At 30.8% G+C, this 71,716-nt stretch overlaps 9 protein-coding genes and 2 non-coding genes across 12 annotated transcripts; 6 read left to right on the top strand and 5 right to left on the bottom strand.

The window, feature by feature from the left end:
- The first annotated feature begins 603 nt into the window (after nt 1-603).
- On the top strand, nt 604-676 carry TRNAF-GAA. Its single transcript has one exon. It is a non-coding gene; the product is annotated as a tRNA-Phe (tRNA).
- Nucleotides 677-11,869: 11,193 nt separating this feature from the next.
- Nucleotides 11,870-15,878, top strand: LOC110614256. The gene is made up of 12 exons (XM_021755742.2): nt 11,870-12,186; nt 12,332-12,420; nt 12,881-12,988; nt 13,090-13,206; nt 13,502-13,757; nt 13,838-13,995; nt 14,073-14,410; nt 14,495-14,594; nt 14,671-14,730; nt 14,818-14,901; nt 14,984-15,100; nt 15,192-15,878. The coding sequence occupies exons 2-12, from the start codon at nt 12,358-12,360 to the stop codon at nt 15,489-15,491; spliced, it is 1,701 nt and encodes a 566-aa protein (XP_021611434.1). The 5' UTR covers nt 11,870-12,186; nt 12,332-12,357; the 3' UTR covers nt 15,492-15,878.
- A 5,244-nt stretch (nt 15,879-21,122) lies between these two features.
- On the top strand, nt 21,123-22,507 carry LOC110616231. The gene has a single exon (XM_021758585.2). The coding sequence runs from the start codon at nt 21,331-21,333 to the stop codon at nt 22,360-22,362; it is 1,032 nt and encodes a 343-aa protein (XP_021614277.1). The 5' UTR covers nt 21,123-21,330; the 3' UTR covers nt 22,363-22,507.
- A 7,042-nt stretch (nt 22,508-29,549) lies between these two features.
- Nucleotides 29,550-30,660, top strand: LOC110614810 (protein MIZU-KUSSEI 1). Its single transcript, XM_021756474.2, has one exon. It carries the CDS (start codon nt 29,823-29,825, stop codon nt 30,513-30,515), a length of 693 nt encoding a protein of 230 aa, XP_021612166.1. The 5' UTR covers nt 29,550-29,822; the 3' UTR covers nt 30,516-30,660.
- A 4,356-nt stretch (nt 30,661-35,016) lies between these two features.
- On the bottom strand, nt 35,017-35,778 carry LOC122723712. The gene has a single exon (XM_043956818.1). It carries the CDS (start codon nt 35,776-35,778, stop codon nt 35,017-35,019), a length of 762 nt encoding a protein of 253 aa, XP_043812753.1.
- LOC110615425 lies at nt 35,775-36,860 on the bottom strand. Its single transcript, XM_021757264.1, has one exon. It carries the CDS (start codon nt 36,858-36,860, stop codon nt 35,775-35,777), a length of 1,086 nt encoding a protein of 361 aa, XP_021612956.1.
- Nucleotides 36,861-38,544: 1,684 nt separating this feature from the next.
- Nucleotides 38,545-39,610, top strand: LOC110616331 (transcription factor MYB44). Its single transcript, XM_021758727.2, has one exon. It carries the CDS (start codon nt 38,716-38,718, stop codon nt 39,427-39,429), a length of 714 nt encoding a protein of 237 aa, XP_021614419.1. The 5' UTR covers nt 38,545-38,715; the 3' UTR covers nt 39,430-39,610.
- Nucleotides 39,611-43,230: 3,620 nt separating this feature from the next.
- TRNAT-AGU lies at nt 43,231-43,304 on the top strand. Its single transcript has one exon. It is a non-coding gene; the product is annotated as a tRNA-Thr (tRNA).
- A 1,030-nt stretch (nt 43,305-44,334) lies between these two features.
- Nucleotides 44,335-45,134, bottom strand: LOC110615424. The gene has a single exon (XM_021757263.2). It carries the CDS (start codon nt 44,888-44,890, stop codon nt 44,561-44,563), a length of 330 nt encoding a protein of 109 aa, XP_021612955.1. The 5' UTR covers nt 44,891-45,134; the 3' UTR covers nt 44,335-44,560.
- A 2,688-nt stretch (nt 45,135-47,822) lies between these two features.
- LOC110615811 (CST complex subunit CTC1) lies at nt 47,823-59,098 on the bottom strand. Of its 2 annotated transcripts, XM_043956753.1 has the most exons (17): nt 57,858-59,098; nt 57,587-57,705; nt 57,242-57,316; nt 57,072-57,150; nt 56,873-56,935; nt 56,705-56,782; nt 56,339-56,539; nt 55,509-55,613; nt 55,323-55,408; nt 55,130-55,208; nt 54,514-54,942; nt 53,718-54,356; nt 53,533-53,624; nt 52,017-52,224; nt 51,741-51,855; nt 48,663-48,997; nt 47,823-48,382 (listed from the first exon to the last, which is right to left on the bottom strand). In XM_043956753.1, exons 1-17 carry the CDS (start codon nt 58,962-58,964, stop codon nt 48,209-48,211), a joined length of 3,984 nt encoding a protein of 1,327 aa, XP_043812688.1. In that variant the 5' UTR covers nt 58,965-59,098; the 3' UTR covers nt 47,823-48,208. The 2 variants fall into 2 exon arrangements, with proteins under 2 accessions (XP_043812688.1, XP_021613630.1); XM_021757938.2 differs by having other exon boundaries at nt 55,130-55,408; nt 57,858-59,097.
- A 1,799-nt stretch (nt 59,099-60,897) lies between these two features.
- LOC110615723 (mitogen-activated protein kinase kinase kinase 5) lies at nt 60,898-66,676 on the bottom strand. Its single transcript, XM_021757770.2, has 11 exons — nt 65,823-66,676; nt 64,595-65,404; nt 64,419-64,506; nt 64,081-64,143; nt 63,822-63,985; nt 63,466-63,541; nt 63,292-63,351; nt 63,086-63,211; nt 61,984-62,193; nt 61,740-61,840; nt 60,898-61,633 (listed from the first exon to the last, which is right to left on the bottom strand). Exons 1-11 carry the CDS (start codon nt 66,221-66,223, stop codon nt 61,414-61,416), a joined length of 2,319 nt encoding a protein of 772 aa, XP_021613462.1. The 5' UTR covers nt 66,224-66,676; the 3' UTR covers nt 60,898-61,413.
- Between the last annotated feature and the right edge of the window lie 5,040 nt (nt 66,677-71,716).

Genomic DNA, 71,716 nt, shown 5'->3' with positions numbered 1-71,716 from the left:
GACATATGGGCCATATGGCCCCACAAGGAAAAAAAAAGTTTGCATATGAAAAAAAAAACAGAAGATAAAAATAGAGAATTATTCTCCATAATTCTTAATCTTTATTCTCTTTTTCTTTAATTTTTATCATTCTCATTTTAATTTTCGTTCTATTTACGACACAATATCAACTCAAGTTAGAACAAAATCATCATTCCCTTGTTGCAAAGGTGAATTTCTAAAGTTCTAACTCAGCTCTTATACATATATTTTATAAAATTTATATGTGATTATTAATGGTATAACTATTTTTATTCTCTTGCTCTATAATATTTACTTTAATCCTTTGTTTTAAAATATTTTTGTTTTGATCAATTCACCCTACAAATGTTTTAATCAAGATCTGCTGCAGCCTCAACAATTCTTCCATAAAGTGGACGGAAATCTTTCCTCATTAGCAGTGACACTAGAGAGAGAGGATGCCAACCTTCAAAAGTGAAATCAAAATTTCAAAACAGTATCTGTAGCTGCACCCCTGGCACTTAGGCTGCATGATTTTCATATAAATCCTAGCCTTTTCCATGCTATTCGAATTTTGTAGATATTGGCAAGAATAGCCATTCAGCGGGGATAGCTCAGTTGGGAGAGCGTCAGACTGAAGATCTGAAGGTCGCGTGTTCGATCCACGCTCACCGCAAATTTTTTTTTTTTGCTTTTTTTTTTTTAAATTTTAATTTTTGGGATAGGGTTGGATGATCGGGCCTTGTTTGGATATGATATACTAGAAGTTATAGATTTAGGCCCAAGTAAGCAACCTGTCAGTTTTTCTCAATTTAACTTTCCATCTTGTACTTTCTTCCCAAATTGAAGCTATATTTGGATTTATTAACAAAGAAAAGCTTGTACTCTTTAATGCAGAATGGATAATTTCAATCTCGAATTTTCCTTCTAAAGAAACATGAAAACTAATATGTTATTTTTTCAGCTTTGATACCAATAAGATTTTTCAAGTTTATTACGTAAAAATAATGATGAGTATGAATTTGCAAAAATCATCCTATTTAAATCGGATCTATTTAATGTATTTAATGGTAAATTTATTTTACAATTCAATTAAAGTTTAAGTTAAAAATTATTTAAAATCGTAAATGCATCATATTTAATATGAATGCTATTATCAAGACTAATAGCTTAAAGATTTTGCATGATGAGGTTAAAGTGAAAAAAAAAAAAAAAAAGAAAAGGAAAAAAGATGAGATTCCTTTACTTAGAGTGGGCCAAAAGAGCAACTTCTGCAGTACAAATTCACAGTTAAATTTGGTACTGGGGAGAGGCAGCCGCGGGATGGGACTATGCATGGTCGCGCTGGGCCTCCCATCCCACGCTCTCAAGTCTCTGTCGTCCTCCTCAAAATTTTAACGGTAATTTACATTATTAATCCCTCACATTTATTAAAATTTACAATTTTGTCTCTACTTGTTTTATTGTAAATAATTTAATATCTGAATTTTTATTTTATTAACAAAGTAATCATTTTGTTAAATTTACTATTAATCAACTATAAATTAAAAAAATTAATCTAAATTAAATGAATTTAAATCTATTTTGTTAATAAAATAAAAATTTTATAAATTAAATTATTTTTTATTAAAAAATATAGATCTAAACTAAATTATAAACTTTATCAAATTTTAGAAACTATATTATAAATTACATTTTTTTTAAATGGGAGAATTGATAAAAAAATTAATAAAATTATATTATTACAAAATGCTGGATTTCAAAGGAAGAGATAATTGAAGTTTGGCATAGAATTATAGAACAGGGATAAATGATTGGAGAAGAGTATACCTACCAAATCCTGAGGAAGTACTCCTATCCAGCTCTCGAGATTTCAATTCGATTTTGTCTGGGTTTTTGTCTCATTTTTTGTCCTCAGCCATTAATTTTCACACTCTTTCTCTATACTACACACATTTCTTGAAATTTTTGAGAAATATATATTAGTAAATGGTAGATCTATGAGAAGGATTGGTGGATCTAATATAAACACAGAGTTCATCTTTTATTTATTTATTTATTTTTTTTAGTTTGGCTTCACTTATTTCTTTGTTGGATTTTTTTCTTCATCATGAGTTATCTTTAACATTTAATTTTTATTATAAAAAAATGATAAAACTTATCGATTAAATTATAAAAAAATATTATTTAATGATTATTTAAAATATTAATGATAAAATTATCGATTATTTATTAATAAAAATACGTAGTTATTTTTTTATTTTCTTTCAGCGGATCAAACCAATAATTCTCACTTAATTTTTTTTATATGTAACGTGACAATATATAGAAGGGAAGTTACAATCTCTTGGTTACACAATGCATATGTTTAAGGTATGTATTCTTTGCAAACCTGCTTTTGAGGTAGAACTAGATGGGTATATATCATTCAGTATCAGAGCCCTAGAGGTATGGTTTGATAGCTATATATGAACTTTCTCTTGATGAAAACGTATAATTACGGCTATATTTTAGGGTTTATACAATAATATTACTATTAATAGTTATAAAATTATTGCAATAATATTGCTAAGGCGAAAATTTGACTGAAAAAAAATTTTAATTTTCATTATATATAATACTATATTTAAATAAATAATTTATTTTATATTTAATAAAATTATAATTATAATTTATTTTTTATTCATTATGAAAATGTAAGTAAAACACTATTTTATGCTATAATAATATAATATGATCTTGGTGTTATGTAAATAGATTTGCCAACCTCTTACTGCGAGCTAGCTTTTAATATAGATTTTGTGGTTTATATCATTTATATCCGAGCTGGCAATTGAGAGCTGAAATTGGTCTTAGGGGACAATAATACAAATTCATGGGTTGCTCCATTTTGATTGCAGCATCACCATGAATTATACTCACATTAGAATATAATGATTAAGCTTTATTCTTCAATAAAGGAGATTTGTGGGTGTCTCATAATCTCTCCAAATCATCTTAAATCGAGGGGCCAAAGAAAAATAAAGCAAAAACAGTAACTAATCCATTCAAGCATCAAATCTCCAGGCCCCCCCCAAATGCCCAATTAAAAGCAGCCCTTTAATCTTTAATCTTTAATCTTTAATCCTCACCACTGGTATGTGAAGATGAAAAGGGGGACTTTTTGCATGTAGCTACTTTTCTTTTTTCTTTTTACCTTTTATCAGATTGCACCACCAAGCACCAATGCCAATTTTTCCATGTTCTCTTTTGGCCTCTTGCCCCATGTAAAGCTTAGACACCAGAAACCCATGCATAAAGCCAACAGCCACCAGCTTCCAAACACAGTAGGGCCTCTCCAAAGCCAATGCCCTTTGACTTTGATGGCTTCAACACAGTCAACTACAGAGTCATAATTAATCATCATTCCCCATTTTCTAATACAATTATATGGGTTAATCTGATCAATGATAATGCCCTGTTTGGAATTCTTGCAAGTTTCTGGTTCCTTCTTTTAACCTGACTGAATTCTAATTATTCCATTTGATGCATTCATCTGCGAAGGACACCTGAGAATTGAGATGAAAGAAATGGACCAACTAAGACAGAAACTTGTATGCCTTAAGTAAACAGGTGTTCCAATAGCAAGATCAGAGAATTTTGTGCTGTGATAATTTATAAAAATGAAGAATAAATATCTGTTATATATTAATAGAAAGAGTAAAAAAGGAGAGGTCAGGAAAGTGAAAAAAGAAAAAAAGAAAGAAAGAAAGAAAATGTGAGAGCAAAAGATAAGCTTTAGGTAAAGGAGTACAATGATTTTGGTGGGATGACCATCAAACTCCAACTCAACAGCCAAGTCCCCACAATGAAAAGCTTTTAAAAGCCAAGCCACAAATACATATACCATGCACTTTTATTTTTATTTTTATTTTATTTATAGAAAGATATATATGTGTGGGTGTGTGGACTTGTCCCGCCTCAAAAGTTTACTAAAATTTAAAATCCTAATTATCTAAAATTTAAAATCCAATATAATTAGGGTTATTCGTTACTGCTTAGATATTTCACTTCATAAAAACTAAATGGAATTCAACTTAATTTTTAAATAAGTTAAGTTGAAGTTTAATTTTTAAACTGATTTAATAAATGAATTAAATTTGAACTCTATAGCTTCATTAAGTTTCGTAAACTTATTCATTTTAGAGTTATGAGCAGATTCGCGAATAAATTTATGAACAGTCTTTTTAAGCCGACTGGTATTAATATCGTAAAAAAAATAAACTCAAACTCTATATATACTTTCATAAATTAAATGTAAATTTTCTAAAATTCACTATTATATAATTTAATTACACTCTTAAAATTTGTAAATAATCATATTGTTAAGATTTAAAAGCTAATTCTTTATAAGTTTGCAAGTTAATTTGTATAATATTTATTTAATTAAAATTATTTAGTTTTAAATTTATTAATTTCAAAATAAAATTAATTATTTACTACATAAATTAAACTGTTTGTAAATTATTCGAGATTAAATTCGATAAAAATTTGATTCGTTTAAACTCTATAAAAATTCAATTTGTCTAAACTCATTTGTTAAATAAGTCAAATTTAAATTTATTAATATTCGACTTGAGTTCGAAATGAGTAAAATTCGAATTCAACTCGAATTAGAAAAAAATTTTAATAAATTAAATTTAAAATTTTTAAAATTGGACTTGACTCTATTTATTTACACTTCTACATTTTTATATACAATTATAAATAAAAAATTATTAAATAACTTAAATTAATTATTTTAAATTATACAAATCAATTTAAACTACACAGTTATAATGAGCGTGTTAGAGTGGGTGTCTTTCTGCAAAGAGACGAGGAGATGAATTGTGGGGTATAGACCTTAAGGAATCCGGAGCACAATCATCATCAGCTGCTATGGGCGAGTGCAGAATTATATGTACAGTATATCCATTCATTTTTACCTTTTCACAATAATTAAAAATATAATTAAGTTAGTTATAGAAGTAAAATAATTCTTAATAGCTAAATAATTAAGAGAGATAAATAAATTATAAGAAAGGTTTTAAAAATCGTAAAAGTAATTATTGCACTACTAATAAAATTTTAAAACAAAATTAATATTCTTTAAGAGTGAATTATAATCAACACAGATGGTAGTGTACGTCAAAATTCAGGAGCTGCAACTTATGCGGTTTCTTTTCGAGACAGTTATGGTAAATGGCTATTTGGTTTTCATTGTGTGTTGAGAGTTTGTGGTGTGGTTGAGGCAGAATTATGGGCCACATATCATGCTTTGAATGTGGCTTGGAGTAGGGGATGGCAGAAAATTGTTATCTAAACTGATTATCAAGTTGCTGTTCAGCTTCTTTAAGATCAAGGCAGTGGTGTTTATAGACTGCAGTTTTTAGTTATTAATTGCAGAACTCTTATCCGACGGGAATGGGAGGTTAAGGTCGTGAAAATATATAGAGAAGTTAATATGATAGCGGATTATCTTGCGAATAGTGCGCATGGTGGAGTTTTTGGTATGAGTCTTATTGATTTGCCTTCATTTAGTATTAAGCTCCTATTGGATGCTGACTGTATGAATATTTTTCATGATCGTATAAAATTAAAGGGTTTTATCCCTCCTTTAAAAAAAAAGTAGTAGATAATTTTAGATAAATTATTTTTTAAATATGACAAAAAAAATTAAACGGAGGAAATAATTGTTGTAATTACAAGTGTGAATAATTAATACAAGTTTATAAAATTGTGTTTTTATTAAATAATATTTAATTTCAAATGTAAAATCTAGGAATTAAAAAAGCAAATTTCTCTAATTATTATGCAAGAGGCTCAAAGATTCCAGTAAATAAGACAAAGTCCACTTGCTATACTTCAATTTTTTGCTTCACTAACTTAATCTTTTGGTATTTAATTAAATATTAACATGGTTAATATTATTTATTGGAGATTCTTATAGGGAAATCAACACAATTAGATGACAAAAAAAATTATAAATTAATGGTAAATTCAAGAAAATTGTGATTCTGATTCCATTAGTGAACAAATTAGAAAAACAGACATTTCACCTGCCTGGACGTGAACAACTAGCTTGCAAGAAACATCTGTCTCTACATCTTTGACACCTCCAACAATTAATTTCTTTTTTTTTTATAAAAAAAATCCCTAAATTTTGGGTCAAACATGAATTCAATAATGGGATAAGAAGAGAATCTGATACAGATTATGCAAAACCCAAATAGAAAAGATTATCTAAGAAAAAAAAATTAGCTCGTTAATTAAATAAAATAAATAATTCAATATTATTTTGACTTAGTGAAGTCGAGAGTTGAACCGTAATTCATTAAAAAAGTGTTGTAAGATGTAGATCAATATCCTCAAAGTTTATTTCATTTGCTTTTCAGAAAACAAAGACTTGTCCTATTAGCTTTGTGTTTGGATCCAGCTTGCAAATTAATTTATTGTATGGACCAGTGTTCCAAATTTTTTCCCCATTGACAATGATGATAGAGAATTTTTTTTCCCATGAAAATTAAGAGGGAAGGAAAAAAAAAAACTAAAAGAAAAAAGAAAATCTTACTCAATGATAATTTTTTCAAGAATTGCCTTTGAAATGAATGGAACTTCAGGTTCTGATTTCGAATTTTAATTTCAAATCTTCGGTTGAGATTAGATTTTTAAAAGATTATTGTAAGCGTGCATTTGATAGAATTAATTTTTTATATTTTTTTATAAGATCAAATAAGCTCGATTTAAATTGTTTCGTCAATTAAATTCTTATATTTCTACTAAGGCCAAATAAATTTTGATATAATATAATAGTATTTTCTAATAATAAAATGTTACTTTTTTTAATTTAAAATATAAAAATTAATATTTTATTAATATAAAAATTAAAAATACATAAAAATAGTAAATAATTTTTAAAATACAATCATTTAGTCCTTTTGTTAATAATTATTAATAGATTCTGTTAATTTTAAATAAAAATTTTAATTTGAAAAATTTAATTAAAATTGAGCAACTTTCATATTAAATTAAAAATCGAACCCATCGAATCAAATGAAGTCTAATCAATTCGGCACTGTATATATAATCTTAAATAGCCCTATCTCTAAGTTGCCGCGTGGTATTCTTTCCTTTTCCACCTTCCATTTTTCTAATCCCATTTTTTCTCTCAATCTTCATCATTAATCGTCTTCTATGTTTTCTTTGTCTTCCTTTTCTATTGTCCACAATCTTCATCTACTAATCATATTTAATCTGACTCTAACCCAACGCCGTTATTCTTTTCCTCACTTTTTTATTTCTCCTTCTAATTTCCTACCCTCATTCTACTCTTTTTAATTTCTTCGTATTCATCGTCATCTACATCTCTAAACGAGAGAAATAAAGTTGAAGAGTAAAGAAAATTTCTAATCGAAAAAAAAAAATGCGAGATCATTGCAATGAAGGTGATACCCACATGCATGAGGCAAGGGTAGGAAAAGAGAATAGTCATTGGGATACAAAGTAAATAATTTTTTAGTTTGATTATCTTATGTATAATGGGTTTATGGGTATTTTATTTGTGTTGATGAATTCTTATTTTAATGAGATCTGATTATAAATTGTTTATGCATTTGATGTTTATAAAAGGTTTTGAATTGAATTTTTTTTTTAGATTATTATTTATATTTATATTTAATATTTAATTTATAAATTTAACACATATTTGTGAGTTTTTATTGTTATGAGATTTATCTTCTCACATGAAATCAAGTAAAATTAAACCGAATGAAGAATAGAACTCTCATGAGAGTTAATTTTGAGATTTATAATTACTCTTTCTCCTTACCAATAAAATTTTTGCTATCAGAATTTTGAATAAAAAAACTAAATAGTTATTTAAAATTGTATAGGGTATTTTAATTGACCATAAATATTACAAGACTAACTAATTAATTTTATTAAAATTCGAAGACTCCATAATAAATTTCTCATTATCTTTGAGTAAAAGTATAAATATTTAATTGGATAAAAGAAATAAGTTAATAACTAAAAAAATTTCTTATTTTTAATTTTGTTATAATTATAGTCTATATGTTTTTTGTCAATTAAAATATAATTTTTTAAAATTGCTCTAATTATATCCTACCATCACTTATCTCGTTAAAAACGAATAAAATTATCATGTCACTCGCCATATCAATATATCATGTCACTTGCTATGTTAAGGTAAAATTAATAACAATTTAAAAATTTAGAATAAAATTACAACAAAATTAAAAGTATATGATTTTTTTTATAATTATTTATTTTATTAATTTTTTTAAATTTATTTTATATATTAGTATAATTAAAAAAATGTGTTGAATTAATATTATATTTAAGAATTAAAAAAATAATTTAAAAAATTTTAAAAAATTATTTTTAAATTAAATTATATTAAATATTATTTTAAATTATTTTTTAATACTTCATAACTAATATTTTTAATAAGATTTTTTAATGATAATTTTAAAAGTAATGTTAAACGGTAAACAGACAGATTTAAGAAAAATGATAATAATTTTATTTAAAATAAAATTAAGATAAATTATTATTATTATAAAATTATTGATAAAAATTAAAAAAATTAAATAATAATAATAATAAATTTTAAATATATTTAATAATAAAAAAATAACTTAATAATTTTATAAGTTTTCAGTTATATAATTAATGGTAAACTGCATTTGCTATATATTAAAATATTAAAATTTAATTAATAAAATATTAAAATATTAAAATTTAATTAATAAAATATTAAAATATAAAGTGAAATTATAATAAAAATAAAATATATAATTTTTTTATTATTAATTTTAAATTTTACTATGTGACACGATTCGATAATGTAGCGTTGATATAACAAGTGAAATGATAATCCTATAAATTTTTAATGGTAAAAATAATAATAGATTATAATTGGAGTAATTTTTAAAAATTAGATTTTAATTAAAAAAAATATAAAATATAATTATAATAAAATTAAAAGTCTCTTTTACTATTAACTCTAAAAAAATTAAATTGAATTTATTTTTAAATAATAATATAAAAATTTAATTAAATTCATATTCAATATTATTTTTAAATTATAAAATTCTAAAGTAAATCAGAAAAATCGATAAAATTATAATATTTTTCCCTCTGTGCCGACAAGCCTTAATGATAAGGGAGAAGGAAAACGTAACGGCAGCATAATGGCTTTATAAAAATGTCATAGTTCATAATATTATAAAATAATAAAATGAGGAGAAAGAAAATTACTCTTAACCTAAATGATTAAAGTAAAGATTATTAGTAGTACTCATAATTTCATCTTTAAAATCTTTCCGTGCACGAATACCATACAATACCTTCACTAATTAAATTTTCTTAAACTAATGAAGCTATTAGTCACCATCACACAGATCTGTTGGCATAATCTACCCATAATAAATTAATAATTAAATCGATTAGTCGAGCTATATTTAATTTAAATTTAAAAAATTATTTAAATTAAATTAATTTAAAATTTTATTTTTTATATTTTATTATTCAATTTAATTTTTATTTTTAAAAATTTTAATTATTTCGATTGAATTTTAATAAAAAAACTGAATTGCACTAATTAATAATAATAATAATAATAATAATATATTATTAATTTTGATAATATAGAAATTAAATATAATTGAAGTTAAAATATTTTAATATATTTTAATTAAATTTTAAAATATTAAAAATATAAAATAAAAAAATAAAAACTAATCAAATTAAATAAAATCAAATGTTTAATTATACTGATTAATAATAATAATAATAATAATAATATATTATTAATTTTGATAATATAGAAATTAAACATAATTAATTTTAAAAAATTTTAATTAAATTTTAAAATATTAAAAATATAAAATAAAAAATGAAACGTAAGTTAAAAAGTCTAATTAATCAAATTAAATCGAATCAAATTGAATCATTTCAATTCGATTCAAATCGATTTAATTCAATTTTCATAAATATCAAAATTTTAATTTTTAATTAATTTAATTTAATTTAATTTTAAATCGAATATATCAATTTAATAGGTTATTTAAAAATAAATTTAATAATCATTAAATTAAATATTATCATTTAAATTTATATTATATATTTTACATAAAGAAAATTATTTTTACATCTCTACTAAAATATGTTTTTTTTTAAAAAAAACTCAATAATTTAATTTTTGGATTTTCAACTTGTCAAATTCAAAATAACTCTATTAAAATAATTTTTTTTAGTTTGATAAAAGTTAAAATACATGCAATAACCTACTTATTCTTTAGAATCTAGGAATATATTAATTTTAATAGAATTAAATAATTAAATAAGACTATATATACAAAAGTATTTTAATAATTTCATAAATAATTAATATAAATTTTGACATAATAAACTTTAATTTGACAGAATTAAAATACTACCATTAAACTATTAGATTTTAAAAATAAAAAGTATATATATTAATTAATAAAAATATTAATTTAGATAAAAGTAATTTTGATTTATAAATTTTAATATTATCATAATTGTCCAAATCTAGGTGATTTGGGTTGTCTCTCCTATAAAAAAAAAAAGTATTAAAAAGGTTAATAGACAAATCAAATCATTAACAGCTAACAAAAAAGGTATTGTTTAAAATACATTGCATGTTGTACTTAAAAGTGGCCACTCACTTGTCACGTGGTTACTCCATTTATTTCATTTCTATTTGCAACTTGAAAGCCTATCTGATCTCCCACCATCATCACTCTCTCTCCGCCACCCGTAAAACACCCATTTGCCGATCTTCAGCTTATAGTTTACACCTGGCCGCGGCTATTTCAAATCAAAATCAAATTAGTTTAAGCATTCATTTATTACATGGAAAATGATTTTTTTTAATATTTAAAGCATTTAAAATAGTTTATAAAATAAAAAACATTTTATTATTGAAAGAAAAAATTAAATTATTTTTTAAAATAATTTCTTTTTTTTAAGTTGTTTTTTTCGATTTTGAAAATTTATTAATATTATTTATTTTTTAATTATAATTAATAATAAGAATATTAAAAAGACGAAAAATTGCAGTTTTTGCCTTGTCGCATATCTTACCTTTAAAACCTATGGGTTCACAGCCAAGAGACAACCTATTCGAAACGTGGCCAATCCAATTCTGGTCCCAATTGATGCCACTCTTTCACTTCCAGAGTCAAACCCTGTTTAACTTTATTCACAAGCATGGACATTTTTCTTTCTGTACCAGAGAATGAATATGGACATTATTGTCTTTTTAGGTAATCATCCAGGGGCATTTCTGGAATGCTGTAAACAACCCAATCAATATATGTTCAAGGAGAAGCCTCCAAGTTATTTCATAATAATGACGTTGAGAGAGAGAGACCAGGAACGTAGCGCTTCTGGTCGTTTTAAACAGAAAAATAATTCTTTAAATATATTAATTAAAAATTTTAAATTTTGGATAATCTTTTATTTTATTCTAATAATTTTAAAATATATTTTTGAGGAAAAATAATTTTAAAAAATTTATTATTGAATATTTATATTAAAAAAAATTATTCGATTAATCTTTTAATTTTAAAAAATATATTAAAAACGTTTAAATATTTTAATTTTTTAATTAATTTTAATATTAAAAATTCTATTAGAGAGAAGATTTTTAAAATATCAAAAATGATTTATTATAGTTTTCAAGATCAAGGGCCAATCAATGTGTTTAACATAATAAAGGAATTTTTTCACATAACTTTTTAACCTCCGGAATCATCCCAGTTGCGCATTTTGCTTTTTGTCTGGTAGAGCCAACCTGCAACCGCCCATTTCTGATTGCAACGTTCACCCATACTCTCTCTCTTCCCCGCCATTATATAATCTTCCAAGTATGCATAAACAATTAAGATACAGCAATTCTTTTTCTCTCTCTCTCTCTCTCTCTCTACTTGGTTTCTGTACATATATACAAACAAACACTCTAAGCATTGAATTTCTTTGGTGTTTTAATCTGGGTGCTGTGAAATTTACTTCGTGGTGATCGAGGAATTCAGAGATTGAAGTGACCTGTGTAGTTGTACTTGATTGTTGAGCATTGAAGTTTCTTGGGTTTCTAAAGGAATGAACTTTCTGCTAAAGGTATAAATATATGAATCTGTTCCTCTGCTTCTTAAATGCTATTCAAAAATGGAGTTGTGTTCTCCAATCCTGTCTCTTCTCTCTTCAATGGTTTTGTAAACAAGTTATTATTGTATTGGGTTTTGAACTTTGATGGGACTTGCAGATTTAGAGGGCGCTGAAATATAGAAGATGATGAATACGAGAGTCGGGACGAGGCTGCAGCCCAAGAAAGTTCCAGTGAAGCCTGAAAAAGTAAGCAAGTTTATCTATCACACTAATCAATGTTTGAACAGTGTCCATTTGATCTTTTAATTATTATTCTCTTGTTTTTATTATCTGTTTTCAAAGAACGGTTTCTACTGTTCATACTTTATCCAATCCATGAAGTTTAAAGTTCACCGGAAACTGTGGCTTCAGTTTCAATGGGGAAGATTCAGAAGCTGAAAAGTGCTGGAAATCCTGATAAAGTGGCCAAATTTGAGGGAATTCAGAAATGGGTTTTGAATTATATCTGTAAAGTAGAAAAGGAAGACGTTAATTTCCCTTAATTTTTAATTTTAGATTTCTTCCGGAGATGCCGATCCCCTGTTTTCACCATATATTCTCGGCACGAATAATCTTTGTTTTGAATTCTCTTCTTTCCTTTAACCTTCGCTTTCAATCGGTATTACTAATTTTCACTTTCTAATTATCAACGTCTGTTGCCGTGAAGGGGAAGGTGGAGAAGATACAGAGGAACAAGCAGAGAGACGCCACAAGAACAGCTAGAAAAATTGGCCAAAGTTCAAGCAGAGAGAGAAAAATAGCACTGCAGCAAGATGTATGATTCATCTCTCTTTTCATTCATTTCCCAATTCGCGATTCATCAATACTCTTCTGCAGCATTTTGCCGATTAAGATTTGGAAATTGTAATTATTCAGGTTGATCAACTAAAGAAGAAGCTGAGGTATGAAGAGAATGTTCACAGAGCTTTGGAGCGAGCTTTTAACAGACCTTTGGGAGCTCTACCTCGCCTTCCTCCTTATCTGCCTGCAGCTGTAAGTGATTCATAATCCCTTTATCTCTATCTTAGATTTTGCCTTCTTGTCCTTTTCCATGAAAAGAAAGTTTTTAAGGGCAAGAACAAAATAATGGGAATTTGACAATTGGAGTTGAATAAGAATGGAAGAATCAAATGAAGAGATGTGAGCTGAGAAACAGAGCAATCCAACAGTTTCAATTGATACTTACTTTTCAACTTAAAGATTACTTTTTTTTTTTAAACTCAAGTTTCACTCAACAAATGCATATTATTCGAGGAGAAATTTTGATTCTGAATTTTAGTTCTTCTAGACGCTAGAGCTTCTGGCAGAAGTAGCAGTTTTGGAAGAGGAAGTTGTTCGGCTTGAAGAACAAGTGGTGCATTTTAGGCAGGACTTGTATCAAGAAGCTGTCTACATTTCAAGCTCTAAGAAAAATGTGGAAAGTTTTGCAGATTTATATGACTTGTCCCCAAATAAAAATCCCAAGCCAGAACATGCCAAGATAATAGCTCGAAATTTCCTGGCATCCACCATATCCACAATCAGGCATTTGCCCTCCTTTTCTGGTAAGTAACAGGCCTGAAGTACTAATATTGAAAGTGTAAAATTTACTGTTTTTTTATTCATTCATTGTTACTTTGTACAGATGATGAACCAGGGAAAGAGAATCAATTGTGCACCAATTCTATGAAGCAGAACAAGAATTCCTCAATCCATAAAGCTCAAACAAGCAGACCTCCAGAGAAAAGACCTCCCATCGACGGCAAACCGGCTGAGAAGCATTTAAATCCTCAGAAATTGCAGGTCATTGTCATTTAAAAATGTCATCAATTTGATTAAAATTATAGTGCTAAATTAACAAGACTTGTATAAATATCCAGCTTGAATGTAGAACAGCAGGCCAAGAAAATGCAGAAGCAAGAATTGGTACTGCAGACGATCCAAACAAGATTTCTGAGGACATTTTGAAATGCTTGTCAAGCATTTTCTTACGAATGAGCTCGACGAAAAGTAGGCGTACCTCTGAGAATTTACCTTTCTTATCAACATTAGTTTCTCAAGAAAATGTTGAAGAAACTGAATATCGAGATCCATATGGTATATGTTCACAATTTGGGAAGAGAGATATTGGTCCATACAAGCATTTATTTGCTATAGAAGCTGGCACAATTAATCCGAACCGAAAATCGAACTCTTTATTTCTACTTCATAGGCTAAAGTAAGTTCTCTTCTTAAAATTTTGCTGATTTCTTATGATATGCATTAATTGTATTGATGGTCATTTAATTTTCTGAATTCTCAGACTTCTACTTGGGAAACTTGCCTCTATCAACTTGCAGAAGCTCACCCATCAGGAGAAAGTTGCTTTCTGGATAAACATTTACAACTCCTGCATGATGAATGTATGTAATTGTCCTTTCTACACGTTTATCGAGTATCGACAGAAAGGATTGCTGACAATGCCATCTTGTTTTTCAGGCATTTCTAGAATATGGAATACCAGAAAATCCTGAGATGATTGTTGCACTAATGCAAAAGGTATGATTTTTTTTTTTTAATTTTTGATTTTGCATTTGCTATGACTTTGGCCTGGAATTATACCTTGTACATTTGTCGAATACTTAGGCAAAAATAAATGTTGGGGGACACTTGCTAAATGCGATAACTATCGAACATTTCATTCTCAGACTACCTTATCACTCGAAATATGTAAGTGGTGCACATTTCAACTTCTTTGCTAATTTTTTTTCCCTTCTGTAAAGCTAAACTCTTGTTCTTTATCTACTGTCAGACCTCGTCGAAATGTGCAAAAAATGATGAAATGACAGTGAGGAGCAAATTCGGGTTGGAGTTATCCGAACCATTAGTCACATTTGCACTTTCGTGCGGAAGCTGGTCCTCACCAGCTGTAAGTTTACACATTATTTCCATAGATGTGATTAGTCCTAATTTACCCCAGATCGTTCTATTACTGACTAACCTACATTGTCAAAATGAAGGTGAGAGTGTACTCCGCATCTCAAGTTGAAAATGAACTAGACGTGGCGAAAAGAGAGTATTTGCAGGCAGCAGTTGGAATTTCAAGTAGAAAGTTTGCAATCCCAAAGCTGTTGGATTGGTATTTACTTGATTTCGCGAAGGACTTGGAATCGTTGCTCGACTGGATCTGCCTTCAAATACCAAGTGAACTTGGGAAAGAAGCAATCAAGTGCCTTGAGAGAGGTAAAGTTGAGCCTGATTCTCAGTTTGTCCAAATTATGCCATATGAGTTCAGTTTTAGGTATCTTCTGTACACATAATATGATATATTTCATTGCCATTGTTTTCAAAAAAAAAAAACAAAAAATCCAAGAAATTAGTCTGGGAGAGTTGATGTCTGAATTTTGTACAAAGCTATAGGATAATATCAAAGCTAAATATGTATAATTTGATATTGTTGTAATTATTTGTAATAAAAAGAACAGCAGCAGCAGCAGCAGCAGAAGATACTGATGATTTTATCCCTTTTTCTAGAGAATTTTCCTCCATTTTCTCTCCATAGTCATACAAGTTGCAGGACAGTAGAATTTAAGACTACAGTACTAGAAGAAGATCTGCAAATGATCTTCACATCTCATTTGCAGTAGAAAGAGGAAACCTCTTAAATTTAAAAAAGAAAATAAAGGAAAAAAAAAACACAGACATTTGAAAAGCCAACTATAAAAATGATTAAATGTTATTGATTGGTCTTTCTCTAAACCACAGGCCATATTAGTCAGTAGTCTTCGAGCCTTCTTTCCATGTAACTTGTGCCTTTTCTTCAAATCAACTTGCATTTAGGGAAAAAAAAATTGAGGGAAGCAGCAGGGTGGTCCAAATGTTTAGTAGCTTTTTCATGGAGTATGGGGAGTCATCAGCCAGCCATGTGAAGCAAAGAACAAAGTGCCGTCCCAAAGTAAAGGGTCACAGCTCACAAGTTCCAGAAGCTTAAAGCTCTAGTCTGCTCTGGTGGTTCTCGTACTTGGTACTGTGGAATGGCATAAGCCACTCTGCAGAATGGCCACTAGATGGACCTTGGAGTTAGACCCATCGCGCATGTGAAATTTTGTTAAGTACTAATTTAGGTTGGTAGATTTCCTGTAAAAATATTTTTAATAAAAAATATTATTTTCCATTTATTTATTGTAATTTAAAAAATAAATAATATTAATAAATTTACATATAAATAGTATTAATACAATTATTAAAATCCAGAAAATTTCTTTTTTAAAAAAATGTCACTTTTTTAAAAAATAATATATTATTTTTAATTAAAAAATATTTTCTATTATTAAAAAATCTAAAAATTAAAATCTTCATTCACTGGTTCAGATGAGAAGACAAAAGGGCTGAATTTTCAATAATTAATTTATCTTTTTAATATTGAGAAATATTACTGCCAATAAGTTGATTTCATATTTTCACAAACACATTAAAATGTTCACAGTTTTGATTTCATTAGAAAATTTTTTTCTACATCCATTTAACTATTAATATTTAAATAAAATACTAAAATACCTTTCATAAAGATAAACGTTTTAATTTATATTTTAAAAAAAATATATAAAAAACTGTTTTTTTATCGATTTATCATTTTAAATTATGCGATTTAATTTGTATTAAAATAATATCTGCAGTATCGATATCACGCTATTAACAAAAAAACAACTACTTTTAAATGTGATTAAAAATATTAATATAAAAATTATATTAAAAGATATTAATTTAACATATATTAAATCATATATTTTAAAATAAAAATAAGTGAAAATAATTTTTTATATTTTTATTTTTAATTAATAATTATATTTTAATTATCATATCCGTATGTTTTTACGGTATCATAAAATTACGCTATTTGTTAGTGATATGATATTATCTGTATTATTTTTTCATAAATTAAATTATAAATACTGAAATAAAAATGAGTAAAATTATAAAATATTTTTTTATACTTTTATCTTTAAAAAATCATTATATTAAAAGTGAAAAAATAGTAAAATTACAAGTTCAAAATTCCTAGTGTTACAATAAATTAGAAAATAGATATAATAAATAAAATATCTAATAAAATTAAAATTTAAAAATATATTAATAAATTTATCAAAATATAAGAATTAATTCATTAATAACAAAAATCCTTATAAATTTTGTAAATCACTTTTTATTTTTTGGAATAATAATACAAAACACCCAAATTTTACTAGATTTAACAAATGTACTTTATTTTTTTCAATAATTATACTAAAAAATATTACTGATATCTGAGGTTCAGGAAATAGGGTTTTACAATGGTTGAGTAAGTTTAGTCCTAGAGAAGAATGCTTCTCTCCTTTTATTTTTTTCCTTTGTCTTCCAGTGACGTGTAATGGCCTCACTGTTGTTGGGCCACCTGTCTTTGCCATACGGATATAGATGTACGAGAATATCAGATCTCTGCTCCATGCGCAACAGCCATTTAATTCCCCCTTGGCACGCGCGCAGATGGACCTACTAGGTGAATGGGTTGGCTACCTTTTCTCCTTCGGACTGGGCTAGTTGGTGAGATTAGGATTGAAGTCCAGGGAAGGTATGATCTTAGGGTCGAAAGGACTGGGCCGACCCGATATAAAGGCTTTAGGGGGTCCGATCTTAAGGCCGAGCGGGTTGAACTTGGTTCATTTGGAAGGCTTAAGGGCCTTCAAGTAAAGGGTTTTGATCATGGATCAGGTTTCAAATCGGAGTGGTAAAATCCAGCGGTCATCAAGGACCATTGAATTAATTCGATGAATGTTGAAGTTAATGGCCATCCCATTAAATACAAAGTATAATTATTAAAAAATAAAATTTAAAATAGTTCATTTTCTATTTTTATGTTCTTTTCTTCCCAAGTATAAGAATATATATATATATATTCCTCTTTCTTAAGGTTATTTAAAAAAATAACATACTTTTTATTTTAATTTAAATATAAAATTTTATTTATAAAAGTAAAAAAAATTACTTAAAAAAAATAAAATTTATATTATTGACATTTTATTTTATTTAAAAATAATATGAAAATGTATGGATATTTTTCCTTTATTTTTTTACTTTTTAAAATTAAAGAAATAATAGTAATAAGTTATGTTTCTTGGGCTCAGAGATCAAATATTCAAGGAAGATCGGATGGTAACCCAATAGAATGGATTTGGGCTTTCGGAAGCCCAATAGAGGTTTCTATTTTATTCTCAGATTGGGCCAAGCTCTTCAAATTACACATTAATGGCAACTGACAACCTGCCTATCCATGCAATAGGCAATTTATAGTGAAAAATTTTGTACTGATATTAATTTTATTTAAAAAATATTATAATAATAATAAAAATTATGGATATCAATTAAAAATAATTTTTAATAATAATACTTGTCATTGTTAATTTTATTATAAAATATAAGCGAATAGTATATTAAAAAGAGAAAAAATTTTTTTATTAATATAACCATATTAATTATATATTTTTTTTTATAACAAGGAGTAACTATACGCTAAATTTAATTTTCATTGAAATGTTAATTTTTATTAGCATGAAGCAGTATGCAAATTGTCAACCCTTAACTTCTAGACGGTCTTTTCTAAATTTAATTTTCGTTTCTAAGTTGACATTATTGGTGTAACAAGAATCCAACCTACGAGTCTTTAGCCTCTTAACTGGATCGCAATCTTGTTAATGTCCATGCAAATCAGACAAGGACTTCATAATTATCCAATATATATATATATATATAATTTAACGTAATAATCACAATAAAAGAAAATTTTAAATATTTACCTTTGCTTTTGCAATAAAAACATTTTGTAAAAATTTAATTTAATGTATTTATGTTCTAACGATTTTTTTTAAATGGAAAAATTCAAATTTTTTAATTTAAAAAATTTTTATTTTAAAAAATTGGAATTATATGTTTTGAGGTTATTAAGGATAAATTTTAAATGTGATTATATATATATATATGATTTAAATGAGATTTATTAAAACAAAAAATTTTATTCCCTATTGTATTCCCTCCAAAAATTTTTATAACAATTTGATTCAATTGATTTTTTTTTTTAAATATTTTGTTTGAAATAAAAAAAATTAATTTTTTAATTTAAAAAATATTTATTATGCATAAAAAAATTTATATATGATTTATAAAAATTTATTTATTTTTTTTATAAAATTATTTATACCAAACAAAATCTTAATAATTTAACACATAAATTGAAGTGATTTTTTAATTTAAAATTATTCTACAATCTTTAATTGATATAGTGTAAAATTGAGCATCGATTGAGACCCTTCTCTTTAATTTGAACTAGAGAGAAAAACTCTTTCTGAAATTTTATTTTATTATTATTTTTTTTACGGTTTAATCTTATCCACGTTGTGTGACTGTCTCTTGCCCGGGGCAGGGGATTACCCCTATTCAGAGAATGAGTTGTTTCTAAAGAGTGGGACAGCGTGTATAAATAAACTTTCTTATTCTTTTTGGAGTGAATTTGTGGTTATGAGTGGGATTTGGTTTTCATCTATTCAGTGTGTTGCTGTGGCTTTATTTACTTTTTCGTTTGATATTTGCATGCAGGTTTGCAGCGCTACATCAACTCATCTCTGTCTCTAGTTGCTCCTGCTTGCACCCCGTTTGTTGGGTACACATTGCGTTTCTCATCTGTTGTCAAATCTCAACAATAGAGTGTAGTCTTCGATGGAGAATTCATGGAAATTAAAGGTTCTGGAAGGCTTGAGTGGATCGCCGAAGAGGATCCTCATCTCTGCCTTTGTTAATGCCTTAGATCTGCCGCCCTCTCATGGCTGGTGCTTCTCTCTGCTGTGATGAGATCTTCTTCTATCTTTTCTGCGTACAGTGGTGTCTCTCTACTTCAGATATTGGAGAGATATTTTTTTTTTTTTGCCTTTGTGTATTGGATATCGCATGTATCTCCCTACTTTCGATCCAATTAGTTTACATCTTCTAGCTGAAGCTCCCTCTTTCCATTGTCGTGCCTATCAGCCCTTCCATGCAAAGGGAATTGACAAAAATCGATATGCATCCGCAACAATAAAAAGAAAACACAAAAAATTATATAAACAACGAAATAAAAATCCCTCTAGAAGGGCAGTGCTCCACCGTTAGTTATGGCAACAACTTGCGAAGAAATTGTGACCTTGACTTGTTTCCAATTCAGTTTCCTTTCCTTGGTCCTTACCCAATCATTTGAATATCTTACTTTACGTTTGTTTATTTCTCTTTATTATAATATCACGTTTCTATAAACTAAAATTTTTGTTGCCCATTTCACAAGATCTTGCCATCTATTTGTCTATATAAACTATACCCAGTTGTCTAAATTTTACCCACTTACAAATTAAATATTTTTTTTAAAAAAAAAGGAAGACAGAACATAGATCATCTGGCTAATTACTTGTATAACAAATTTAGTGATAACACGAACAAAAAGGTTGACCACAAAATCCCAATTTAATCAAACGTGAGAAGGTCAAGAAATTATTAATTAATTAATATGTAATTAAATTTTAAATAGAAGACGTAGCTAATGACATTCATAACTCTTAAATTTTATATTTACCTAATTAGGTATGTCAGCCTCTTTCTCTTCTTCCCCTCCAAGGAAAATTCACACCTTGTGATTGGTTGGCTCATGATCACTACACTCAATAAATATTAATATCTGATTAAAGAAGTAGAAATTTAAATATGTTATTCAATATTTAACTTTTTAACTCAATTAACCTCAAAATTTTGATTTAAATTGAAATTAAAACATATTTAATAAAAAATTGAACTAATATTTAATTATTAAAATATTTTAATATTAAATTATAGTATTTAGTTAAGATACGACAACTTACCTCATTGAACTCATTTCCATATTTTAACTTTTTTTTTTTTTTATAAAATATAATGACCGGCGGGTCCTTTATCTTATATGGTCAACAAAATCATCTCCTCCCAATCTCTTTATGTTCCTTCTCTCTCGTTTCCTTCCTCTCTCTCTCTCTCTCTCTCTCTCTCCCTCCCCTATATATTTGTTTCCCTCCTTCCAAACACCAATCAATCTTCGGTATCAATCACCTGCATCTCTAGAACACGTTGAAAATGGAAGTGGCAATGCCTCCAACCGGCATGGATTTCGACTTCAACGACGCCAATCCTATGCCATTCATGAGCGCTCCTTCTACTCCTAAACGTTTTGGTGATATTACTCTCAGTGCTCCCACAAGTCCTTCACGCATCGCCGAGTTCTATAGTCGTTTTGATGACTTCGCCTGGGATGATAACGCTACACCTGCATCGCCCATGCCAGTGCCTAATCATAGTGGAGATGATTTCGCATTTGATTTCAGGTCTGAACTGGAGGAGAGTTCTCTTTCCGCCGATGAACTTTTTGATGGTGGCAAAATCCGGCCTTTGAAGCCTCCTCCTCGCTTACAGATTGAGGAGAGACGTGGGTTTTTATCGCCAAGGTCAGCCAGATCACCAATAGCTCAAGGGAAAAAGATTATACGTGAGGTTTTTTCTCCGAGGAAGAAGAAAGATTCAGACCCTTTTGCTGTTGCTGATGAAAATACTCGAAAGAGAACTGAAAATGGTAGAGGTAGAGGTAGAGAGAGACATCAAGCTTTAGCAACGAGTTCAAGCCGCCGGTCTACAAGATCGCTTTCCCCACATAGAGTTTCTGAATATCCATGGGAAGAAGAAGAGAGAAAGTTACTGGAAACAACCAAACAATCAGCAGCTCCAAATTCAAAAGCTTCAGGGCCATCCACTTCTTCTTCTTCTGCTGCTGCTGCTGCTTCAACTACAAAGAGTTCTTCAAAAAAATGGAGGTTGATGAGAGATTTCCTTCTGTTCAGAAGCGCATCTGAGGGAAGAGCAGCGGATAAAGATCCTTTGAGGACAAAGTTTCCATCTTTCTTCAGGAAACCAGAAGATGCAAAGAACACGAGCTCCCGGTCCAAAGAAAGCTCCGGTTCAGTTCCGGCGTCAAGGAGAAAAGGGCAATTGTCGGCTCACGAGTTGCATTACACGAAGAATAAAGCAGCATCCGAGGATATGAAGAAGAAAACTTTCTTGCCATACAAACAAGGCATACTGGGGAGAAAGGCCTTCAATCCCAAAGCTCGCTAACCAATCCATTACATATATATTTACAAGTTCTTTCATTGATATCCACGAAAAATATGTAAAACCATATGAATTCTTTTGTTTGATTTCGATTCCTAGAAGTTGTAAAAGGATATTAAATATAAAAATGGCCATATTTGATCAAAGCTCCCATACATGCAAATGCTATATATCAACTTTGTGGACATTATTATTATTATCATTTCGGGAAAATTAAGAAAATATTAAAGCATATATAATTAAGTTCTGCATGAACCTCACCAATTCTTGTTTTCTTCCAGTTATTCTTGGATGAACAAAAAAGTCTAACTAGAGGGTGATAAATAAAATTAAAAAGAAATAAAAAATGGCAACTGAGTCAAGAGCTCGTGCAAGTTGAACAAGAGAAAAGTCAAAGTTACTGGGCAAGGCAACAGGACAGGACATCGATCTGTTAAGTCTATATAGAATTGTTGACCATTTGTCATGGACACTGTCTCTGTGGAGATGAGCTGTTTAGACAGAAGCAATTTAAATTATTACAAATATTTAATTCATTATATGGATCTCAAGGTGTGAAAATACAAATGATCAGTCTGAAAATGCACCAGGAAAACAAGTAGTCAATTTCTGGAAGAGTCTCAGACACAAAAAAAGAAAAAAGAGGAAAAATCTGGAAGATGGGGAAGGAGACGTCAGATCTGATAATGCAACGTTAACTATTTTCCTGTATCGGATACATATCGGATACGCCATGCAACCGAAACATTAATACTGGGGCACCTGGCAGAACGACTTCGTAAACTCGGCATCCGTCTACACATGGCTGGTCCGAATTTGGACGAAATCAAATCAAAATCAGCGTAATTCAAATCAAATTGAAATTGAAATCAAACCTAAATTTCTATTATAAAAAGCAAATCTATTCAACAAAAATTAAAGGATAAATTACTGCTCTTTTATTTATATTAAAATTGATATATATATCCCTCCACTTTCAAAATTCAACGGCTTAATTTCTATATCTTAACTTAATAAAATTAGAAGATTTCCATCTAATTTTCCGCTAATTACTTTTGAAATAATCGAACTCTTAAATATTTATTATTTTCTAATACTTGGTTTATATTAAAATTATTATTTATATCACTCAACTTTTTTAAAAAATAAATAGTTTAATCATATATCTTAAATTTATCAAACTTAAAAAAAATATTTTGATAGAGAAAATAAAGAAATTAAATATTGAGTTTAAAAATGAAAATAAGTTTAATTAAGTCGATATATTTTTGGTTTAGAGTTAAATAAGTCGAATCAATTTTTTAACTAAATAAATCCTTAAATTTTAATTTTAAAGTTAAATAAGTCATGATAATAAAATATTATTTTTTTAATAATAAAATATTATTTTGGAGCTTCATCCTTTCGGTTCTCCTCTCATTGAGAGTAAACGTGTAGTGTTTATTTTTTGTGGCTTTTCTTTTCTTTTTTTTTTATTGTGTTTTTTTTTAAGTTTATAGTGCTTATAGGAGAGAGTTCTTTGATGGTCTGATTTTGAGAATGTTCAACTTTAGCTTTTGGCTTTTGAGGAGAAAATCTGCTTCGGTGCTTGATTTTGAGGAAGTGATCTACAAAATAGAGAAAAAATTATAAGAAGTCTGCCGAAGATAGTAGAGACTCTCCAATATTCAAATCAAGTTTATGAACTAAAATAATCATGATAAATAGAAAATATAGAGTAATAATTGGAAAAGAGGAGGAAGAAGTTAAGAAAAATTGAGAGAGCTCCGCTAAAAGTCTGTCCATCTTAAAAGGAGGATGAAAAAATTGAGGAAAAAAAATTTTGAAAATTGAGGAGGAAGACTCTATTAAAAAATAGAGAAACTCACTTTTCAAAAGTTTATCGATCTTAAAAGGAGAAACTCTCATTTTTTAATGTTGTTTACGAAAAATTGCCATAATATTTTTTGTTATATTTAGATGTGAAACACATTATTTAAAGATAATATTATAATTATTTATATGTTATCGATTTTTATTCTGAATTAAATGATATGTATTATTATGTGTTAGGTAATTTGATTTATTCTTTAATTTAATTTTGTTTGCTTTTATTTTTATCTGAATTTACTTTTTTTAGATTGGTTTGTTGGATTGTGAGCCTTTGATTTTGTTTATAGCCCTGTATCCCTTGTATTTGAGCTATATGGAAATGCAATATTATTGCATGGTAACCAAAAAAAAAATTGAATACAAAAGTATTTTTCAAACTTGAATTTTGTATGACCCACTAATATTAGTTATCTATTTATATTTGTTTTAAGTAGAAAATTAGAGATCAAAGTTGAACACGTCATATTAGACTATCTATTTATAACTTGATTTGCCATTTCATGTATTCAAATCTACATGAAAGAGGCTGTTCATAATAAAATTTCTCCACAATGGGCCTATTCATTATACACATAGGTCCCTTGTCATTGCCCTGATTATTTGAATCAAGGAAAAGAACGGCCGAACAAATTCAACCATTTTGATGATGAAACCAGAAAATCAGGCCCAGCCAACCACGACATCATTCGACTGGATGTTATCCTAATTGATCTTTATTATCTCAAAGTATCCAACACCCAACAGGAAATTAGACCCTCATTACATTAATTACTCCCATCGATATAGACATAAGACAAAACTTTGTGATTCCTCAATTACGCACAAAAATACACCATAAAACTGCAAGAATTGGCAATGTGTTATCCCATCAAATTGAAATACAATCCACAAGTGTTAGAACGATGAAAATGTTCAATTTTTACAAGTATATGAAATCGTTTTAAATAATAAAGAGTGAGTAGAATATTATATTCACAATGTACTAAAAATTAAGTACTAAAATATTTGTAACTTTAATTATTTATGAATAGAGTAAATACTTACTAGAGCTAAAAAATAATAAAAATTAAAGTGTATTAAAAAAATTAAGAATATTTTTAATTAAATAAAAAAATCACTGGAAAGTCCCCAATTATGGGTTAACAGGGAAATCATATAATGGAGAAGATAGAACTAATGTAATGAAGATCAACCAAATGGGCATAAGCACTAGAATTTTCAAGTTGTTGGGAAGCACAATGATCAAAGTTTGAACTTTTTTAAGGCTTTTGTGAGTCCTCTTTTAATTATGATCAACTAACTCAATTTCCTTCTATATATGTTCTAAACAAATATGGACATTTACCCTTGTTAAAAGCAAAAGCTATCAATCCATTATCAAAAGTATATATTTATATATATAGAGGAGGGGAAATTCTAGAATGTTCTTTGTGTAAATTATTTTACTTATATAAAAATTATCCATTTCATTTTTTAAACTCAATATTTAATTTCTTTATATAAAATTAACTAGTTAGTGTTTATTATTTTATAAATAAAATAAAAGTTTCATGTGAGTTTGAAAACTCAACTAAAAAAATGTAGCTTCTTTCTCTGGTTGATAGAGAGAGTTTTCTATCATTGTTAAAGAGTTTTTTTTATACTCAATCCTCATCCTTTACTGGTTTTGCGCAGCTATCTCTATTCTTTTCGAGCAGAGGTGGCTCTCCCCTTCCTTGTCTAGACGTGAGTGTCCTCCCTCTCCTCTAGGTGAGTTTGTACATACCTTTATTGATTTTGTGGTTCTAGCAACCGATGCTTTTGTTGAGTGAGAGATCTTTTTGGCTTGCCATGGTTATTGATTTTTTTTTTTATTTTTTTCTACTTTATTTCTTGTAGATTGAGCTCCCATATTTGACTTCATAATGATATTTTGATGGATCGTCGACCTGGAAGAGGCTCTCGATTCTGGAGATGATGGCTTGACACGATTGAGGAAGAAAGTTTTTCCCTTCCTAAGTGTCTGACTCTTCTATCTCCTCCTAATCGAGTTGCATGTGCTTTCTCTTCTCTTCTCCATTCTCTTTGACTCTGATATTTTGGTTTGTCTTCTGTCTTGTATTTTTTCTTTGTGTATAAAGTTTTAACTTTAATGGTGAAGAAATCTCTTCTTGAGGTCGCTGGAAAAGGCCAATTTATTTTAAGAAGGCGGCGGTTTTGTTTATGTAAACTAAATTGGGGAGTTCGAGTTTTCAAATAGAGTTTAAAATTTTCTTTTAATCTTTTTTTTTTTCAAACTTTATTCCTTTAGTATTGATTTTGGACCTGTTTATGTTTGTAATCGTTGGCGTTTTATAGATTTTTTTATTACAATTCAACTATTTAATATTAATTTGCATTGCTCTTTTACCGTATATAATAACTGAAAGTACTAAAATTTAATAAGGGAAATTTTTTATTTTTTAGTCAAATTTTTAAAATTATAGAGACTATTTAATTTTTTTTCTAAAAAAATATAGATTAATAGTTAATTTTGCAATACCATAAAAAAATAAATAGTATTTTTTTATAAAAGAAAATAATTCATGAAATAATGTGGGCAGATCATGTATAATTATTATTGAAGTTACATATACTGTACTGAATTGGCTGATTATTGTCTTATAATAAATTTTAATTATCACAACAGCAGCCTAATTATTTTTAATTTCTATTTATATTCTTATTTTTTGGGGTCTAATATAAATTTTATAAATCATATATTATATTTCATAAAAGTCCTTAAAATTAATCAAGACAGACATGATTGGACAAATTAAGATTTTTTTTTTTGGAAAAGTCTACGTTGTATTTAGATTGGATCAAACAAATCGGTGTTTGCCCATCTTGTTAGTTGCAATGAGTAATGCCTTAAGAAGCCCACAACCAATAAAATGTTTAAAATATTTGTGGGTTTGTTTGATAATAATTAAATTCATAATTTTCAATTATCCTAAAAAGCTTCTGATAAACAAATCCTATCGGCAAATAGAATTTCTGGTTTTGTCATAATGGATAATCAATCATTATTTAAATATCCAACAAGATTACATAAATGCCCTCTTAAATTGAATTAAATTAAATTAAATTAAATGAATAATGGTATATTATCTGAGAATGGTTTTAAAATTTATAATGAAATGTAAGGATTGGCATATAAACCAAAAGCAGTTAAATGTCACATAGATTGAACTCAAAGATAAGAGAAATTGACAGAGGAACAATCAATTAAAGAGAAAGCAATCCCATCACAACCACAATTATTACAAGCCAAACGACAAAGCCAGCTTAGATTATGGAATCACTTTAACCTCTTCTCTTCTTATAACATGCATTTCTCTAAATAACCTTCCTTCCAACTCATTGACTCTAAACCCAACTAGAATTTTCAACTATACAATTATACGTTAATTTTTTTTTTTTAATTTTGCGATTAAAAATGAGTATGAAATACTGTAAATTCACTTTCTTGTCATGATGCAATTTCTACCTTGGAAAGAAAAAAAAAAAAAAAAGCTGCCTTGTTGGTAATGCAAGTTAGGTTTTACACGTCAAGTATGATTTGTGTAACATGGCGTTTTGTTCAATCACTGCATGTGCTTGATCATTCTCTCTGTTCACTAAAGGGGCCAATAGAATTTTGAGGCTGGTCCAAACAAATTATTTCTAGACAGTACCTTCACTTCTTTTTTTTTTCTCATTAGGTGTGGTCCAACTTGAATTTGAGGTCCAATTTCCCCTTCACCCAAAATATTCTTTAGGAAATATACTTTTAGCATTTTCTAAGGTTTTGAGTACTTAAAGAATTAATCAATAAAAAAATAAAACATTTTTAAGAAAAATAAGAGAAATTGGTTTTCTAAATTTGAAATTTTATTTTTTAATTTGTAACTGAATAATGAAAAATAAGTTATTTCTAAAAAATATTTTTAGTATTTTGTGGAAACACACTAAAGCCTAAATTAATAATTTCATTCATCTATATATTTCAAGAAATGAATCCTTATACTTGCAGGTTTCTATAAGGATATTTTTAAAATTTTTTTAAATATTAAAATGAAGTATTTAATAAAACTGAAACGTAAGAATATTTTAATAAATTTTTAAAAATGTATAATTAATTTATTAATAATAACAAAATTTATAGGGCAAAATCGTACTTATGGTGCAACATGGCCATCAATGCCGACATTGCTTCCTATTTCTATTTAGTCTGTGTCAAGCTAAGGACCCCATCTTGGACAGACTTGTGTTTTGCTTGGACATTTCTGCTAAATTACATATCTACTCAGATCACTTACATCAACATGGTGTCTCTACACAAATCAATTAATAAAGATGAGAATTCCTTAATGCTATGATTATGATTTCCCAACTATATATCCCTGCAACATAAAATTGCAAAGGAATCATTATATATATATATATATAAATTGACTCCGACCGAAAATTCAAACTCCACATCTCACGTTATAATCATTATTGATTATTAGTGTCATTCAGAGATTTTTTAACCATTTGATTAGTAAAATTATCTGCAAAATAGAAAAAAAATAAAATAATTGGTATATTATGACAACCATTTTGACGCATAATGTGATGGAATATTTTAGAGAATAATAATACGATTTGAATTTACGAAATAAAATTTTGTTATATTGATCACAAATTTATTTTATAATGTAAGAAAATAATGTTAATCTTCTATGATTCATGAAATTTGAAACTATAATTCTTTTAATTATGGAAATTTTATTAATTTTGGTTTATTATTGGTTCATTAACAAAGATTGAATAACACTTTATATTTTAGTCATCGAACGAAGATCGAGTTATTATCAAGTTATTAATAATGAATCAATGATTCTTTTCTCTAGTATCAACTATTATTGGGCTGAAATGCAAAATGAGATGAGCAATGCAGTTGAAAGAAAATCAAACTGTGATTGGCCTGACAAATATAAAGAGAGCAAACCAAAGAGAACCAGAAGGAAGAGGAAGTCATCCACAAGCAAAAGCAAAAGGAAAAAAAATTTTCCAGTGGAGAAAGAAACTGTATAGAGGGAAAGATGAGCTGCACCTCAATAATTAGTGAGAGTTTGGAAAAAAGCATAAAAGAAAGTGATGTTGATGCCTTAAGTAATGATCAGAGAGGCACATGCCCAACCCAACATTAGCAGAGTCCTTTTTCTCTCTTCCTTTTTTTTTTTTTTTAAATTTTTTTCTTTTTAAATTTTCCACATTATGTGGTCCGACCTCTCTTATCTTATCACATTCAATCCCATCTCTTTTTCCATCACTAAACTTGGTCACATCAAACTCAACCAACTTGGAGCCCTCCCCATTCCCACTTCAAATAGGTTCCCAATCTCAATCCAATTCGACTCGAAATCTCTCAGTCTTATAAACGACTCTAGTTACAACTAGCTAAAATTCGAACAGTCCAATTCCAACCACCTTGCCTAACTCCCTTATATGTATCTTATAGTTTGTCACTAGTTCAAATACACCTTCCTTTCTGGATCTTTTATTTCTTTGATCTAGTTTCACAACCCTTGTACTAGAATCCCACAATGCCACCTGTGCACTCTAGCCCTTATTTCCAAATGGATAATCCAACCATACTATCTTTGCTCCGGCAAACTACCGGCGAGAAGCGCTCTAAGTCTAGTTCCGGCGGGCTGCTTAAAATGTTCAAGCTTTTCCCCATGTTAACCTCAGGTTGCAAGATGGTTGCACTTCTGGGCCGCCCTCGAAAGCCTTTACTTAAAGACAGTGCTACTACAGGTACCCTTTTCGGCTACCGAAAAGGGAGAGTAAGTCTAGCCATTCAAGAAGATCCTCATTGCATGCCGATGTTTGTTATAGAACTACCGATCCATACAAGTACTTTTCACAAAGAAATGGCGTCAGATATCGTAAGAATCGCTCTAGAGAGCGAGACGAAGACTCATAAGAAGAAAGTGCTGGAAGAGTTTGTATGGGCTGTGTATTGTAATGGAAGAAAAATCGGCTACTCTATCAGAAGGAAGCAAATGTCCGATGATGAGCTTCATGTTATGCAGCTTTTGAGAGGCGTTTCAATGGGCGCCGGTGTTCTTCCGAGCCCAAATGAGAAGGAAAGTGCAGCCGATGGTGAGTTGACGTACATAAGAGCAAGGTTTGAGAGAGTGGTGGGTTCCAAAGATTCTGAAGCTTTGTACATGATTAACCCTGATGGTGCACCAGGGCCAGAACTGAGTATTTTCTTTGTCAGGGGTCATTAGATTCTAGGATTTTTCTATGTTTAGACTTAACATTGTAGTGTGGTTTTCAAATTTACAGTCTCATTCCATGGATTTTCAGTGTTGATCACTGTGTGCAATATCCTAAATTTTAACATAAATTTCCCTGGAAATTGTTTTATTTTCAGCTTTGCAGATGACAAGGATCTATCGTTTTTTCATATATATCTGAAATTTGATTTGGGAAAACAGAAAAATAGAGGATGAAAAAGAAAAAATCTATCTTCCCTATTGATTCTTGAATTTACTGGGAGAAAATGTTTCCCATCAACTTTCTTCTATCCCATTAACTTTCTGTGTAAACAAACAAAACAAGCAAATTCATAATGAATGACATGCATGGCCTACTCTGATAAGAGGAAAAGAAAATCTTTTACATTAGCCGACATGTAATTAAAACAACTAAATCTTTTGTTTTTTTGGGATAATCTTTAGCTGATTAATCTGGCAAGCCAATTCTGAGGTGAAACACAGGGTGGCAGATTTGTGGCTTTTGTTGAATCAGCAGGCAGATCATAAAGAATTAGGTAGCAGATCATTCAATATCAAAGGTGGGTGTGGGAAATTTTATGGAAATAAATTAAATGAAATGTCGAATGCTGTCTCTAGTCTCCATCTTTATCTTAGAGAATTGAAGTTTGCAAGAAAGTCACCATCCAAAAGCAATGGACCCCCTTTTATTGGCTGCTGCTTTCTTGATTGTCACCGCCACCATTATCAATTTTTGGACCAATCAGAAAATAACTTACCAAAATCTGGTATATCATGTATTCAATATACAAGTAGGTGGTGGAGATCCACATAAAATTAAAAAATTCATCAATTGAATCCGCTAGAATTTAAACAATAAATACTATATAATATAAAAAGGACGAATAAAAATAACTATCATCTTTTAAAAATAGACTAAATATTGGAAGTACATTCAATCGATTCAATATTAATAAATCTAAAATGAAAAGGGAAGTATTGAAATGGATTATAACCAAAATTTCAAAAAATTATAATTTTTTCTTATAGAAGTAATAATTTATTAAACAATTTGATTGATAAAAATATAATTGTTGTATTATTAAATATAAAATGATAAAAAAATATGAGTAAATTATGAATAAATAATAAAAGAAAATATTTAAATATTAAAATATTATAAATTAGTTCTATCATTTTTTTTTTGAATCAAGAAAGACTTTATTTATCTTGTAGAATAATAATCCAAGAGACAATCAGGAATGTCAATCCAAATCTTGAATCTACCATGATGAATAGACTCTCTAGCTAATAAATGGGCGGCTCTATTTTCTGAACGCCGTACCCAACAAACATGAATGTTACCCTGAGACCGCATAACATCTTTGCAATTAGAAACAACTAATCCAAACTCTGAAAAGTCATCCAGAGGAGAGCGAATAGCCAAGGCTAAGGATTGGTTATCCGTAAAAATACAACCCGCCTGAAGAAAACAATCTCTAGCATAAGATAAACATTGACGCAAGGCCAAAGCTTCAGCAATAACAGGTTGCCCACCCCCCTCATAGAAACCCGAAATTGCAATGGAAAAGAAGCCTTCCAAGTCCTCAAATACTGCTGCAAAACCGAACAAATCAGCACTAGCAAAGACTGCACAGTCAATGAATGCAATCCAATCAACTTCAAGAGTGGTAGCCTCAACCAATGGGAGCACACGAGGAACAGATGGGTGGGATAACGTCCTTGGTCGAGACACAAGTGAAGCCACATAATCATTAAAATAGGAACTAGCAGCATGATGAACCTCACTGGGTGACAAAACTTTATTGACCCACAATCTTTCATTCCTGGCATGCCATAACTTCCATGCATGTATAGCCATACGTGCAGTCCTTTCTATGCCAAAAGTATTATAAATATGAATAAAGAAATCCATGAATATAGAAAAATCAACAGCAGTAGAAAAACCAGCAAGTCTCCATAACTCAACAGCCATTGGACAATGCAAAAAAACATGTGAAATAGATTCATCATGATCACAAAAAAGACATGCAGCAGGTACATGTATCCCACGCCTCAAAATAATATCCCGAGTAGGAAGCACTCCACGACAAGTACGCCAAAGAAAATCCCGAACTTTGGGAGGAACATCAAGAGACCAAAGACGATTCCACCCATCATTATAACCCAGCACACCAGTCCTACCCGACAATTCTAAGGCACAAAAATAGGCAGATTTAACTGAGTACACACCCTTCTTATGCAAGTGCCAAATTAATTTATCCGGTTTTGGGAATAGAGGCAATGGAATAGTAAGAATAGCTCTCATATCAGCAACACTAAAAATATTCATTAGCTTCTCTACATCCCAACGCAGCTCACCTTCAACAAACAAATCACATACTCTCATGGCTACAGGAACAAACATCGCCTCATCTAAAGGCATAAAACCAATATCCCGAGGAATCCAAGGGCAATTAACAACAAAAACCTGCTTACTATCACCAATTCGCCACCTTACCCCACGTTGCAACATTTGTTGAGAAGACAAAATACTCTTCCAAACGAAGCTATAGTTAGAACCTAACCGAGCTGACAAAAAATCCCCATTCGGAAAATATTTAGCTTTGAGCACTCTATATAGAAGAGAATTGGTGTCAACCAACACACGCCAACCTTGCTTTCCCAATAAGGCAGTATTAAAACTAGCCAAATCCCGAAAGCCCATCCCACCTTCCGATTTACGGCTGCACATTCGATCCCACGAGAGCCAATTCATCCCTCTCCCATCCTCACGACAACCACCCCACCAAAATTTATTCATCATGACCTGTAGCTGTCGGCAAGTGGAAACAGGTAATAAAAAAACATTCATGCAATATGTTGGAATTGCCTGTAATACAGATTTAATTAATACTTCTCTGCCTGCACGAGAAAGAAAATGATTACTCCAACTACTAATACGTTTCCAAATGCGATCCCTCAAGAAAGAGAAAATTTGCTTTTTACTACGGCCAATAAGAGATGGTAACCCCAAATAATTACCGCTACCCAAAGGAAGATGAACATCAAGTATACCAGAGATGGTCAACCGGTTTTCCTCAGACACACACGGACTAAACATGATACCAGATTTATCAAAATTTACAGCCTGACCTGAAGCCTTCTCATAAACACCAAGAATTTGCTTAATCCGTATAGCTTCCTCCACTGTACCATCAAAAAATAGTAAGGAATCATCTGCAAAGAAAAGGTGAGAAACCCGGGGGCAACCAACTTTCGCGCAACACCCATGCAAAAGGCCCCTATTTTCACTATCCTGAATCAACAAAGACAGTCCTTCAGCAACAATTAAGAATAAATAGGGAGAAATGGGATCCCCCTGCCGGAGACCCCGACTTGGAACCACAGGACCAATCTCTGCTCCGTTCACAGCAAGGTAGTAGCTCATGTTTGAAAAACACATACGCATCCATCCAACCCAAGTATCAGAAAAGCCCAATGCAGATAACATCGCAAACAAATATGGCCATTCAACTCTATCATAGGCCTTAGCAATATCAATTTTCAGAGCACACGACCCCACACTACCTCTATTTTGTAATTTCAAACCATGCATGGTCTCAAAAGCAACAATAAAATTATCCGTAATTAGTCTCCCAGGAATGAAAGCAGACTGATTTGGTGAAATAATTTTATGCAGGACCCTCTTCAATCTATTGGCTAAGGCCTTAGACAAGATCTTATAAATCACATTACAGAGAGCAATAGGCCTAAAATCCTTCACATCAACAGGATTCACACATTTCGGAATAAGAACAATTAAAGCACTGGAGATTTCAGAAGGGATAGTACCTTTTGCAAGCCACAACCGACAAATATTGCAAACATCCACCCCAATAATTGGCCAATATTTCTGGAAAAAAGCCGGATTAAGACCATCCAACCCAGGAGCTTTATTCGGGTCCATTTGAAAGAGCGCTGAACGAAATTCTTCATCTGTAAAATTTGCCAATAACTCAACATTATCTTCGGCCCCAATTCTAGGCTGAACCAGAGGGAGAAGCTCCGCAAAATCAGTAGGCGAATTGGAAAATAAACCCAAAAAATATTGTAAAAATGCATCCTGAATAGTACCCACATCTGAAGATAATGAACCATCCGATGTCACAATTTGCTGAATCCGATTACATCTGCGTCGAGCTTTGATACTATTATGGAAATATTTTGAGTTCCTATCCCCATGTCGAAACCAGAACTTTTTTGCTTGTTGGCGTAGTCTAATATCCTCCTCTGCCAAAATTTGATTCCAAACATCCTTCAGTTGCCGCACTTCCCTTGTATCAAGCGATTCAGAACACTTCCCCAATCTCTTCTTAATTCGTTCTTTTTGAAGCCAACGCATGCGGTTTCTATTCTTCCCCCAATACTGAACACGCTTCACAAGCTGGTCTTTACGTTGAATAAAATCCAACCCCAAACCTTGCTGCCAAGACGTCAAAACCACTTCCCCTTACTCATCATCCTCAAGCCATGAATTGTCAAAACGAAAACGTCGATTATCCTCCCTAACTTGAGTTCCAACAGTTTCAATCAATAAAGGAGTATGATCAGAAACTGGAGCAACTAAATTAGACGAAATCGCATCAGGAAAACGAGCATCCCAGGTTGTATTAGAACAAGCACGATCCAACCTCTCCTTCGAACACTGATCAGTACCCTCTCTATATGTATAAGACAAAAAAGACCCCACAGCCTGAATATCATTTAAATTGGCATCAGCAAGAGCATTACGAAACCCATTAATCAAAGAAATACAACGAAGAGGACCACCAACTTTTTCCAACGGATCAGCAATATCATTATAGTCACCACTACATAACCAAGGAAGCTGACTCCTATCCGCCAAATCCCTCAACAAATTCCACGAAGTTCGGCGACGACCCGACTCAGGGCAACCATAGAACCCAGTAAACCTCCAACAATCAGAACCGTCTCCAATTGTAGAATCAATAAAATTAGAGCAATAACCTGTAATGGCTAGCTTGACATCATCTTTCCACATAAGACAGAGACCACCCCCAATACCAACACAATCAACAGAAAAACAATGAGAAAAACGTAATAAAGACTTTATTTGTTCCATCCTTACACCATTAGCTTTTGTTTCCATAAGAAAAAGAATAGATAGTTTATAATACTGTACAATATCCACCATAGCATTTACTGCCTGAGGATTGCCCACACCTCGGCAGTTCCAGCAAATTATCCTCATTGTTGACGGGCGACCCGCTCAACGGGTTCGGCCGATAGAGAAGAAGAGCCTGACCTTGAATCCATAGTATCAAAAACAATGCCAGTAGAAACAACCCGTTGACGCTTCTTACCATCATCAGGCTTGTATAAAGGATCATTCTCTCCTGCATCCTGCTTATCCCCATTACAATCAGTCTCCATAGAATCAGCACTAAAATCATTTTCACCATCCGTAGCAAGCGCTCCCAAAAAAGAATTAAGGAAAACCTGTGAAGGCAACTGGTTCTGGAAAGAAGAGTTCCCACCAGAAGCAGGAGTCTGTGAGTGTAAACTCAAATTTTCAAACCGCAGCCAAGAGCTAGTTGGACGTTGGTACCTACGCTGAACAGCTTTTAACTCAGGACCCCAGTGAGGCGTCAAAGACTCCTTCTTATGATGTAGCAAAAGGTCACAAAAAGAATCTGTATGGCCCAACCGTCCACACAGAAAACAAAAAACCTGAAAGTGTTCATATGCAAAACGGGCAAAGAAAGAGGTACCATCAGGGGCAACTAGTCGACGACGCCTTTTCAGAGGATTTCGCACATCCATCCTGACACGAACCCTAACATAAGATTCCAATTCAACAGTAGAAACCCTGGTCAAATCATGGTCCAGATAATCCCTAATAAAATTAGCCAAGGAACGTGCCACTGATTCAGAAAAAAATCCCGCTTTGAGGTCATGAATCTGAACCCATTCACTAACGTAAATTAACGGAACCAATAATGGAACCTCCCCAGGTTGAAGAGGGTGTAAAATCAAGAGATGGTTATTGAAAAGCCAAGGAGTGCCATTCCAAACACGTTCAAAATCAACAGGGGTATAGAAACGAAACAAAAATCTTTTAGCACCAAGATCAGTAATACTAACTCCCCCAAGAGGATGCCAAAGCTCAGCAAGAACGTCCCGCATTGAATTAAAATTGATCCTACTATATGTCAAAAACATACCCACAAAGCACAGATCATAGGAAAAAGAGGAAGTATCCACCAAGGGTACAACCTCCAGGGCTTGATCCTCCTCATCAGATAAAGAAAGATGCTGTAAATTATCCACCATGGGAGAAGAATATAAGGGCTGCATACTCACCGGGATCGGCCCAATATGAAATATAATTTGTCGTTTTAATAGACCATTATAATTTGCAAGTTGCCTCTGCTCCCTTGCGAGTGCAACATAAAAAGTAACACTCCGTGAAAAATAATTTATATTCAAAGACATTTTTTATAAAAAATATTTTTTAATAAAATAGTTTATTTCTTATTATTTAATTTTAATTTAAAAATAAAATTTATATGTAAAAATTTTAAAATATAAAAAATAACTTTTTTAAAATAAAAAAATTAATTTTTTAATAAAAAATATTTTTTATTAATTAAATTTTTGAATGTTTTAAATGATAAAAAATATATAAAATATTTTGCTCAAAAATATTTTTCATTAAATAAATGAAAGTTAAAATCGTGCTCGATTTTGGATTTCAACCAGTATTATTAAACTCGGATCAAATCAGCTGGTTGGACCATAAATTGGTGAATCAAACTCTAAATTTAGTTCTTGAAAAAAAAAAAACTCTAAATTAGTTTGGATTCATAATCAAATCTCATAAAAATGATATGGGGTCACTCAGTTGATTCGACCGGCCCAATAAACCGATGCGACTCCACTCGTCCATTATCACATCAGAGTAAATATTCAAATGCATGTTTTATTTATGAATAATATAATAAATTTTATGAAATAGTATATTTTATATTAATTTCTAATTCATAAATATTTAAAAGATCGTTAGACATTTATAGAATAAATAAATAAATATATTTACATATAAATAGTAAAAATTTATAAAAAGATTACTTTCAAAATTAAATATTTCTATATAAAAATAATATTTAAATATAACTTTGTATATTTAATTTAAATAATGAAAATTTTAATTAATCAGATCTTTAATTTGTTTATTTATTAATTTATAACAAAGGGTTATATTTAATTATTTTTTTTTTGAAATGGATATTTAATTAATCTTTAATAATTCATTAGTTGGTCATGCGAATTGGTTTGAATTCTAGATTTGCCATCGTAGCTCCCTTGGTGTACTTTCTTAACACATTCAATTATTATAAAGGGACATTTTAGACCTAAAAAAAAAACAGCTAGTGAATTTTTAGTACTTAGAGCCTTTGCCAATTATGAGCAATAATGGGTGTTTAGTGAGACACACGCTCCTAAAAGAAGAGTAGGCTTTATGTGATTAGACAACAAGTCAAAGGAATTCAACTCGAATCAGCTGAGATTCGTACAGCCTGGGAGTGGGCCCCTTCCTACTTGGACGAGGTTATTTTTGAAGAGCCTTCGTCGAGTTTTAGAAAATACAATATGTGATTAGAAGTTAAAAAAAATTGTGTTAAAAAATAATTTAATTTGGTTACTCTATATGTGAAATTTGAAATAAATAAAGTAATTATATATAAAAATTTTAATGGTATTAAAATTTTTATTTAAAAAATAATAACTAATAAGATATTATTTTAGAAATACGATAAAATTTAAGTAATTTATTTTTTTTAAATATGTATTTTTTCTATAAAATTTGAAATAACGAATATATAAATACATATACAAAGCTGAGTACTAAAAATTTCTCCGCAGAAAGCAAATTATGAAAAGAATAAGTATTAACAATAGGGCAAGCCGAGGGGTGCGTATCTACAGCAGCTGTTCTAGTTTAGCTTTAGCCCCCACCAACTTTACAAAAGCCAGTTTCCTAGAAGAACTCCATTGAAATAGCCCACTGGTTGCCCAATCAAAGTTCATGAACCTCTCTCCTTCCACTCATATTTAAGCTCATCACTCTTCTTCCTATTGTATCTCTCAAAGCCTTTCTCTCTCTTAAAAGCATCTGTTTATTGTAATGGGAGCAATGAACATGTGTTCTACTTCTTCAGATTCTTCTACTTCCGAGTTCTCTTTCAATGGCAATGTTACTACACCAAGAAACGTAAACAAACTGGAGCGGATCAAAGGTCCGTGGAGTGCAGATGAGGACCGCATTCTTACTCGCCTTGTTGAGCGACATGGACCCAGAAATTGGTCCTTAATTAGCCGATATATTAAGGGACGTTCGGGTAAATCATGCAGGCTTAGGTGGTGCAATCAGCTAAGCCCAAACGTGGAGCACCGACCATTTTCTCCGGCTGAAGATGAAACCATTTTGGCCGCACATGCCAGGTATGGTAACCGGTGGGCCACCATTGCTCGGTTTTTACCGGGTCGGACAGATAATGCAGTGAAGAACCATTGGAACTCGACGTTGAAGAGAAGGGCAAGAGAACAGCAGCATCAAATGATGATGGAGGGTAGTTTTGATAATAGCAGTATTGGTGTAGGTGTTGTTGCAGCAGCACCAGCATCTACGCCGCGTAATGAAGAGGAGGAAGTATTGACCGCGTTGACTCTGGCACCGCCGGGGATCAATGGTAGCAGTAGCAACGGCCGGAAGGAGGCAGAGAGGAAGGCGGAGAGTTTGCCAGCTGGGTTTTGGGATGTGATAAGGAATGTGATTGCAGGGGAAGTGCGAGAGTATATGAGTTCCACCATAAACGAGAGTTCATGGGGTTTTAATTAGCTAGCTCAAAGAAATGAAAAAACGCTGCCGTTGCAGTGATTTGGTTTAATTAAATTTAACGGCCTTAGTGGGAAGATTTTATTTATTTATTTATTTCAGTTTCTCTTCCTCAGTTTCAAAATGGAAGATTATGAGAACTTGAACTCGACAGCATGTCCCCAATGGAAAATGGTTTCAATTTGTAAATTTAAAATACTGGAAAAAAACTGTAATAAATAGAAAAAAAATTATCCAAAATTATTTATTACTTTAACAATTTCAATATAGTATTTATTGTTACTTTTCATATAATGTTTTAAGTTGTTTAATGCTAATTTATTGAAAAAAAAATATGCTTATTTAAAAAGTATTTTAAACAAATGGAACCTAATTATTCCCAATCTATTACGTTTTTGTGTTTGGTTTTCTAGAGTTCGCTTGTGAACTTTAGCTCTTTGCAATTATTTTTCTATTTTTGCTAATTATATCGAGCCGAATTTTATAAAATTTAAATTTATTTATTAAAATATATTGAAAGCTCAAACTCAAGTTTTGAATTTTAATATTTGGTTCAAACTCAACTCGAGAATTAAATGATATGTTGATTAAAAAATATTAAAAGCTCAAATTCAAATTTAAGTTTTAGTAATTAGCTCAAACTTAATTTAAAAATTAAATACTATAATAAGTTCGATTCGAGCTCTTTGTCAAAAAATTCGTTTAGTATAATAACGACTCTAATTGGAATTAAAATTCGAAAAGCTCGATTAAAAATATTTATTAAAAACTCAATAAAAGGTTTGTTAACAAAGAAACTCATTCGATTAAAAAGTTCGTTAACAAAACTTAAATTTTAATTTTAAAACTCGATTAAAAAGCATATTAAAAATTATTGTACTAAAAAATTATAATTATACTAAGCTCAATTTGTAATATAAGTTAATTTAGTAGTTTTATTTGTTAATAAGTTTATTTAATTTAAATTAATTAATTTAACTTTTAAAATTTTAAATTAAAAGTTAAAGAGACTTTACTAAAATTAAATATAATTTAGTTAAAATATTTTATAATAAAAATTTTAACTTAATTTATAATAGAAAAGGAAATCTTCATTTATAACAGAGTTGCACCTCTCCTTTTTCCATAAATTTTTGATATGGGATTGTAGAGTAGAAGTAATAAATAATTTTTTTTTTCAATGAAATTTGAAATTTCTTCGATTTATTTAAATATATTTATCATCAAATTAAGTATGTGAGTACCGTAATAAATAAGTTAAAATTAATTAAAATTGAGTCGTGGTCTGATGGTTAATTAATGACTTTTTTAGGTTACAGTTCAAATTTCAATAACAGCAATTGATTAAATTTTTTTTATTATTTAGGTTTTAGTATTTAAATAATTATTTATTTGTAATATTATTTTTTATTATTTAAGTTTTAATATTTAAATATTTATTTATTTATAAAATTAAATATTATTTATTGTTGAATAACAATTGATCAAATTTTTTTTCTTCTTTTATCATTTAGATTTTAATACTTAAATCTTTTTTTTATTATTTAGATTTTAATATTTAAATATTTATAACATTAAATATTATTTATTGTTTAAATACTAATTATTAAATTTTTAATTAATTATATAAAGTGATCAATTTTTTTCTTTTTTATTTCTTTTATCATTTAGATTTTAATATTTAAATCCTTTTATTTTTTTTATTATTTAGATTTCAATATTTAAATATTTATTTATAATATTAAATATTATTTATTGTTTAAATATTAATTATTAAACTTTTAATTAATTATATAAAGTATATTTAATATAAAATTAATAATATAATATTAAATTCAATAATTATTTATTTAAATATTTATATTATATTTTATACTAAATTAATTGAATATATATAATAAATATATAAATTTATATACAAATAGTCTATATAGACAAGGGAGAGATAAGGGAGAGAGGGAGTTTAAGGGAGTTTCTATTTAAATTATATAATTTTAATTAAAGTTTTTACATAAAATTTATTAATATATTATCATTAATTATTTATATATTATTATTTATTTTATTTAAATATATAATTTATATTAAATTATTTTATATTATAAAAACCCATACATATAATATAAATATAAAATATTATATAAAATAAATATATTAATATAAATATAATCAATTTAAATTATATATATATTATACTCAGCATCATATTGATTTATATTTAAATAATATAAATATTTTAATTTATATTATACATATAATATAATATAAAATAAATATGTTAATATAAATATAATCAATTTAAATTATATATATTATACTTGGTCAATAATATTAGATTGATTTATATTTAAATAATATAAAATTTTAATTTATAAAATTAAATTTAAATATAAAAATTTTAATTTATAAAATTACGCAGATAATATTAAATACGAGAATAATTATATAAATACATATATAAACATATTATTATAATAATAATAATAATAATAATAATTTATTAAGAGATTTAATAATTAAAAAAAATATCTATTTACAAAAGTTATAGTATAAAATAAATATATAAATCAATAGTATAGTTATATAATTAAGGAATAAAGATATATAAATTAACAATATATAACCATGTGGTTATATGGTATAATATTATTTAATTTTTTAAATTTAAAAATTAAGAGAGAGAAAAATAATATAAATAAATATTAAAAATATAATATTTATAACTTTTTAATTAAAAAATATTTATAATATTATTTAATATTTATTAGCAGTATTTATTATTTTACAATAAAAATATATTTTTAGCTCATATATTAAATTTATTTCTACATGTAGTACTAGCATTAACTTATTTCTTTATTATAAATTTAAAATAAAATTATATAGTAATTATATTTTATAAGCATAAATATTATAATATTCATATTTAATGAATTCATAAATGAGAGTATTATTAAATAGATTTATAAGTCTTATAAATTAGTTTATCTTACCAACATTTTAACGAATTCATTCACGAGTTTTTTAAAGAATTTGTTCGACGAGGTTTACTCATGAGTTTCTTAACGAGTCTATCCACGAATCTCTTAACAAGCTAGCTGGCAGGTCTTTTAACGAGTGAGCTAGCGAAATTTAACAAACCAAATACTACTAAACTCAAATTTGGCTTGTTTAAGAAACGAGTCTGAACTAGCTTACAAGTCTTTTACTGAGTGAGTTCACGAAATTTAACAAGTCGAATCCTACTAATTTCAAGTTTGGCTTATTTAATAAATGAGTCTAAAAATTAAATTTAAACTCGGTTCATTTAGAAAATAAGTCAAGACCAATTGAGTTTTTATTAAGTCGAGTCTCAAATAGCTCATAAATAATTTGGTTCATTTATAATCCTAAATTTAACGAGTCTGCTTGAGGAGTTTACTCATAAACCTCTTAACAAATCTACTCATAAATCTCCGATCGAATTTTTACCGAGTCAAATTCGATCGAGTTTTTATCGAGCGAAACTCAGATCGAGTTTTTATGAGGAGAGTCTCAAATAGCTCCCAATTGAATTACTACCCTAATTTTTGCATGCATAATGGCCACGCGATCAACTGTTCTTCTGGAAGCCTTTTTGCGTTGGATTGTGCAGTTGTTGGGCTTTTGGGTTGGTCAAATGAATCGAGCCCATCATTTTTTAAAAAGAGCACATCATCGGGGATAGTCAATAATTTGTATTTGATGTCTTCATGGACTTGTACTGATTAACGTCCAATTCTGATGAATGTGTCAAACATTGTAGCTGGAACAATGAGCCGTGCAGCTTTCGTAGCTCAGTTGGTTAGAGCACCCGTTTAGTAAGCGGGAGGTCTTGAGTTCGACTCTCAACGAAAGCAATTAATTTTTACCCGCATGTCATTTTTAGAAGGCCACACATTCCACGACGGGAATCGCTTTTGCTGCAAAATTACATAAGAAGATGTCTTGCTCCTAAACAACCTTTGTTTTGCCTCAAATATCTATGGGATGTTGAACAACATCCTAGAAATCCATGTGTTTTGACCTTGAATCTCCCTTGGCTATCCAAATTTCTGCAGTCATGCAACTCAAAACCCAAATCCTCAATCTCTTGGATCCATGTCTTAAATCCCATCAAGTTGGAATAACAGTTAAAAGTTCACAATGAGAAATGGCTTGTCATGGCAGCCGCAGAGAATGAGAAATGGCTGCCCAAGATAATCAACACATTTACTAAACACATCATTGTAGTCTGGGAATGCAAGAAGCTGAAGATAATCACTACAATAGTTACAACGCTTGCCCTTCTGTAAAGAACACAACAATGTGTATGCTCTAAGGAAATCACAGACATGAAATAGACTTGGTTTTAAATATGTTTTCCTATGCAATGGAAATATAACAAGCTTATTTTATCATAATCTATGAATACGACAATGTAGTAAAGCTAAGCTCTGCCAATAATCTGAGAGTAATCAACAGAGACAAACGCATGAGTGTTCATATAAATCGTCGAGTCCCTTTTGTTGCTGGAACCAAATTATGGATGTTGGACCATTTACTTTGATGAGAACTGTGCATGAGCACATGAGCCAACACAGGGGGGGATTCTGATTCTGATTTCCTGCTTTATTTGGGAAAGGGCAAACTCAAAGCCCCACTTGAAATTGATGGGGCAAAACAATGCTTCTTTCAACATGCGTGGTTGATTTGATCCATCAGGTAGTTTTTGGTTCAAAAAGGTAGGCTACCTTTCTTTTCTTTCTGCCTGGTGCCTGGTGTTTTATAGGAAAGAATTTCACTCATCCACAGAGATTTGTCACCTTCCTCTCTCATTGGCATAAGAGCAAACAGCTTTGATTTATCCGAAAACCCATCAAGTATTTCACCAGAAAAGGAAAGAAAATCAAAGAAAAATGAAATCCAAGATTCATTTTGGTTTAAGCCCATCACCTAACAAACATTCATGAAAACTTCATCTCAAAATGTACAGTAGCAACAATGGCTGAATACACTAAGAGTAGGAAGCAAACAGTTAATCAACAATAGTGATGTGAGAATGGGAACTCAAAAGAGAGCTGCCACATCCAAGAAAAAACACCCCATGATCGAGAAGAATAAGATTATCAAATGGTCATTGAGGAGACTGTTCTTCCTGCTTGGTTTCTTGATGAGTTTGAGCAGGCGGCGGCGGTGGCGGTGGAGCAGATGTGGCAACCACAATCGTTCCATCAATGCAAGAAGAGCATTTTGTCTCAGCCCAACTCTCCATATCATGATGACCATAACCCAAGATTCTCCTCCCTGAGCAGAGCCTTCCGATCATAACAGCGACTACAGCTAAAATCACGATCATCACGAGTACTGCAATAACCGGGCCAACTGAGCCGTGGGTTGAGTGAATGTGGAGAGGTTCCTGTGCTATAGTCACCGGCGGTGGTTGCTGGCTTAGTGGCATTGACATTTTAGCATGAAAAATTCAGAGAACTGAGAAAGATGAGTGAGTTTTAGATGTCTTGCTTTAGCGCAACATGAAAAGAAACAAAAGCCAAGGCATTCTAAGTTTTTTGCAAAACTGAAGAGCAAAAGGGTTCAAAGTATCAGCAGTGAAAAACCCATTTTGCTTGTAAGGGAGAGCAAAAGAGAGGGAATTTTTTAGTTAGATTGAGAAGAAAGTACAAAAAGAATGCAACTTGTAACTAGTCCATTTGCCTTAAATAGATTGGAGAGATTAGCGAGCAAGGTGTTGATTCAAGAATTCTAACTAAAATACTAATAAAAAAATTACTATTTGGTCCGTATTATAAAAAAATTTATTAACTATTAAGAGTTAAAATTAATAAAAAATTAATCAGTAGATTTTTTAAAATATTATAAATATTTTAATATATTTGTTAAAGTTAAAAATTAAATAATGAGTTTTTTAATGGTGCAGAGATTAAATAATAAATTTAAATAAATAATAATAAAAAATTAAAGGGTTTTGATTTTTAATAATAATTACAAGAAAGAACTTAAGGACAGTAAAAGGACGAAAGGAAAGGTTAAGAAGTAATCAGAAAAGCAAAGGGAATCTAAAAGGACTGACTAAAAAGTCCAAAACCTTTTCCTAGTGATGACCTTTTCGAAAACGCCTATGAGCTTTTGCAGACAGCAAGCAAGATAACACAGATAGGATGCATGCAAATTGCAAAACAACCTTAACACTCATTTTCAATTTCAAAGCTCATTATGAATTGGAAGTCTGAAAAATACTTATTTACATCTTATATAAATCTATAATAAAATTTATACAAAAATTTATATATTTATATTATCTATTCATATAGATTCAACTTATACAAAAATGAATTTTCTTGAAAGTTTTGAAAATTGTTTGGAGATGTAATGGAACTTTTCAAATTTTCTAGTACTCCTATTAAATGTTGATGGGTTATGGACCACCTGGGTATTTTAGAATTCTTTAGTATTTATTTTTTTTATGTAATGTTTTAAAATTAATAATTTTTTATTACTCCTATCTCAAATTTTGATGGGTATTGACCACGAGTATTTTAAAATTTCTCACAATTTATTAATGATTTTATTAAAAAAAACTCTCAAGTTCCTTACTACCGAATTAAAAAATATTACCAACAATGATATTAAAACCCTCCTGTGAAAAACTGTATCCACCATCATTGTTTTTTGCCCTTTTTTCTATCAATTTTATTTTACTTGTTTTTTCTTCTAACAGAACTACAATCACCAGCTTCTATTGTTTGAAATCTAATTTATTTGACAAAATTATGAAATAGAAGTTTAGCACAGTTCTCTCATAATTTTTCCTCAATTTAAAATGTTAATGGTTTTCTTCTCATAATCCATTGCTAGTGTCGAAACCTGGATGAAACACCACAGCCAATAGTACTTTATGGGTCAATGACTCCATGATTGATCCAAGTTCGTCCTTTTGCACTTGTCACCTTACAATTCATTTTTATTTTAAATTTTCTTTAACGAAGCATCTACAAACCAATCAACAGATTTAGGAACATATATTTTCTATCATTGGAGTAAAAGCAACATTAACGTAATATAACAATCTTGTTAAGGAAAAAATACCCAAAAAAGCCTACACAAGCCTTTGAAGCTCTGGCGTAGTCTTTGTAATCGGGGATACCGCAAATGGCACCCATCATATGTGAGAGTTGGAATGAATTTTACTTCTATTAGCATATTTTAGTGGAATTGGAATTTGATTTGATAATTTTTCAAATTGCTTAAAATTCCTTAAAGACCCACATGCTTCTTAATAAATTCGACAGAGTTGGTGAAACAGGGCACGCAGTCCACAGAATTTGTGCATCTTAGGCGTACGTCATGTCTGATGACAAGCTGTTCTCATGTTCAGGTTTGGTGGTTACAATACCAGTAAATAATGCAAGAATTAAAGGTGCCATAGAAATAGATACTCCCACATTAACATTTGACCAACCTTATTGATGATATTTGTCCACAACATTAGCTATACAGTTGCATCTCGCCCTTCTCCCACTCAGATATAAGCTTCATTACTTTCATTCTAGACAGGCAAATTATGACATCTGATCCACAACGATAATTGATTTTTGTCTTATCCCTTTTGCATCCGCCAGGATCTCAATTAATTAAGCAAAGATTGATAAATATTTACTGTTAAATAGTTTCAACGTTGAGAAATTCAGATCTACGAATCCTTGCTATCCATAATCTAACTAGAAATCCATTAATAAACCAACTGACCAGATCATAGGCATTTCGCTTAATGATTACTTTCGTCTCTGATTTGCCAAAACTCACAGGAAGTTGTCTACCACTTCCAAAGAAATCTGCAAAGGGAATTAATATGGAAACCACCCAGTAATGATGTGCATCTATCTACTAGAAAGTTTTTCCCATGTTTTTTCATGGTCTCGAAAATCTTTAGTCATAAGAATTCAAATATAATGTAAAACATGGTCACAACAAATACAAAATCGACCTTATATGAGAACACCTTGTGTGGGTGTCCCACTTAACTGGAGTGTTCTTGTAGTTGTGACTTGATTTATTTATTTTTGCTTTTTTTTTTCGCATGGTATAGGGTAATTTTCCGAACACACCTGTTCTTATACAAGGTCAAGCTTATGATAGCTATAACCTATAATTTTGTTACATGCTAATTAACAAGAGATTGACCAAGCTGAAACAAACCGACTATTAAAATCATGCGATTCTGAAATCTTGAGTGAAGGAAATTTTAGTAGTTTATAAATGTCGATTCTAAACTCATACTGTTCCTAGGGCTGACTATATCTCATTTACCAAATAGACAATTTGAAATCTCATTTGTTTTCAGGAACCAATCATAAAGCAAACCTAAAGGAGACGTGTGCTTGAGATAAGACGAATCATATTACATTAACCCATGTGTACATCAACTCAACCATGCTTCAATGACCAAGTTCCAGAAGTGTTGAAGTTGGCTGATCATCATTCAAGCTTTGTTTAGGGTCAAAACAACACGTACATATTACATTAGTGTACATCTGTATGAAGTTACCCTACAGGTTTTGCGTCTGTACAAAGTCCCCAGATTTGTCATTATATTGATTCTCACCTGAATGGCCATCCAAGCAAGAATTTATGGATGTGGGAGGCAAGGACAACGGATCTTAGAAATGCGACAGGAAGTTACACTTGCAAAAAGTTGGGGAAGAAAGCAAGTGCATAACTTTAGCAACAGCTCAGCCATACTTGCAAATTTTCGCAGTATGAATAATTACCTGCTTATCAACTCTTCAATCATGTTCCTGGCCTCAACAAGAGCATTCGTGTATTGGACTTCCATAGCCCATACATTCCGCATGGGAAGCACTGCCGTCTCCAGTTCTAGCAGATGCTCTTTCTCCAACTGCTTAATAGCATTTGGATCCATCACACCAGCAATCACGGTCTGCCAAAGAAGAAAAAAACAAATATTATACAGTATCAGCAGGAGTTCAGAGAAAAGTAGGAACTCTTTTGTGAATATTAATGTTCAAGCATGGAAAGTTAACTCCAGGTCTCCTGTTACTGTTCTGAATGTATGGCAAACTTTCTACTTTAAATACTAGCTGGCAAGTCCAAAATTTAATGGCTTTGTGGAAAATTTTCTTCTCCATGATTTCAATTGAGTCCTTGTGCAGTAGATTTTTTTCTCAAATGAATATCTTCCTTTTAGAATATATACTCACCCAAAATGTGCCAAAACAAGAATTGAAGACTATAAATTTCAGGAGATTCTCATCTGAGGTGCTGAGAGCATTCTCTGAACTCACAGAAACAGTAAGGTCTTGATAAGAAGAATCTACTATTGATCCATGGTTTCTGACAGTAATTCTACTGTTCTTCCTTAAAATTCTTTCAAGATGAAACATAGTACTTTTCGTGAAACTCTTGTCTACTCCCACACACTGCAACGTGCAGCCACTGCTTACAAATGCCCTCAGTGGGAGTTCTTCATGCAGCCTCAGCAGAGTTGCTGCTCTTTCACCATTAGCCCAGCAACAACATGTGGACGATCCATCATCTATGAGTGCAAATGGGAAAAATAAAGTTACTAGAGCATCAGAATCAGGAAACAAAATCTTCACAGCGGACAGCTCATGTAGGTGAACTAAGATCATGCAAAGCAGAGACTTCTAACCAACTAAAAATGAAAGCATCAAACAAAAGACTAGATCCCTTGAAATCACAGTACCATCTATATTGTAACTGTGACAACCGTCTTTATGTGTTTGCATGGGCCACTTCCATATCATTCATGACAATTAACAGGACTAAAAAATTTTTGAACCCTATTACCAAGAAATTCTGAACAAACCACATCTCTAAACCGGTGACAAGATGACATTGTTTCTTTTTCATGCTCTAAGATTAATTCTGAGATTTTAGCAACAATTTCACAAGTGATATTGCATCTGATAGGGGTGAACAGCAGATGGGCCAGCCATGCCAATTGGGCCAAGACAGTTGGAGGTGTATTTCAGGAGAAAATTCAAAGGCTCAAGTGGCAAAGGAATTCTAGAAGAATTGCAGCTGCGGGAATTGCAGTTGCAGCTCTCAGAAAATTCAAAGGCTCAGGTGGCAAGACAGGTGCTATAGCAGAATAACAACCTGAGCAGAAATGACTGTAAATTAGAATGAGAACAGAGAGAAAGGCATTATCTATCGAGCCATTTTGTCTTTTCGGCTTTAGCTAGACTAGGGAATTTCCTTGTAAATCTCTTAGAGCATGTTTGGCATTGAGTTTGGAGGTTAAAAAAATGCTTTTAAGAAAAAGTATCATTTTAGATACTATTGAAAAAAGAAGTTTAGGAAAAGATATGTTGTTATTTTGTTGTTGTTATGACTAAATTAAGTCAAATATTTTTTAATTATTTTTTAATGTTTTCTAAATAGTATTTTTAAGAAAGTGTTGTTCTCAATGATAGTTTTTAAAAACAATGCCAAACAGACCCTTTGGTATCTATTGGTTGTGATATTTGAACTTTGATTGTAATCATCAGTTTCTTCTGGAGTATGAATTCAGATAGCCTTTCTCTGCCATTTTCAGTTACCATTTGCATTATTGTTCCTTGATCTGTATCAGCATCAGCCTGCTGGTCCTATCTTTTCTTAAAATACAGGAGAGATATCTCCAAACTGGAATTTGATTGAATATGTTCTATAACACCACAAACCCAAATCCACTTCAATATATTTACAAGAGAGAAGCAGAGAAAGAGGGAAACAGAATTACTGAAAGCCAATTTTCAATTTAAAAAATTCATTTGCATAAAACCAATGCAAGTTTTCCATAAAGGCTTAGCATGGAGGAGTCATCTGTTATGGATAACGGATAGATTAAATCCATAAAATCCATAGTAAATAGATTATATTTATCTATTATCTTATGTCTAGTATCTTATCTTATCTTATGCATTTGTTATTAGACTTTCGTTATCTTATCTTAGGAGTTCTTTATCTGATAATTGATTGTATTGGACTTCTACTCTAATTAGAAGTATTATGATTGGATGAACCTCTACAGTATACAAGGTTTAATTTTATTCGATAAAACAAACAGAATTTATCTCTAAAATTGTGAGATTTAAAACTCTCTCATTAACGAGTCAGAAGTGTTAAAAGCTCCTTTCTAATCAATCATCCCGTGACGCGATCTATATCCCGAGAGTGTAACAACTTGGTATCAGAGCAACTTAATATCAGAGCAAAGTATCATGAGAGATCAATCCAGTTTACAACAGAAATTGGATTCCTATATCCAATTATCTAAAGGATTGTATCAACACCAATATCATGAACAAAAAGAGATACGAGCTTTGCTTGAAACTATAGCTAAGCATTTAACTTTGGCAGAAAAGGTGGAAGAAAAGCCGATCGTCAGGTCGTCATGGGTGATTCAATAAATTTACCAAAGAAGTTGAATTTCACACAACAATCACGTTTGAATGACTCACCACAACAAATTTTTGAACAAGTTCACACCTTCAATAGAGAGGCAAACCAGAACCAAAATATATCGAGTAGTAGCTAATAAAATTTTAGTCAATAAATGATGAGAGAATAAAGGTACTTGTGGTGCCCCAAAATGCCAAAGTTGATTTTTCCTCGTATGATAAAAAGGGACGTAGAGTTATTGTTTTTTGTCTAAACACTCAAATTTGAAAATTATTAGTTAGTTGACAAGACTGTCCTGAATCTGAAGTTACATAGGAGTCGAACAATTATTTCTAGGCTGCATATGCTACCTTTGAGCTTGAGGACAAGCTCTATTTTCAAGAAAGCTCTTTTTACAGGGAGTGATGTTATGGATAACGGATAGATAACATCCATAAAAAACAGATTGTATTTATTTATTATTTTATCTCTAGTATCTCATCTTATACATTTGTTGTTACATTTCTATTATTTTATCTTAGGACTTCTTTATCTAATAGTTGCTTGTATTAGACTTATACTCTAATTAGAAGTATTATGATTATATGAATCTACACTATATAAGAGATTTAATTTATTTAATAAAACAAGCAAAATTTATTTCTAATATTATGAGATTTAAGACTCTCTCATTAACAAGTCTAAGGTGTTAAGAGCTCTCTCTAATAAGCTCATTTCCTATCAACCATCATGTCACACGATCCACACCCCGGGAGAGTAACATCATCACTTCTAAAATCGCAATAACACTATCCCATATGTTCTACCATGATAAAAGCATACCTTAGATGGATAAAATAACTCACTTTAGATGGATAAAAATAACTCACCCAACACAAAACCCACAAGCGGAATATCAACAAAGTTTGGCATAGCTTGAGCTCTAGAAAGCACACCATAATATTTTATATTGTTCTCCAAAACCAATACATGGAGAGCAACGACCTATCAGAACGACAAACAGATAAATTTTAGTTAGCAGCATTGCAGGCTATCAAAAGTACTTTAGCCATTAGGAAAATTGGCAAATAAAAGGAAATTTTAACTTAGAAATGAACTAGCCCAGACTAGTAACCCTGTCGATTAATGGATCCAACACAGCTTACCCTGCAACTAAATCGCATAGGCTTGCAATCTGAGCACTGAATGAATTCAGAAATAATACCAGAAGAAACATTGTCCGAAGAGGCAGCTGATGACATACACAATGTAGAGCAGATTTTAAAAGATTTTTCACTATATGGTCCATTACCAACCCTTATGGAGTTCAAGACAATAAATGATACAGGTGTCAGCTTGAACTTATTTGCCACCCTGGAAAACGTGAAATAGCCATTTATTAGCACATAGAATATACCAACTTAGAATAAATGAACCAGCCATGGGAGCAATTATTAGAAACAGCCAACATATGAAGGGGAGATGTCGATAGACGAAAATTTAATAAATAAAATAGCATACCATCATTGCAATGCTAAATCAGCAACTACACCAAATAACACATATAGAAACAAATATCATTGTCCACAACTCAAGCTATAGCAAGTATAATTAATGGGCGTAACACAATCATATTATTCAATGCTCTGTGATCAAAAGCAAGAAAATAACATCAGGACTATCCATATAAAGATGGGTTTTAATGCAATTTGTTTGGCTTTTTCTGATCCGATGCCTGGGTTACACAAAAGCAGATGGTACCCTCATCCTAACAGTTTGAACAATTTGATGCTGAATACACTTGTTGTTGAGAAATATGGGCCCAAGGATACGGATCATCAACAAGCAAGCCTCCATGCTAAATTGGGCTCCCCATCACAAAATTGGCCTTGGCGATCTCTGTTTAGTTTGCCAACAGTTATATGCCCTTTATAATTTTCACACACTAGTGATGTAGGATTTTGTATCCACCTTCAATATTCCAACACTCCCCTCAACTGCAACTGGGTTCAACTCAAGATTCAAGGCCTAGTTGTCACTTGCCATTACACAGGGTGACACATCTAACTTGGTTCTGGCTTTTCTTTGCTCTTCCCCAAGAGTTCAGCTCCTCTTTGACTAGCACAACAGTTCTAGTCTGGCTAGTGTTAGGCTCAACTCACAGGTTTAGATCCTTCAGGCTATCTCCACCATATTTTCAAGTCTTGAATCTATAACTGTTAGACCTCACTACTCTAATGCCATTTTGAGAAATATGGCCTAGGATTGAGGACCATCAAACAGGCAGGCCTTCGTGCAGAATTGTGCTTGAACTAGGCTCCCTGTCACCAAAAAGCCGTTTTGGTTTGGTTTGCCAACACATATGTCCTTTACAATTCTCATGTCCTATTGATGTGACATTTTGTTCCCGCCTTCATATTCCAACAATATCAAATTTCACATGTGCCATCCCATTATCAATTTGTAGCCCAGCCTAATAGATTATCCAATCTCAGATAGCCCTTGTTTGGTGTACACAAAGATCCAACTCATTCAATGAGATTTAATGATATAACAAATTTGAAATTTTAAAACATGGAAGCATTGGTGATATCAGTATGTATATAATAAATAGAAGACAGATAAACACTCACTCAAGTATTAAAGTTCAAGCATGTCATTTGATAGCATGCATAAGCATACCTCAATTTGAGAATTCGATGAAATGTTGCATTAACACCAGGTCCAAATCCAACAAGATATGCATGTTTGCTAAGGGAACCTAAAATGCTCACCTAATGCAATAAAAGAGGCAATAAGATGAAACATTTATTTCCAAATAAATAACAAATAAGCAACTTCATGCACACATGCAAATAGGAAATCACCATTTGATTATCCACCAAAACATGAATACGAGAAATGTTTGTGCTTCCCTGAAAGAATTTCATGTGAAGATCATCATCTAAGTTTTCACAGCTTAAATGGACATTGGCAGAATTGCAGTCAAAACCATGAATGTCAACCACATCTCCACACACGGATGTCAAATTTCCCTCTGGAAAAAGGCAAGGAAAATCAAGAGATCCAAAAGATAAATTAGGTGAAGACATTGTGGTCAAAACATTAGGAGAATCATTTGAAGTCTCTTCTTGTGTCGTAAGAGGCTCAATGTGTGATTCTTTTGCTTCATTAAGCTTTACTTCCAAAAAAACCTTTGCATTGGCAGAGAGATGAAGACAAACATCTGAAGAAGATTCTGGAAAATTACCGATGGACCTCAAGAATAGTTCAACTTGATCACTTAGAGGAACTTCTCTACACCTTATAGAATAATCATTTTGAGAAGGAAGGCTTGACATTTTATTATGTGTGACTACCTCATCAGAAGAGAAAGAAAGTCCCCACATGTGTGTTCTGGAAGATATAAAAACTTTATCACAATTAACACTACAGCAGTCCTTAACAATACAGAAGGATTCTTCTGGATGGTGGTTTATGATGTAATAACTGCCGATCTGCAGCACCTGGCATTCATATTAGAGAGCATAAGCCACATTGTCAGAGTTTTCTTTTTTTGGAACAAAAAAAAAAAAGACAACTACATCATCATCCTTAGACTAGCTAAATTCTAAAAACAATAGGGAAAGATAGAAGAAGAAGGAGAAGAAAAGAGAATCCTACCTGATACTTGGAAAAATTTTCAGAATTGAATTCTAGCAACACCCTTTGTGCACTCAGTTTACAGTCAGCACCAACTTTTACTTTAGATTTTGTGAAGCACAGTTTTCCTGAATCAACCAAGTTGCAACTATAAGCAGTTCTAACAGTAGCCAAGCATGGAATTTCAAGAGAACTCAAGTTTCCACATTCCCCCTCATTGGATCCCTTAGAAGCCTGGCTTGATGCCTGATCAATTTTACGCTTCTTATAGGACAGATGTTCCTGGTAATTTTCAATGATAAAATGTTCTGATGGCTCATCAAGCCAATCCCCTGAAATATTAACGGGAAGCACAGCTCCATCTTTCACAGGAAGAAACAGATCCCAGGGCAAGATAATGGCCTCAGCAAATGCAGTGTAATAATCTGTTATCACTGGCTCACCTTTAAACTGCAGAGATAGATATGCAATATCAGTAATCTATAAAGGCAACTAAAATATATAAAAAAAAATACAAGAAGAAGAAGAAGAAGAAGAAAAAATTGATATATATTTAAAGGATCTCAGATAACAGATGTATATTATTTAAGCAACTTAATGAACATTAAAAAAACTACTTACAAAGACAAAACCATACCTTCTGTAGCACAGGATATTTGTGTGTTATACATATCAGATGAAATCTTCCCCCTTGAAGTTCCATAAATTCATAATTGCTGTCCACACAAGGATAAAAGGGAAGATTACTGCAAGTTGTATTGCCTAAGTGAAAATTGATATAAATTGTCAAATTCATCTCTCTTGCCAACGGGGTGTAATCAAAGATATGCCTGCATGAGAATGACTCCATGACAGGCAATCCTGGATGATCCACAAAGTTAGGCGTGCCTTCCATAATTAGATTATAGTCTATAACCTGAAAGGCAAATTAAGTGACTAAAGATCAATAAATTTTCACACATCCGAGCAACTTAGGACAGGATAATCAAAGTCTTTGAACAATCATTTGATATAACCTCATAGAAGCCATCGGACTTCCAACCAGATGGGAGATCAGGTACTATGACATCAATGCTCCCAGTTGCATCAACTAACTGCAACCTTCCAGAAGATGGGGAAATCTGGATGAACAATACAAGTCCTTGAGTAATTACGAGAACAAAACCAGCAAATAGCAATTAAAAGGCCTCATAATCAGATTTTTCTTTTGTAAGAAGAATTTCTATTTAGAAAGAAAAATGGGAGTACATTAGGGAGCCAACTAACCCTCCTAAGAAACTGAACATAAAACTACAAACAAAAACATAGAAAGAGGGTAGTGCCCTCTAAAGATGTTGGATAACACTTGAAGAGCCCTATAGACTATGGTAAAAACAACTTGAATCAGACTCGGATCAGAAAGCCCTACAGCCTCTCTTTAACGTTTTCATAAATTCCTTAAATCATCAAGCCAAAAAAGCTTGATTCATAGATTCACACAACCTTATGCACTTAAAATGGTTCACATTTGACCAAAGCAGAACAAGTGGTTGTATGGACAAGTTCAAGCACAAACTAGTCAATCCATGCGTCGCACAAGCTGTTTCTTTCTTTAAAAAAAGAAAAAAAATCTGAATCAAGAAAAAAGTTTTTATATCAGAAATGTGTTCATAATAAACCAAAGCATTCTTCCCATTGTACCAAAAACTTAATAATAATAATAATAAGGCAAAGCAAAAATTTTCCAGTGAAAAAAAACATTTTTGTTAATTGCTGGGTAATAACTATTTATTTGCAATCATATATAAATATTGTCACACCTCCTTTGATTAATAGTCTGATAAACAGATGAAGTTAAATCACCAACCTTTAGGCTTCCAAGAAGAGAAACACCTATATCTTCACTTCGAAACATCCTCCTTAGTGTCATACTAGGAGATCTTCCCTTAAATGATACTAGATTAAATTGAGTATCATCATGCAAGATGTGAAAATTTCTCTCCATTTGCAATGGTGCTCTCATCCACATGGTCTCACAATGATGGAGAAAGGTAGAGATAGGTGCCACCTAAGAGTGAAAAGAAGATTGATAATTTGTTCACTCGCTTTCATTACAACAATTTACCAAAACCTATGCCAACTCTTTATAGTGAAATTAGATATGCCCTCTGATGGGATGAAGAAAGGTATGGTTAAAATATTATAAATTCAGTGCATTGAATTCTGAACTAACCAATTTCAGGTTAGCACAATATGCTTCACTATCACAGCCACATGAGCTGTGCTTGCATAATTCTTCAATTATTCCATGCTGCCAAAAAAAATGTTGTCATAGATGATGCCAACCAAACACAAAGTAAGACTTGTCTCAGTTCATCTAACAGTGAAATTACCAATTTACCCGAGCTCGAGTCACTGATGGAGGTAAATGTGAATTAGAAAACATCTGAGCCAGTCCTTCCTTCTGGTGACACCTTGCAACCATCCACATCAAGTTAGCAGATAAATATAAAAGCAGAGCTGTGGAAAAGAACGAAAAGGCTTAAAGTAAAACAAGAAATTTTTTATACACTAGCAAGACATAAAGCAAATAAAATTACATGTTTTGAACCCAAGATATCTTTTTCAGACAAAATTCCAGCAAACTTCTTGCGAAAACTTGAAACAACGAGTATTACCCTGTAATTCAACCCACACATCAAGAAAATGAATTGAGATCATCCTGGGAAACCACTATATTTCCTAGAAGCACGTTTTCAGAATTCCATACCATAGCCTGGCAGAATAATTCAAGGAATCAATAAACTTCCCCAGCTGACTTTGTGATTGGTAAACTACATTACACCTGCAGCACAGAATTGTATCTCTATCATACATGTTGGGCATGGTTAAATGTCTTCAGAAAATTGAAAAGCTTCCAAACATTTTTTGCATAAACAGTAAAAGGACAAATCCATTACTTTGAACAACTCCACCAACCAACATTAGCATAGTACACTTGTCAGGACTTTTTCTGAAATATTCATTCTGTTTCTACATAAAATCAACAGGCTCATGATAATTTCGAAAATGTAAAAGACTTGAACTGGTGAAAGAAAATCTCATCTGCCCATACCCTGTTTCCAATGGTGAGAATGACTCTACAGTAATACTAGTCTTTAAGCAAGTCCCAAGTATGAGCATTTGCGTCCAAGTGAATTTTGGATTAACAAAATGCACATTCTTCAAAGAAATCTGGACCAAAAGCCAACAAATTAGGGAGAGAGAGAGAGAGAGACTTTGTTTTGTAGACTCATCATCTGGCATGTTCAGAATAAAATTGTAAGCATCTAAGCATTTTTCTTTTTGCTTTCAACTTACAAGCTGGACAAACTAATTTTACTTACAATGGCGCCAACCCTAAGACTGTGTGGTGCAGTTAGCAATTGATCAGATAGTAAAAGCCACACTTCTTTGTCCAGCTCAATTACCATTCCTCGCATGTATACACCCTTGACAACGCCAGTATAAGCACCACATTCCCCTTTTCCCACAATATTTTTCATAAATGGTGACCATTTGTTGGATAACCTCGGCAAATGCAAAACAGAATTTTCTGTGGTTACAAACATCAATTGAGACTCCTCTTTCCCTATAAAAACCAACTTCTTTTTAAGCCCTGATAGCGTGACAACATTTCCTACAAGCTTGGTAATCACAGGATGCCACCTCCAAGAAGGACCAAAGAAATATACAAACAAAGGTTGTAGAAAACAATGAGGATGCTGTCCTTGAGCTAAATTATGTAAAATTGTAATCGACTCCTTAGAATTACATAATTTACACTCGCAAACTCTAATTTGTACAATAAACCCGCGAAGATTGTTAGTCTCGCTAGCACCAGTTGAACATGGAACGAGTGTAACAGGACTTATTGATTCGATTGGACCATGAACGAGACAACGAGCCTTGGAATTGTCTGCGATAGGAGTAGGAGGGGAAGGAGAACCAGAAACAATAGGAATAGAATCTACACTGGAGCAGCGGGAAAGGGAGCTTCTACTTGAATCCGGAAAATTCCATCGGATAATCTCTAAAAATCCACCACCAGAATGTTTTAGAGGAATGAAATTCCAAGCGAGGACATGAATCTTCTTCCCGACTGCACGGACACTAAAATCGAGAATATCGCAGCAAATGGTGGATGAACCATCCGAGAACTGAAAGCAATTCTTGTTCGGGCAATTTAGGGTTTCAGCAGGAAGAAGTAGGGTTCCAATAAGGATCGCCGGTCCAATCAAAGGTGCAAGGATTTTAGGTATAGGGTTAGATTTAGACGAGAGACCAGAAGATGAAGGTTGGGATTGGGGTTTTTCATCCGACATTGACATTGGTTTGGATGATGGACGAGAAACAGAAATGGTCGGCGAGGAATTGAGTGAGAATGCCGCCGTGAATGGCCGACCACGACGGATCAGCTCTGAGATTGTGAGGAGCCTTTCAGTTTCTCCCATGTTTAAAACTTCTTCCACAAGACTAGGGATTTGATGAAGCAGAGTTTCAGAGTGAATAAGATGAGAAGGAACAGAGCGGGAACTTTTGTCGGGGGAATTTTAAATGTTTTTCCTTCGCAGTCCACCGGGACTAATAAATTGATGGTTCGTATTTCAATTGATAAAAAAATTATTACAATAGTTATTAATATGAATAAATCAAAATATGATATTTATTAAAATATATTCATATACATTGATGCTTTCAAATTGATTTCAGTGGATCCGTAGGAAATCGAAAAGGAGAGCTTGTTTTAAATTTATTGTGCTTATTATGTTTCAACTCCTAGTTGCATTCGGGTACTCTGTGTTTGTTTCCTTTATTGTGTTTTATGCTTGGGTCTTGCAGGTTGCAGGAGGCAATCTCTAGGGTCTCTCGATGAATACCTTCCTTGCTTGCATGGCCTAGTTTTTGGAGAATCAATTGGTCAATACCTTCCATGTTCATTTTTTTGGCAAGCAGTTCCTGATAGCCTTTTTAGGCATGGCTCTAATCGTCCAAGGCAACGTGAAAGCCTACTGTTCTTGCTTGTTGGTTATGTCCTTTAGTCTTCTTGATTCTCTTTCAGAAACTGCTTGACACTAAAGTCATTAGTTCTTCGTCTCTATCTATTCTGGGCCGCTTTTCCCTTTCCTTTGTGTTTGGGATTTTGGGGAAAAAAAAAATAATAATTGGAAGAGCTTTAAAATTTTTTTGTTTTTTATCTACCAAATTGGTGGATTTAAAATTTTTTTAAAAAAATTTCCATTTTCAAATATAATAAAAATTACTAAATTTTAAAAACTATGAAAAGCTTTACTTTACTTTCTTCTAAATTGAGTATTAGTTGAGTTTAAATAATCTTGCTAAATAGATTCGTTAGGGTTCATGATTAGAAAAACCATCAAATACGAATCCATTGATTAACAGATCTACCAGTAACATGCAGTGATTAAGAGATGTTGCAGCAACTTAAAAAGCAAATGGGGGAAAATTGACACCTCAGACTTTGAGGAGGATTAAATGCTTTTGAAAAATGTCAATGGTAGACATGCTTTGGATGTCCTTACGAAATTTAAAATGGACTCCCTCCACTTGATATGATTTGTTTTTGTAAGAAATAAATTGTTGTAAAATTCATTAAAAATTATTTTTTTATAATAAAAATTTTTTAAATTAAAATAATTGAATTATTTTATTTTAAATAAAAAATTATTAGAAAAAAATCAATTTTAAATTTTTACGAAATTTTAATTTCAAAGGGTGGGAATATGTGGCAACTCATTTGGTGCAAAACGAGAAATAACCAAAGATGGGTGATATTATTAAATTATAAAGTGAAGTTTAATGTGGAAAAGGAGTTATATATTTCCCCTGGTGGCCTTTGTTTCCGAATTGGAATGGGAAAAAGGAATTTAATTTTGACTCTTCATCCTTTAAAATCTTTCTCCTAATTTTCAATTAAAAAAAATTAAAAAGTTAAATAGCAAGAATAAAGGACAAGCGGTTAATTCCAGCAAAAAACAAAAAAAAGAATCAGCAAAAAGATAGCAGTGATGTTCTTTAAATGCTGATTCCCAGTGTTAGAGGCTGACCAAGCTCAAAAATTTGAAATTTCAGAGCTGACAAAATAGACCATATAGTACTGCTAAAAGCTAAAGCCATTGATAGATGCAAACAAATTTGAATATTTATATTAGAAGAATAATCATTTTATACAAAATTTCCCTCGTTTCTAAGTAGTAACAGACATAATATTTATACATAGAAATGCCAAAAAATACAATAAAATTAACCTTAACGTGACAATTTATTAAAAATAAATTTATATTCAACCTACATAAATTCATATTTTCCGATGCATGGATACATTATAATTTATCATGGTAATAATTCTACATTCGTCACAAATAATTCAGGAACAGAGATGGATAACTAATAAAATTCTAATGCCAAAACATACATGGCTGGTATGAAAAGAAACCAGCTTAAACAACATTTTCTATATATAAATGAATCAAACTGTGGGAAGAAAAGGTTCCTATATTTACACGTTTACCTTTAGTTCGTCATATCTTTCTAACATGGAAATAATTTCCATTTTCCCTGCCCACTTCTTCCATCTTCGTGAAATTGTTTGCTTAAAGTATCAGCCCATCCTATTTGCAGTTTGCACAAGCTCTAGCCACCATGATGATGATGGAAATGACCAGCACACTCATCCCAGTTGATTAGTTTTCTAAGTTTTAGAAATTTTCTCTGCATCAAGAGCATAGATATGATACACTGAACCTCTAGCTCGTGAGAGCCATTAAAACCTTAAAATGCGATTTGAAAATCTTCAAGGGGTTCTGTGCCTGTCTAGTCGATTGCTAGCTTCTACCTAGCTGTACACAGAAAAGTTTTTCCAGATCAAAGCCAGCGGATATTTCAAATATGTGAAACTTCCCTCCCATGACTCCTTAAAAGAGCCAAAGGATGGTTATTCACAGCACCAAGTGGCATGTTGCTGGAAATTCTTGAAGAAGGGCTGAAATTATGCGAGTCATAAGCCGGTGGTGTATTAGATACACGAGGGAGGACTTCAAGTGGGGAACATGGAGAGTGATGAGAAACTGCAGTGTTGACATGACCTTGTTGACCGGATTCACTGTGGAGTTTGGGGAAAAGTCAAGAAACCAGATCAGAATTTTTTTACTTTTTTTTTAAAAAAAGTATCATCTAACAGAAACTTAAGTGCATGCCGATATATTTACCTACTGCTTGGAATTTTATCGTTCATAATTTGTGTGTCCGGAGAGGTTGGCATCGACTCAACCTTTTGTGCAGCACAATCTCTGGACCTTTGTGATTTATCCTATAGAAACAGCACATGAGTAATTAGTATACTAACCATATACATTTCTCAAAGTAAAATGGACCACTTTGGAGCTCATCAACTGCAGAAAGAATGCCCATCTGCAGGCTGATTATGCTATGAGGTTATCACTCAATACTTGCCATGAGGTTTATTGCTGATAGTGCCTGTCTGCAAGCAAACACATTGAGTTCACTGGAATTTCGCACAAAAGGATGCTCAAGTAGCTTACTAGCAGACGGTCGCTCGGCAGGATTTCTTCGAAAGCAACAGCAGATAAAATCTTTAGCTTCTGAAGACAAAGCTTCTGGTATAGGTGGAGCTTTGTGCAAAACCTTGAACATTGCTTGAGGCTGATATGTAGAAGAGAATTAGACAATTAAGAGACGAAGGAGAAAACCCACGAGTGTGCACCATTGTAACAGAATTACCAAACAAACAAACATAGGGAGGCAAAGATGATTAGAAAACTCAGTTGAAGAAAAGAAAAATGCATAATCCCCCATTTCCATTTTCAATGCTTTAATAACATAAAAATAAATCAAGAATCAATTAACACGCCTACAGTGTTATGCAAAATGATACTGATGTATTTTGAGGTTCATCTGTAAGAGAGTCGATAACACTAAGTAAAGAAAGATGCTATTGTCAAGCACAAAATGGATAAATGTTTGCAATCACAAGTGTTGACAAAAATAACAAGAAGGATGTGAAAACCAGGTCTGGGTGCAGTTACTTCTGGTTATCTGAAGAGCTTAGTGATGTGACTCATATCCTCCCCCCCCCCCCCCCTTCTCTCTGATCAGAATTTGTATTCCTTGAGAAGGAATTTGTTTAAAGAAAACAGCTTACTTAATTGCTGAAGTTAGTGTGTCTATATATATAACTAGTTTGAGCACAAAGTTTGTTCAGGTAGGGGAGCCTTTAGATTTGGATGATATTATGCCAACATATTCTCTGTAATCTCTCCCATCACCTTCAAGGAGATGCTTTTAACATCAAACACAAATGTGCGTGCTGTGGAAATGGTTACAGACACCATCAGGAATTCTGTACAGGAATTTAAGTCACAATGCGAATTCAGCCCTTGAAGAGACAACAGTTTGAAGATAAACTTTCTAATACAATTATCACTTCTTTGTAGTCCAAATTAGTAAGGTCAAATCAACATGGAGGGCTAAACAGTAGGCATTTCACAACTTTCTTTTGTATAAAAAAAGAAGCATAGTCTAGTTACGAGCTCACCCCTTGAAGATTGCCCCAGGGTGGTTTACCAGTAAACATCTCAATGACGGTACAACCCAAGCTCCATATATCAACCGCCAAAGCAAGATCAGAATTGGTATCTTTCTGCATCACAGCTTTTATGACCTGCAAAAAAGCAACCAGTTCACAAGAAATTGTAACTAAAGGTTATCAAGAGATTCACAAATATTTTCAACAAGAAGTACCTCTGGAGCCATCCAGTGTGGACTGCCTTTCAAAGACAATTCATATGATAGTCCAGTTAGCTGAAAAGGAGCAAAAGTTAAAATAATATTAAAATGCACACACAGGGAGAATAATGAGTACTGAATTTATTTTTGTCATAAGAACAAAAGATGTTCAAAGATATTAAAACATACATGTTTTGCCATGCCAAAATCTGCCAATTTAACAACACCTGATGAATCAACGAGCAAATTTGCTCCTTTAATGTCCCTGCGGAGCACAATTCTCTGAATCACTAAAACTCCACGGTTGGAAACGTTAAACTTTATGACAAATAAAAGCATCACGATTCCACAAAGTGCTTAAAGCCAACCAACTGGGATGATGTATATTGCAAAAAGTACTCTACTCTTTTGCAACATGCCCACTGATGATAATGGTATCATTTTTACAAGATACTGTTTGCTAAATGAAGATGGTATTTGGCATAACATGACAAGTGCTTGATAATGGAGAAGTTGGTTTTTCCTCTTTATCACACATCACTTACCTGTGAATTGTCTTTGTGCTGTGCAAATAATCCAATCCAGAGAGAATATGGCGGGTGAAATTGCGGACTATAGATTCTGTCATGACTCCACAATGTTCACGGACATATTTACTGATTGATCCAGGATACACGTACTCCAAATATATGTAAAAATGATCATCAGCCTGAACAAAAAGTTCTCCCCAGATACATTAAAATTGCAATAATTTATAAACATTTGGATTCAACAGAATACTAGAAGAACAGAAGGAATACTTACTATCTCACTGCCATAATACTGCACAATATTTGGATGCTTTAGATGTTGAAGAAACCTAATTTCCTGCACAAAAAGATTACAAATAAGAAATTTAAAATGCTCCCAATTAAATCTATATTTACTGTGAATCATATGGCTGCTGCATTTTCTTAATATAACAAGTAAAAGGGCTTAGAACATGAAGAGGAACTTCTAAGAAACGTCTAGACCAATCATTACAAAATGTTAAACATGTCCTCCATTGGGATTGGTACATTCTTTAAATGTGGTACTCTTGACACTTCACCTACTAGTTATCACACTACAATAGCATTGCTTATAAGGACTTTTGGACATACCTGCTCTAGCTGCTTTATGCATTCAGCAGATTTGGGGTCATCAGGGATGATATCAACTTCCTTCATTGCACATAAAGCTCCAGTCTCTCTGTCAAAATAAAATGAAAAAATTGGTAATTCTCCACTGAAAAAATTCAAGAAAACAAAAATATTAAAGCTTCAGCATACATGCATACCGGTTAGTTCCAACAAAAACACTTCCATAAGTACCACGGCCAATAAGTTTTCCTTTCTGCCACTGAGTTTTTCTCACTGATACATTTGTATTCTCTATTGTATGATGGAGAATAGCCGGTGGAGATGGCATAAATGACTCTGGTGGTGCAGCTCCAGGAGGCAAGGGCAACGGGTGAGCACTGAAATGACTATTACTGTCAGGCCACTCTTTAGAATTCCCTTGAAGCAATTTATTATGCGATGGAAATGAAAACTTATTGTGACTTTTGGGAAGATAGGGACTTTGCAATGATGGGCTATGAAATGGAGAATGATCTGGGCTATGCATGGCTTTCAGTGATGACCCTTGTGAACTATGACCAGCACGCCTATCGAAGTCCGGAACCTCTGAAGCTGACCACTTATGACATGCTTGTGAAGCTACAAAAGATGGTAAGAAGTCCCCAGTGTTTGATCTTTGTGGGCTAACAGCAGGGCTTGAGAGACCACTTGTCGGAGCACTCCTGGGAGAAGCAATCTGACTCAACTTATACTTAGAACTTTCAACTTTTAGATTATGGGACTTTCCCTTATAACAATTGCTTGAAGACTTGAATAGATCTGTAGCATCGCCAGGAGAGAGTTCCTCCGCATTTGATCTTCGTGGACTGGCCATAGGACTTGAGGAACCACTTGTAGGAGCACTTCGAGCGGCAATGTTCAGTTTTAAGTTGTAATTAGCACCATCATCATTAGCATCTTGAGAGAATCTCTGATGACAATCGCTTGATAATGTAGCAAACTTTGCAATAACATGATCTGCACTCTTCCTGATAGTTCATGAGAGGAAAAACACAAAGGCAGATCAGTACAACTACAACCCCATGCGCATACATACAAGTCAACCGCCAATCATTACGGAATTCGCAACACGAAGTGATAGATTTAACCACCATATACAGAGTGAAACCACAACAGTTTGCATACCTGTGGCATAGTTGTTATATAGAATTTGATCACACGAGGACGAGTTTAAGGGAAGTTTTCAGGTTAAATTCACCTAGAAATAGTTTATTACCAATTTAATCTACGGTTGACTTGCCATAAGAGATGTATGCAGCAGGCCAAATATAGTTTTTGCTTTCGATTTCATTTATTACTCGTTATCTTTTAAATTCGTAATTATTAGTAATAGGACGGGGATCTGGATAAAGGATTGATCAACAAAATGTAAAAGGATCTTATTACCTCCTCAAAGTAGAGCTCGGCCCTTCTTCTGGTGATCCAAGAAGACCCTGCCCGAAATTCGAGCCCAAAGGCTCCGGTCTCTTGGTCAAATGCCATTCAGGGAGCGGCAACGGTTGCGGAACAGCAGAAGAAAACCAGCGATCGGAGTAGCCAAGAGACCGCGGCTTTCGAGCGGAATCAGGTGAACAGGGAGACGAATTCGAAGGATCTATCAACTGCAAGCCAAGCTCACGATCACTAACGTGCCTGAGCTTCCTCTGTCGCGTGAGCCTCCTCTGAGTAAAGGAAGATTGGCTGCGATTATTGGATAAATTACCAGCATTACCACTGCTCTGTTTTGAAGAAACAGAAGAAGACGGCGAAGAGGAAGAAGAAGGAACAGTTTTGTGAAAAAAATGCATTTGACAAGAGATAGGGGGAGAATGGAAAGCGGACTGGTCGAAGGCTTCATGAGAAAGAATAAGAAATCACTGCAGCCATAGACGAAGGAAAGGCCGTGGATACTTCTTAGTTCTTGCTTCGATTACTTGAAAAAAAAATTTTCTAAAATTTGAATTTGTTTAGTCAGCAGTGAGGATTGGTACCTTAGAATCTGACCTCAAAACTCTTAACCAGTCTTTTCAACCTAACTCCACCAATCGAATCATTCTTATCTCTAAATATGACAGTTTTAAAAAATGTTTAAAAATAAACAGCCAAAGCGGCCTTGTTGGAGAAATCCGAGTCAGAAACACGACGAGCGAAGTCAATCCGTGAGTCACGCGAGGCGGTAGTGGTGGTGGTAGTGGTGGTTGTAGTGGCGGCGGCGCTGCTGGTGGAGACACGAGAGGAGGTTTTGGAATCGCGGGAAGCAGAAAGTCAAGGTTGACAAATATAAAAATCTTACGACGCGTGTGCGTACGGCTTAAGTACGTTTTACAGAGTCTGTATAGATTATAATATACTCTGTCTTACACATGTTATAAAATTAAAGATGCAAGGTACGTAGCCTCGTATTTTATCCACATAAATTAAGATTATATAATGAGGTAATGGCAAAAAAATTTCTACTTTTTATTTTAATTATATTTTATATCTTTTCAATTAAAATTTAATTTTTTAAAATTATTTTAATTATATATTAAAAAATTAATAAAATTATCAGACTAAATATCATTACGTCACATTAATAAAATTTAAATTTAATTATTAAAAATTTTATATTTTATTTTATATTTTTATTTTTTTAATGTCGAATCAAATGTAATTTAATATTATTTATATAGTTAAAAATTTATAAAATTATCTAAGTTATTTTAAATAAAAAAATAATACAGATATAATTATAATAAAATTAAAAGTATTGATTTTTTTATTATTAACTCTTATTTATAATTTATTTTTAAAAAATAAAAGAAAATATTTCCCTTCAAAATTTTATTTGTATTTATATTATTTTCAGTATAATTATCTCTTTTTATCCTATATTACCATCAAAGTATTTTAATTAATTAATATTATTTTTATGGAAATAAATTATTAAATTATTTATTTATTCTTAAACAAATCCAAAATATCACTTTTAAGTAAGAGGAAATGAGTATTTCAGTTTTCTCAACATTGAATTTGTCAAACTTTCTTTTTGTTAAATGTTGAATACTTTCTCTATGTCTTTTATATGTCATTTGAAGAATTTTTTAAATAAATAATATTTTTTATTTTAATATTTTATTAAATATTTTTTAATTTATTTTTAATAAAAATGTTTCTAATTATAGGATTTACATAAATATTTTAATTAAAAAATAATATACATTTTTTACTTCTATTTACCATTATTCTGGATTCGCATGCAAAAACTTCAAAAATAACAGAGAGAGAATTATTTTATTAGAGATAAATTATTTAAGTTTGATATTGTTATTGTTGGCGGTGGAGTGGCTACAGCTAAGAGAGGAGGGATCCGTCTCGCGGGTTACTGGCGTCAACTGCCAAGTGGGGACAGTATCTCTGTTTGGTTTTGGGCCTTTCGGCTAGGGGTGAACACTATTCCGTTCAAATCGAAAAAATCGATCGAATCGAATTGATTTGAAAATTTGATTCAGTTTTTTATACATTTCAGTTTAGTTCGATTTTTAATTTCAGAAATTTCAGTTATTTCAATTCGATTCGATTTTGATCAGAAAAAATTAAAAAAACCGAACCGAAACGATTAGTGATAATAATATAATTTTTTGAGAAATTAAATCATGAAAATATTTTAATTAAATTTTAAAATATTAAAAATAAAATGTAAAAAATAAAAAAATTATTAAAAATCAAAACCGATTAAACCGAACCGAATCGAACCGAATCAGACCGGTTCGGTTCGATTCGATTTCTGACCAAAATCGATTCGATTCGGTTTTCATAAACACTAAAATTTCAGTTTTCGATTTATTCAATTCAGTTCGATTTTAAACCGAATCGACCGAATACTCACCCCGACTTTCGGCAAATACTTGCACTCCATGCCTCCTCGGAGAGTTTTTATTTTTTAAATAATTAGTCTATAGTATAATAAAATTTATTAATTAATTTTTTATTTTAAAAAAATATTAATTAATCTATAATTAATTTTTTTAATGGTTTTGAAAGTGAATAAGGAAAGGAAATTTTTTTAAAACAACTTAAAAGCAAAATAATGTTTAAAAAATTATACGTTTTAGATTAGGGCGAATTTAATTTTAAATAAAAAATAAATGATACCAAGATATTTTTAAATAAAAATAATTGAAAAAAATAATTCATATACTAACTTAATTAAAAAATGTTTGCCCTCACCAGTTTAATGCATTTGAGTAAATCTCCAACGATATACTCCTTTATCTCCGATTCCTTCTTAAAAAAATTAAGAAATGTTTGTTATTTCTTCAGAAAGGAAAAAAAAAACCTGTTTATTGTTGCTTAGTCATAAAAGTACTAATAATTTACAAAATGACTCTGAAGGTTTTATCTTAACGCCATTTGACTTAAAAAGTTTCAATATTATTTATATCTTAATTTTAATTTTAATTTTTTAATTTTAATTTAATTAATCTAATTTTTATATTTTAATATAATTTTAATTAATTTTTAAATTTTTAAATTTAATACTCTATATCTCATTTTAAAAAAATAATTTATATTATAATTTAATTATCTAGAACATGTCACGTTATATGTATTATTATAATTATTTTTTAATTGATCAAATTGACTATAAAATCATAAAATTTATATTATTTTATATTTTAATTTCAACATTTAAATTTTAAATAAATTAGTTTAATATTTATATTTAAATATAATTTTAATTCATTTTTAAAATTAAAATAAATAATAAATAATATTCACAAAATAAAATAACAACATATATAAAATAATTAAAATAATATATTTATTATAAAATTTTTATAATTATTAATACAAAATAAAATTTATAACAGTCTGATTGTATATTTAACTATTAAATTACTATTATTTTTGAAATTTAAATTTAAATATAAGGTATTAGTATTTTTATACATAGAATTAGTTTATATTTAAAAAATAATAAAATATTATATTTAATATTTTATCTGAAACTCTTATATTATTTTTAAAAAACGTTGACTAAAACTACAATTAAATGTAAATATTAATCCAATTAAATAAAATTTTAAATATTTAAATTAAAATATAAAATAATATATACATTAAAATTTTCAGTTATTTAATCATTAATTTATATAAACAATAATAATAATACACATGACATAATAATTAAATTATCAAATCATCACATAAATTATTAAATTTAAGAATTTATATATTAATTAAAATTACATAAAAAATATAAAAATTTAACTAATTAAAATATAAATAAATTTTGAATTAATTGGCCTTATCTTAATCATAGTAAGTCAATCTGTTTTACTTGCAAATAATTTAATTTTTAATGTTGATTACAATTGGTCTACATGTCAAAAATTATTTATTTACCATTAAAAGAAATACTAAATAATGAACAGAGCCCCACTTAGACAATGATGTATTTATACTCAAAGAAATCAATGCGCTCTTTTTATAATTAGGGTATTCAGTAACAGAACATTTACATTTAAGGAATCAAAATGTATATTTAATAAATTTAAATTTAATATAATTATATTTTAATAAAAAATATGATCTGAATTTGTTAAATTTATTGGATTGAAATTTTTTAAATTATTTATGTGTATTTAAGTAATTTTTCATCCACAGAAAAATTATTATTAAATTCTTAAATTTTTAAAAAATTTATTAAATCATCCTATTTAAAAATTATACCATTAATTTATATTGAATATTTATATTTTTAACTTATGTAATTTTAAATATATATATATATTATTTAGTATTTATAAGTTTCAATATCTATACTATTGATTTTTTTTACTAAAATTTAAATAAATTCACTAATAATTTTTTAATAAATTACTAAATAACTTAATTTTATAAAAATAGAAATGTTTTTACTTGGATAATCTTAATATAAAACATCTAAAAATTTAAGAAGTTAATAATTATTCTTTTATAAATAAAATTACGACGCTAAATATTATTTTTATAGCAATAAATTATATCATTTTATGTCAATTCAAAAATATTTATTTTTAATTTTCGATATTTCAACTTTAACTATATTAAATTTAAAAGAAAAAACATTTATGAAATAAGTTATTTATATTTATTTTTTATAATAATTTTTTAATAATTATTATTTTTATTTATTTTTTTATTTATAGGACTGAAATTATATATTAAATTATTTAAATTTATAAAAATAAATTTTAATTTTTTTTAAAAAAAAAGAATACTATGACTAATAGTTAGATTATTTAATATTTTTATAAATTATTTAGATATAAAAAAAATAAATTTTAAAAAAATCAGTTTAATAAAAACAATTTCATAAATTATATATACAAATGCAATTTTTAATTTTTTTAAATTTTTCTAAGGCTCCACTTATTTTATAAAAATATTTCCTTATATTTTTATTTTAACTAAATTTTTAGGTCTCATATGATCTACAGTTCTTTATAGCTTGTTATTATTTAATTTTAGTTTTACTTTTAATTTTGATATCCAATCTCCACCTCATCTTTATCATTCAACGTAATTTTCTCTTAACTTGGACTTGCACAATTGAAAATCAAAGCTAGCACACCACCAACGATTTCAAAACTGGTAATTAATATTGACAATAACTTTTCATTGAGACCCTCGCTGTATTAAATGTTGCGGTCTAGTGATGCTCTTGCAAAACCTTCAGCACTCAAGAACGCGTCACCATCACTTTGTGAATCTATTGCCGTTTTTGCCTGAGAGAGTAGACTCACGAGGAGGACAAATGGTGCACTGAGCTTGCTTAGGGTCTCCATGGTCAACCGAATCAAATTGTGTAAAATAGCGAGTATGTTAAATTGAATATAATTATTTCAAATGAAATGTAAAATCATAAAGAAATTAAATTAAAATATTTGTTACGAATGAATTAGTACTTCTATCATCTCATAATTTTTATTCACTTTACTTTTTTACACATATTAAAAAATATGATATGGTTAAAATAAAATTGTACTGCGATTAATCAACTTAATGAAAGAGAATATGAAATAGTTGATGAAAATGTTAAGAACATTTAAAAATCAAGAAAACCCTTATTTTTTAATTCTTCACGTCTAGGATTACGTCCTGAATCATTAGATAAAAATCCAAAAATGACAGTTACTCTAACGTTTAAGTCAGTAAACTAAAAAAAATTACAAATACAATAAATTATTTAGAGTTTAAAAATAATTGTGTAAGAACTTTGTACATTGGTTCATGCAATTATTAGTTTTTATATTGTAAAAATATACTAAAAAATA

This window comes from Manihot esculenta, chromosome 5, assembly GCF_001659605.2.
Source record: "Manihot esculenta cultivar AM560-2 chromosome 5, M.esculenta_v8, whole genome shotgun sequence".
Classification (NCBI taxonomy): Eukaryota; Viridiplantae; Streptophyta; class Magnoliopsida; order Malpighiales; family Euphorbiaceae; genus Manihot; species Manihot esculenta.
Note: the sequence above shows the minus strand (reverse complement) of the source record. Positions and strands in the feature narration are given on the sequence as shown.

Coding starts and splice junctions, on each gene's coding strand:
- LOC110614256 (XM_021755742.2), top strand. CDS start 12,358: ATGATGAATACGAGAGTCGGGACGAGGCTGCAGCCCAAGAAAGTTCCA. Junction 13,758..13,837: donor GCATTTGCCCTCCTTTTCTG/GTAAGTAACAGG, acceptor TACTTTGTACAG/ATGATGAACCAGGGAAAGAG. Junction 13,996..14,072: donor TAAATCCTCAGAAATTGCAG/GTCATTGTCATT, acceptor ATAAATATCCAG/CTTGAATGTAGAACAGCAGG.
- LOC110616231 (XM_021758585.2), top strand. CDS start 21,331: ATGGAAGTGGCAATGCCTCCAACCGGCATGGATTTCGACTTCAACGAC.
- LOC110614810 (XM_021756474.2), top strand. CDS start 29,823: ATGCCACCTGTGCACTCTAGCCCTTATTTCCAAATGGATAATCCAACC.
- LOC122723712 (XM_043956818.1), bottom strand. CDS start 35,778: ATGAGGATAATTTGCTGGAACTGCCGAGGTGTGGGCAATCCTCAGGCA.
- LOC110615425 (XM_021757264.1), bottom strand. CDS start 36,860: ATGGTGGATAATTTACAGCATCTTTCTTTATCTGATGAGGAGGATCAA.
- LOC110616331 (XM_021758727.2), top strand. CDS start 38,716: ATGGGAGCAATGAACATGTGTTCTACTTCTTCAGATTCTTCTACTTCC.
- LOC110615424 (XM_021757263.2), bottom strand. CDS start 44,890: ATGTCAATGCCACTAAGCCAGCAACCACCGCCGGTGACTATAGCACAG.
- LOC110615811 (XM_021757938.2), bottom strand. CDS start 58,964: ATGGGAGAAACTGAAAGGCTCCTCACAATCTCAGAGCTGATCCGTCGT. Junction 56,783..56,872: donor CATCAGTGACTCGAGCTCGG/GTAAATTGGTAA, acceptor TTTTTTTGGCAG/CATGGAATAATTGAAGAATT. Junction 48,998..51,740: donor GCTTGTGGGTTTTGTGTTGG/GTGAGTTATTTT, acceptor TTGCACTCATAG/ATGATGGATCGTCCACATGT.
- LOC110615723 (XM_021757770.2), bottom strand. CDS start 66,223: ATGCATTTTTTTCACAAAACTGTTCCTTCTTCTTCCTCTTCGCCGTCT. Junction 63,542..63,821: donor AGCACAAAGACAATTCACAG/GTAAGTGATGTG, acceptor TGTGCTCCGCAG/GGACATTAAAGGAGCAAATT. Junction 62,194..63,085: donor CCTGGGGCAATCTTCAAGGG/GTGAGCTCGTAA, acceptor TCTACATATCAG/CCTCAAGCAATGTTCAAGGT.